We start from the raw sequence: 72,089 nt of genomic DNA, 5'->3' as shown, positions 1-72,089 counted from the left end.
GTGGACTCCTAAAAGTACCTGGGTGTGGTGCTGGACAAAAAACTGGAGTGGACCACAAACACACAGGCAGTCTACAAGAAGGGCCTGAGCCGGCTTTACTTCCTGAGGAGGCTCAGGTCCTTCAACGACTGCAACCGGATGCTTCAGATGTTTTATCAGTCTGTTGTTGCGAGCACCATCTTCTTCGCTGTGGTGTCCTGGGGTGCGGGCATCAAAGCAAAAGACGCGAACACACTGAATAAACTCATAAAGAAGGCAGGGTCTGTTGTTGGCTCTAAGCTTGTCACCCTGGAGGAGGTTGTGGAGCACAGGATGCTAGCAAAACTGCTGGTGATCATGGACAATGTCTCCCATCCCCTCCATAAAACCCTGGACAAGCTTCAGAGCAGCTTCAGCAGCAGACTCATTCAACCCCGCTGCCTTAAGGAACGGCACAGGAAATCATTCCTACCTGCTGCCGTCAGACTTTACAACGCTGCACAACAACGCTGAGCGATGCTCAGGGAATAAACTCACACTACTCAAAGTGATCACTGACATGCACCTTATCTCACTTGCACATTAAAATACACATAGCACATTTTAATATAGTGTTTTATCTGCGATACTGTACTTCTATTTTATTGTTGTTCATATTTTGTATTTTATATTTTATCTTATTTTTAGTACTTCTGATTGCTCTGTACCGCTGCTACGATTACCTAATTTCCCCTCGGGGATAAATCTATCTATCTATCTATCTATCATTTGCATACAACAGATCCAGCGTGTTACAGTCTCTGGTGGTGCAGTCAACATACTGGTGAAATGTTGGGAAGGTTTTATCCAGTGAGACGTGATTAAAATCCCCAGTGATGACAATAAATGTGTTAGGATGCAGCGTCTGTATCTGGGCAACAGCGGAGTGGATGACATCACAGGCCAGCGCTGCATCAGCTGAAGGAGGAACGTACACACCGATAATGATGGCAGACGTGAATTCCCGGGGCAAATAATAAAGCCTCAATAAGCTGGTCGCTTGTGTAAACAATGCGCTCAGTGATGCGCTCCTGACCCTCCGTTGCTAGGGTTAGGAAAACAATCACAAAAACAACACAAAAAGTGCCGTGAAAGTTCAAAAAAAGAAAGGTGTTCGTCCTCTCCCAGTCTCCGGAGAAGAGTCGCCAAAAGTTCAGCAAAAACCAAAACACAAACACAACAAAAACTTTTTAAAAACTTAAAAACCCACGGGAGCTGCTGTTACAGGCTGCCACCTAGTACGGCGGCATAGCAACTACATATGAGCTCCTTACCGGGGCTGCGCTGGCGAGGTGTGGGCTGGCAGATGCTGGCTGGCTCTGGTTGCTGGTCTGGGCTGTGGCAGAACGTGACGACTGGGACCACCCTGGTAGGCAGTCGGGCCTCCCCTCCGGGCGTTAAGGTACTGCAGCGCTAGCTTGCCTGCAGCCAGCCCATCCGTCGGCTCGTGCTCCTTCACCCAGGTGCGGATGTCTGCCGGGAAGACACGCATCAGCTGCTCCAAAATGACCTGCTCACCGATCTGCTCCTTTGTATGTTGCTCTGGCAGAATCCATTGACCGTAGAGACCCTTCAAGCAGTGGTAAGTCTCTGTTGGGTTCTCTCCCGGTAGAACTGCCAGGGACCTGAACTGCTGGCGATACGTCTCCAGAGAGACGTCTAACTTAGTCAGGAGCGCTGCCTTCAGGTCCGGGTACCAGTGAGCCCTGTCCTCAGCCATTGCTGTGTATGCTTCGAGCGCATTCCCCGTGAGCAGAGGCACCAGGCGACACGCCCACTCCCCATCTGGCCAACCCCGCATTCTGGCAAATGCGTTCGAAGCGGAGCAGGTAATTTCCAATGTCCTCTCCAGCCAGGTACTGTGGGATCTTGGGGTCGCCAAAGGGTCTGCTCTCTGGCTTTGGAGGTTCTGACCCGCTGCTCACCCCAAACCTTGGTGGCCTTTAGGGTGAACTGCGGCGCGGCGCAGTGGGTGTAGGCAAGTCCATTCTAAGGCTCATCTGCGACTCAGATACTGATGGGGCCCTGGGTGGTGCTTGGATAGGTGCGCCAGCCTCAGCTCTGCCACTGCCTGACCCAGTTGCGGGGTGGGCCACGCAGCCCGGAGTCCCCTTAGCTCTGCCAGAAACTCCTCCTCTCTTTTCTGCTGTCCCTCCAGGAAGGTCCGCATGACCGCAACCAGCTCCTCTCCTGCACTTGGAGCTCCGGAGCGCAGGACTGGAGCTGCAGCACCTCCTCCGCACTCCTCGTCTGTGGACCAGGCTCCTTCCCGAGTCCAGTATCATGTGTTTCACGGAAACGTGGCTACACGACCAGATACCGGACTCAAACGCCACCATCCCCGGCTTCCATACGTTCCGAGCCGACAGAGACACCACCGCGAGCGGCAAGAAGAAAGGAGGAGGACTCGCCATGCTCGTCAACAACAGGTGGTGTCACCCCAGGCACATCTCCGTGAAAGACCGGTTTTGCAGCCCGGACATCGAGCTCGTTGCCATTGGACTGCATCCTTATAATCTGCCACGGGAGTTTACCAGCGCCATCGCCATTACGGTTTACATTCCGCCGTCTGGAAATGCCGACGCAGCGTTTGACGTCATTAGCTCTGCGACCGCGGCATTACAGATGAAACACCCCAGAGCATTCGTCATCATCACAGGTGACTTCAACCACGTCTCTCTCTCATCCACTCTCCCAACGTTTCACCAGTTTGTCAAATGCACAACAAGGGACAATAAAACCATAGATCTGCTGTATGCAAACGTTAAAGAGGCATACAGCTCCACTGCCCTCCCTCCCCTGGGAAGGTCAGACCACAACCTCGTCCTGCTCTCCCCATCATACACGCCTGTGGTTCAGCGGCAACCAGTGACAGTAAGAACTGTGAGGAAATGGTCTCCTGAGGCCATGGAGTCACTGCAGGGTGCTCTAGAAGCCACTGACTGGGATGCACTGTACAAACCACACGGTGAGGACATTGATGGCATTACTGATTGCGTCTCTGATTACGTTGGGTTCTGCATTGACAACACCATCCCCAGTAAAGAGGTCTGCTGCTACCCAACTAACAAACAATGGGTTACCAGCGACCTGAAGGCCGTGCTGAGCTCAAGCGTGTTCAGAGAGAACTTAAACACAGCATCAAGGAGAGTAAGGAAAACTACAGGAGAAAACTGGAATCCAAACTGGAGAACAATAACACCAGGGATGTATGGAGGGGGATGAGTGAGATCACCGGCTTCCAGAGGAGAAGAGGAGGAGGAACAGCAGAGGGAAATGAACAACGTGCGAACGAGTTTAACCTGTTTTTCAACAGGTTTGACCCCAGCTCCCCCAGCAGCCCCCCCTGCTGCTCCTCCGAGCAACTACCTCTTCTCACAACCCCCCCACAGCTCTACACCAGCCCCACAACCCACCCCAACCCCCGCAACAGACACCAGGTTCCACCACCTCCTGCCCCCCTTCCCCACCCCCCACCTCCCTGCTGGCCCCCACCACAGTCCGTCTCACACCCCCGTCCCCCATGACCCTCGCACATCCCCCACTGCTACCTACAAACTTCTGCAGCAGTCACCACTCTGCACTACCACCCAGGTGGGTACAGGGACCTGGTCGGCAATTTTGTCAAGTGGTGTGAGGAGAACCACCTGCAACTGAACGTGGCAAAGACGAAAGAGATGGTGGTGGACTTAAGGAGGAACAAGCCCCCGCCCTCTCCAGTCTGCATTGGTGGGACGGACATAAACATTGTGGACTCCTAAAAGTACCTGGGTGTGGTGCTGGACAAAAAACTGGAGTGGACCACAAACACACAGGCAGTCTACAAGAAGGGCCTGAGCCGGCTTTACTTCCTGAGGAGGCTCAGGTCCTTCAACGACTGCAACCGGATGCTTCAGATGTTTTATCAGTCTGTTGTTGCGAGCACCATCTTCTTCGCTGTGGTGTCCTGGGGTGCGGGCATCAAAGCAAAAGACGCGAACACACTGAATAAACTCATAAAGAAGGCAGGGTCTGTTGTTGGCTCTAAGCTTGTCACCCTGGAGGAGGTTGTGGAGCACAGGATGCTAGCAAAACTGCTGGTGATCATGGACAATGTCTCCCATCCCCTCCATAAAACCCTGGACAAGCTTCAGAGCAGCTTCAGCAGCAGACTCATTCAACCCCGCTGCCTTAAGGAACGGCACAGGAAATCATTCCTACCTGCTGCCGTCAGACTTTACAACGCTGCACAACAACGCTGAGCGATGCTCAGGGAATAAACTCACACTACTCAAAGTGATCACTGACATGCACCTTATCTCACTTGCACATTAAAATACACATAGCACATTTTAATATAGTGTTTTATCTGCGATACTGTACTTCTATTTTATTGTTGTTCATATTTTGTATTTTATATTTTATCTTATTTTTAGTACTTCTGATTGCTCTGTACCGCTGCTACGATTACCTAATTTCCCCTCGGGGATAAATCTATCTATCTATCTATCTATCATTTGCATACAACAGATCCAGCGTGTTACAGTCTCTGGTGGTGCAGTCAACATACTGGTGAAATGTTGGGATGGTTTTATCCAGTGAGACGTGATTAAAATCCCCAGTGATGACAATAAATGTGTTAGGATGCAGCGTCTGTATCTGGGCAACAGCGGAGTGGATGACATCACAGGCCAGCGCTGCATCAGCTGAAGGAGGAACGTACACACCGATAATGATGGCAGACGTGAATTCCCGGGGCAAATAATAAAGCCTCAATAAGCTGGTCGCTTGTGTAAACAATGCGCTCAGTGATGCGCTCCTGACCCTCCGTTGCTAGGGTTAGGAAAACAATCACAAAAACAACACAAAAAGTGCCGTGAAAGTTCAAAAAAAGAAAGGTGTTCGTCCTCTCCCAGTCTCCGGAGAAGAGTCGCCAAAAGTTCAGCAAAAACCAAAACACAAACACAACAAAAACTTTTTAAAAACTTAAAAACCCACGGGAGCTGCTGTTACAGGCTGCCACCTAGTACGGCGGCATAGCAACTACATATGAGCTCCTTACCGGGGCTGCGCTGGCGAGGTGTGGGCTGGCAGATGCTGGCTGGCTCTGGTTGCTGGTCTGGGCTGTGGCAGAACGTGACGACTGGGACCACCCTGGTAGGCAGTCGGGCCTCCCCTCCGGGCGTTAAGGTACTGCAGCGCTAGCTTGCCTGCAGCCAGCCCATCCGTCGGCTCGTGCTCCTTCACCCAGGTGCGGATGTCTGCCGGGAAGACACGCATCAGCTGCTCCAAAATGACCTGCTCACCGATCTGCTCCTTTGTATGTTGCTCTGGCAGAATCCATTGACCGTAGAGACCCTTCAAGCAGTGGTAAGTCTCTGTTGGGTTCTCTCCCGGTAGAACTGCCAGGGACCTGAACTGCTGGCGATACGTCTCCAGAGAGACGTCTAACTTAGTCAGGAGCGCTGCCTTCAGGTCCGGGTACCAGTGAGCCCTGTCCTCAGCCATTGCTGTGTATGCTTCGAGCGCATTCCCCGTGAGCAGAGGCACCAGGCGACACGCCCACTCCCCATCTGGCCAACCCCGCATTCTGGCAAATGCGTTCGAAGCGGAGCAGGTAATTTCCAATGTCCTCTCCAGCCAGGTACTGTGGGATCTTGGGGTCGCCAAAGGGTCTGCTCTCTGGCTTTGGAGGTTCTGACCCGCTGCTCACCCCAAACCTTGGTGGCCTTTAGGGTGAACTGCGGCGCGGCGCAGTGGGTGTAGGCAAGTCCATTCTAAGGCTCATCTGCGACTCAGATACTGATGGGGCCCTGGGTGGTGCTTGGATAGGTGCGCCAGCCTCAGCTCTGCCACTGCCTGACCCAGTTGCGGGGTGGGCCACGCAGCCCGGAGTCCCCTTAGCTCTGCCAGAAACTCCTCCTCTCTTTTCTGCTGTCCCTCCAGGAAGGTCCGCATGACCGCAACCAGCTCCTCTCCTGCACTTGGAGCTCCGGAGCGCAGGACTGGAGCTGCAGCACCTCCTCCGCACTCCTCGTCTGTGGACCAGGCTCCTTCCCGAGTCCAGTATCATGTGTTTCACGGAAACGTGGCTACACGACCAGATACCGGACTCAAACGCCACCATCCCCGGCTTCCATACGTTCCGAGCCGACAGAGACACCACCGCGAGCGGCAAGAAGAAAGGAGGAGGACTCGCCATGCTCGTCAACAACAGGTGGTGTCACCCCAGGCACATCTCCGTGAAAGACCGGTTTTGCAGCCCGGACATCGAGCTCGTTGCCATTGGACTGCATCCTTATAATCTGCCACGGGAGTTTACCAGCGCCATCGCCATTACGGTTTACATTCCGCCGTCTGGAAATGCCGACGCAGCGTTTGACGTCATTAGCTCTGCGACCGCGGCATTACAGATGAAACACCCCAGAGCATTCATCATCATCACAGGTGACTTCAACCACGTCTCTCTCTCATCCACTCTCCCAACGTTTCACCAGTTTGTCAAATGCACAACAAGGGACAATAAAACCATAGATCTGCTGTATGCAAACGTTAAAGAGGCATACAGCTCCACTGCCCTCCCTCCCCTGGGAAGGTCAGACCACAACCTCGTCCTGCTCTCCCCATCATACACGCCTGTGGTTCAGCGGCAACCAGTGACAGTAAGAACTGTGAGGAAATGGTCTCCTGAGGCCATGGAGTCACTGCAGGGTGCTCTAGAAGCCACTGACTGGGATGCACTGTACAAACCACACGGTGAGGACATTGATGGCATTACTGATTGCGTCTCTGATTACGTTGGGTTCTGCATTGACAACACCATCCCCAGTAAAGAGGTCTGCTGCTACCCAACTAACAAACAATGGGTTACCAGCGACCTGAAGGCCGTGCTGAGCTCAAGCGTGTTCAGAGAGAACTTAAACACAGCATCAAGGAGAGTAAGGAAAACTACAGGAGAAAACTGGAATCCAAACTGGAGAACAATAACACCAGGGATGTATGGAGGGGGATGAGTGAGATCACCGGCTTCCAGAGGAGAAGAGGAGGAGGAACAGCAGAGGGAAATGAACAACGTGCGAACGAGTTTAACCTGTTTTTCAACAGGTTTGACCCCAGCTCCCCCAGCAGCCCCCCCTGCTGCTCCTCCGAGCAACTACCTCTTCTCACAACCCCCCCACAGCTCTACACCAGCCCCACAACCCACCCCAACCCCCGCAACAGACACCAGGTTCCACCACCTCCTGCCCCCCTTCCCCACCCCCCACCTCCCTGCTGGCCCCCACCACAGTCCGTCTCACACCCCCGTCCCCCATGACCCTCGCACATCCCCCACTGCTACCTACAAACTTCTGCAGCAGTCACCACTCTGCACTACCACCCAGGTGGGTACAGGGACCTGGTCTGCAATTTTGTCAAGTGGTGTGAGGAGAACCACCTGCAACTGAACGTGGCAAAGACGAAAGAGATGGTGGTGGACTTAAGGAGGAACAAGCCCCCGCCCTCTCCAGTCTGCATTGGTGGGACGGACATAAACATTGTGGACTCCTAAAAGTACCTGGGTGTGGTGCTGGACAAAAAACTGGAGTGGACCACAAACACACAGGCAGTCTACAAGAAGGGCCTGAGCCGGCTTTACTTCCTGAGGAGGCTCAGGTCCTTCAACGACTGCAACCGGATGCTTCAGATGTTTTATCAGTCTGTTGTTGCGAGCACCATCTTCTTCGCTGTGGTGTCCTGGGGTGCGGGCATCAAAGCAAAAGACGCGAACACACTGAATAAACTCATAAAGAAGGCAGGGTCTGTTGTTGGCTCTAAGCTTGTCACCCTGGAGGAGGTTGTGGAGCACAGGATGCTAGCAAAACTGCTGGTGATCATGGACAATGTCTCCCATCCCCTCCATAAAACCCTGGACAAGCTTCAGAGCAGCTTCAGCAGCAGACTCATTCAACCCCGCTGCCTTAAGGAACGGCACAGGAAATCATTCCTACCTGCTGCCGTCAGACTTTACAACGCTGCACAACAACGCTGAGCGATGCTCAGGGAATAAACTCACACTACTCAAAGTGATCACTGACATGCACCTTATCTCACTTGCACATTAAAATACACATAGCACATTTTAATATAGTGTTTTATCTGCGATACTGTACTTCTATTTTATTGTTGTTCATATTTTGTATTTTATATTTTATCTTATTTTTAGTACTTCTGATTGCTCTGTACCGCTGCTACGATTACCTAATTTCCCCTCGGGGATAAATCTATCTATCTATCTATCTATCATTTGCATACAACAGATCCAGCGTGTTACAGTCTCTGGTGGTGCAGTCAACATACTGGTGAAATGTTGGGATGGTTTTATCCAGTGAGACGTGATTAAAATCCCCAGTGATGACAATAAATGTGTTAGGATGCAGCGTCTGTATCTGGGCAACAGCGGAGTGGATGACATCACAGGCCAGCGCTGCATCAGCTGAAGGAGGAACGTACACACCGATAATGATGGCAGACGTGAATTCCCGGGGCAAATAATAAAGCCTCAATAAGCTGGTCGCTTGTGTAAACAATGCGCTCAGTGATGCGCTCCTGACCCTCCGTTGCTAGGGTTAGGAAAACAATCACAAAAACAACACAAAAAGTGCCGTGAAAGTTCAAAAAAAGAAAGGTGTTCGTCCTCTCCCAGTCTCCGGAGAAGAGTCGCCAAAAGTTCAGCAAAAACCAAAACACAAACACAACAAAAACTTTTTAAAAACTTAAAAACCCACGGGAGCTGCTGTTACAGGCTGCCACCTAGTACGGCGGCATAGCAACTACATATGAGCTCCTTACCGGGGCTGCGCTGGCGAGGTGTGGGCTGGCAGATGCTGGCTGGCTCTGGTTGCTGGTCTGGGCTGTGGCAGAACGTGACGACTGGGACCACCCTGGTAGGCAGTCGGGCCTCCCCTCCGGGCGTTAAGGTACTGCAGCGCTAGCTTGCCTGCAGCCAGCCCATCCGTCGGCTCGTGCTCCTTCACCCAGGTGCGGATGTCTGCCGGGAAGACACGCATCAGCTGCTCCAAAATGACCTGCTCACCGATCTGCTCCTTTGTATGTTGCTCTGGCAGAATCCATTGACCGTAGAGACCCTTCAAGCAGTGGTAAGTCTCTGTTGGGTTCTCTCCCGGTAGAACTGCCAGGGACCTGAACTGCTGGCGATACGTCTCCAGAGAGACGTCTAACTTAGTCAGGAGCGCTGCCTTCAGGTCCGGGTACCAGTGAGCCCTGTCCTCAGCCATTGCTGTGTATGCTTCGAGCGCATTCCCCGTGAGCAGAGGCACCAGGCGACACGCCCACTCCCCATCTGGCCAACCCCGCATTCTGGCAAATGCGTTCGAAGCGGAGCAGGTAATTTCCAATGTCCTCTCCAGCCAGGTACTGTGGGATCTTGGGGTCGCCAAAGGGTCTGCTCTCTGGCTTTGGAGGTTCTGACCCGCTGCTCACCCCAAACCTTGGTGGCCTTTAGGGTGAACTGCGGCGCGGCGCAGTGGGTGTAGGCAAGTCCATTCTAAGGCTCATCTGCGACTCAGATACTGATGGGGCCCTGGGTGGTGCTTGGATAGGTGCGCCAGCCTCAGCTCTGCCACTGCCTGACCCAGTTGCGGGGTGGGCCACGCAGCCCGGAGTCCCCTTAGCTCTGCCAGAAACTCCTCCTCTCTTTTCTGCTGTCCCTCCAGGAAGGTCCGCATGACCGCAACCAGCTCCTCTCCTGCACTTGGAGCTCCGGAGCGCAGGACTGGAGCTGCAGCACCTCCTCCGCACTCCTCGTCTGTGGACCAGGCTCCTTCCTCAACATCTTCCTCATGAGCTGGTTCCTGCTTTTGTGAGCGCAATCCAGTACGTCTTCCTGTGTACCAGACGCATGCTCCTCGTCGACTGGCCATCCCACTTCTGACACCAAATGTCGGGGTTCGCACTTTGAAGTTGATAGATGATGGCCCAGTCGGCAAGCTTCAGTGTGGTGATTTTTTTTATTGACACCAAAAAACCCAAAGAAAAATATCCACAGGTGGCAAAGCAAAAGTAGCAGGATTATTTACAACAGGACGGAGAGAAAAAATATTTACAACAAGACAGAGAAAAAATATTTACAACAGGTTTCACAGAAGCAATTAGGACCCACATGCCTCTTAGCCGAATGCCCTCCTCAAGTGAGCTGAGCTTCCCTTATATACCCCCTTGGCCCATCCCGCGGGCAAACCAATTATCTCACAACCCCCCCACAGCTCTACACCAGCCCCACAACCCACCCCAACCCCCGCAACAGACACCAGGTTCCACCACCTCCAAAAGACACGAACACACTGAATAAACTCATAAAGAAGGCAGGGTCTGTTGTTGGCTCTAAGCTTGTCACCCTGGAGGAGGTTGTGGAGCACAGGATGCTAGCAAAACTGCTGGTGATCATGGACAATGTCTCCCATCCCCTCCATAAAACCCTGGACAAGCTTCAGAGCAGCTTCAGCAGCAGACTCATTCAACCCCGCTGCCTTAAGGAACGGCACAGGAAATCATTCCTACCTGCTGCCGTCAGACTTTACAACGCTGCACAACAACGCTGAGCGACGCTCAGGGAATAAACTCACACTACTCAAAGTGATCACTGACATGCACCTTATCTCACTTGCACATTAAAATACACATAGCACATTTTAATATAGTGTTCTATCTGCGATACTGTACTTCTATTTTATTGTTGTTCATATTTTGTATTTTATCTTATTTTTAGTACTTCTGATTGCTCTGTACCGCTGCTACGATTACCTAATTGATGGAGCTTGGCGCCGCCGGAATAATGCGAGCGCCGCGTGCTTTTCCAGCACCGACGCGACACACACACACACACACACACACACACACTTTATTTTTTAAATCCGTCCTGTTCCGTACGCATGTCAAAGTTCGGGACATGAGTGTACCGTTCGGTTTATTATGGCAGGCCGAATGTGGCACAGTTCGTGCGTAGTTTTTATGCATCCTAAAGCGCGTTCTGAACGACTTTGCGCATCCCGCAACGCGTAAATTACGCCGTTATTTGCATTTCAAACACGCTTTTTGATGAGTGTTAAGGATATGCATATTAAACAGTCAGATGCTAATGATCTCGTCCCCTCAATTTTCTCAGCCAATAGATGTGAACTGCTTTCCACCAATCATATGCCAGGGAAAATAGACCACATCAGTCGATGCCAGATCTACTTTAGTTTGCTCAAATACTACTACTACAAACTATTACAGGACTACTTGTTTATGGTGTTTGTTTAGTGTGCTTGAAAAAAAAAATCAAATATCTAACATTTGTGGACATTTTATGTTTAAAGATATTTCAAATATATTTTTGCTATTTATGTCTTCCTGACACTGAGAAGAACTGATAGTAGTATGGTTAGAGTGTCAGTTTGTGAGGCAGTTCCCTACTGAGGTGCAGCTTCAGATCCCACTTTATGCATCACTCTTCCATGCTGTCTATTATGCTGTTAATAATATAATACATAACCCAATAAGGCTGAATTTGGTTTTAAGTATTAACATGCATTTACATAGCCTGAAGATGACAACATAAGAACAAGTTGCACCTTTAAGATTATACAGTCCAAAAGAGAGAATAAACAATGTGGAAATATTTTAAATATGCTGTAATTGTGTGCCCAGATTAAAAAAAAATCCCAGCACACTGTAGCAGGAAATATAGGCCTATATGTGCATCAGTAGACCACTGATATGTCCGTAAAAATATGGAAGAAAACATACAGTAAAAATCTTTAATTTATTGAAAAAATAACAGTCATAATGTTAAAAGTTCAAATCTTAAATGTTCAAAGTTTCCCCTTAAAAAATAAGAAGAAATATGTATAAAGAGGTTTGAATCCTCGACATTTTACATTATTATGGGTAATTAGTGTAATTAGTGTTTTTTAAACAAGAAATGTGAATATCACCTTGATGTTCGTCTTCTCTTTTGAGCTCTCTTATTATTAGTATCAGTGCAGTGTGCGGTCATGCAAACTACCAGAGTGGACGTGCACAAACCTGTGCAAATTACAAACCTGTGCCAACCAATGCAATGAGGAAGAGCCTCCCAGCACACCTGACAGACTCAGATGTAGATGATGTTGATTAAAAAAATAATCTGTGCACTATGATGTTCAGTGAAATTTTAACATTTCTTCTGTTCTCATCTGTTATGTTACCTGTGATTTGGCTTGTGCTGAAGTCATAAAATGCCTTGTTACTCTGGTATATGTTCTGCTTCACACAGGATGATTGTAAAGAGTGTATACATCCATATACTTTGTTTTCACCTCATTTGTTTTTGTTGGTATATGATATCGCAGGGTTAGAGGTTGGAGGTTGGATGACGACAGCATCGTTCAACAAAGTCTGTGGTTTCGCCGGCTGCGTGTGGATGGTCGACCAAAACGATACTAAAGTTGTGCGGTTACAGGAAAACGCATCTCCGTGTGCATGGGCCCTAAAAGTGCTAGGATTCAAAGATTCAAACCTCCCCGTTTCCTGATTCCCATTGAGTCCTAATCTTTCAACATGTTACACAAAACAGTGCCTGTCTATAACCTATTAAAAGACAAAATTGTTTTCTTCATTACAGGGAAAATGCACAAACACGTCTTCTTCCCCTGGAAAGTCAGTGTGGTCTTTCGCACTGGACTGCTCGGATATCTCCACCAGGATCCCACCAAGGCAGCAAAACTGCTGAAGGACAACCTGTCACTGCAGGACAAGTCTGCTGCGTTGAAGGAGGAGCAGATCAGGGATAATGCTCGGACTGTGGTTGTCATTAGAAGGGGTGATGGGGTGATAGGAATGGCTGTCCCCATGCACACACAAAATGTCTTCCTGTCTGCTATAATCCACAATGCCCGTTGGCACAAACTCCCTTCGGACCAGTGTCAGGAAGCTCCCCGAGTCAACCAGTGCAGTCACAGATTCACCGTTAATGGTCATGTCTTTAAAACGCTGTTGCCCTCTCCCAGCACTTGGAACCTCAGAGTGTAACATGCCCCGTTAAGTTTCGCTTTTCTGATAGGGCACAAAGAAGCCTTGTGCCCTGCCTGCTGGCAGTAAAAAGAGATGAGCTCCTTACCTGGGCTGCGCTGGCGAGGTGCGCGACAGAACATGATGACTGGGACAACCCTGGTAAGCAGTCGGGCCTCCCCTCTGGGCGTTGAGGTACTGCAGCGCGAGCTTGCCTGCAGCTAGCCCATCTGTCGGCTCGTGCTCCTTCACCCAGGTGCGGATGTCGACGGGGAAGACATGCAGCAGCTGCTCCAAAATGACCTGCTCACCGATCTGCTCCTTTGTATGTTGCTCTGGCCATATCCATCGACGATAGAGACCCTTTAAGCGGTGGTAAGTCTCTGTTGGGTCCTCTCCCTGTGGAATTGCCAGGGACCGGAACTGCTGGCGATACGTCAAACTTGGTCAGGAGCGCTGCCTTCAGGTCCGGGTACCAGTGAGCCCTGTCCTCGTCCATTGTTGTGTATGCTTCGAGCGCCCTCCCTCTGAGCAGAAGCACCAGGCGACACGCCCACTCCTTATCTGGCCAACCCCACGTTATGGCAATACGCTCGAAGCGGAGCAGGTAATTTCCGATGTCCTCTCCAGCCAGGTAATGTGGGATATTGGGGTCGCCAAAGGGTCTGCTCTCCGGCCTAGGAGGTTGTGACCCGCTGCTCACCCCAAACCTTGGTGGCCTTAAGGGTGAACTGCGGTGCGGTGCAGCGGGTGCAGGCAAGTCCATTCTAAGGCTCATCAGCAACTCAGATAGTGATGGGGCCCTGGATGGTGCTTGGATAGGTGCGTCCAGCCTCAGCTCTGCCACTGCCTGACCCAGTTGCGGGGCTGGCCACGCAGCCCGGGGTCCCCTTAGCTCTGCCAGAAACCCCTCCTCTCTTTTCTGCTGTCCCTCCAGGAAGGTCCGCATGACCGCCAGCAGCTCCTCTCCTGCACTTGGAGCTCCAGGGCAGACCTGCAGGACTGGAGCTGCAGCACCTCCTCCACACTCCTAGTCTGTGGACCAGGCTCCCTCCTCAACATCTTCCTGATGAGCTGGTTCCTGCTTTTGTGGGTGCAATCCAGTACGTCTTCCTGTGTACCGGATGCATGCTCCTCGTCAACTGGCCATCCCACTTCTGACACCAAATGTCGGGGTTCGGACTTCGCGATGGATAGATGTTGGCCCAGTCGGCAAACTTCAGTGTGGTGATTTTTTTTATTGACACCCAAAACCAAAGAAAAATATCCACAGGTGGCAAAGCAAAAGTAACAGGAATATTAACAACAGGACAGAGAGAAAAAATATTTACAAAAGGACAGAGAGAAAAAATATTGACATCGATCGGGATTTCACAGCAGCAATTAGGACCCACATGCCTCTCAGCTGAAATGCCCCCCTCAAGTGAGCCAAACTTCCTTTTAATACCCTTTGGCCCCTCCCCCGGGCAAACCAATTATCCCAGCACAGGGGTTTCAACACATAAACAGAGAAACAGAATACCCAAACAAACAAAAAAAACATTAACTTTCACGTCACAATGTTGCACTAAAAACCCTCCATATGGCTGTGCCATTGTTTACACAGAACACCTCAATTCCCCATACATTCATCATAAATTATAATCTTAGTATAGCCCGCGGTCAGCTGACCCATTAAAGCGCGCCAACCAGCGCTATTTATATCAGGATCCGGAACTGCTTCGGTTCGGCCCGTGAACCCGAGACAGACCTCTACAGTAACAGCAGGTGAGCGTGTGTGTTCGTCTATGTGTGTTGCGTAGTTGCCGAGTGTGCACCCTGAACTAGTGATGGGCAAATGAAGCCCCGTGAATCACTGAGGCTTTCCAGCCCATTGCTTCACCAAAAGGTTCACTCATCGAGGCCTCAATGAAACAGTGAATACTGCCATCTGCTGGACAAATTAAATTACAGTCAATGCCATTGTACCACGACTTGAGCTGAAATGTATGATTTACTTATGTGTGCAGAAACAATAAACAATGGATATTTCTATAGTATGATCATGTGTAAGTATGTGGACAACAACACAGACATGGAGCTCTGTTCTTAATTAAAATACCAATGACAACATTTCAAGAGTTTGTATTTTTATTCAAAAACACTAGTTTTTCCAATGTTTTTGGATTCAGGCGGTTCCTTTTTTTAGACAACACTTCTCCAGCCTTCGAAAAAACCCTCTCACATGGCACTGAAGACGCTGGCGAACATAACCAGGTTACTGCCAGTTTGTAAAGGTGTGGATACATGGCTTTATGAACATGCCAATATACGAGTGGATCCTCATCCCTTGAAATATTCATCTCTGCCAAGTAACGATCCACTTCAATCACGGCATCTGCCACCACACTTGAGCTGCTCCCGCTGCTGTTTATGGCGTCATCCAACAGCCGCCAAAGTTCACCTAATAACAAAAAAGGGGGGTGGGGTGTCATGCACAATACCACTGTCATAATCAAGGATACAGATGGGGTTACTTACTATTGCCACCAGATTGAGCCACGCGAGTGTTTTGCAGCTGGTCTGGGGGGGCAGATGAGGCTTCATGCCTTATTACATTTGCACACTCATTTTTCAGCCGGTTCACTGCTTCTTGTCTCCTGGTTGCATTTTCGAATCCTAATTTTTTAAATCTTGGATCCAATAAAGTTGGCATTGTCAGGCCACCTGCTGACTCCAAAGAACTCATGTGGTCCCTCAGACGTCGAACAAGGTTGTCCCCCAGCTGCCTCGCAATGGTGGATGCATTCATTGTGTGCATCTTGTTTGTTATTGCATGATGCAACATCTTCATGAGAGGTATCACTTTTGAGGAGGATACCCTCTTCTCAGCAGAAACCTCAACTGTTGCTTGGTGGAATGGGGCGAGTACACTCAGAGTGTTGTTCACAGAGTCATACTCAGCTGCTGTAAGGGGGGTAATGTCTGTTTTCAGTGAGGCCAGGGCTGCCCCCACTGGCTCTCTTAGCTCATACAGCCGCTGCAACATAAGGAATGTGCTGTTCCAACGCGTGTCTACCTCTATTATCATTTTGTAGGGCTGCCTTCCCATCTGCTCCTGCACTTGGACCAGTCGCTCTTTCGCAGTAGTGCTTGTGCGGAAGAGGGTCACCAACCTCCTACATTTCTGCCTTAATTCATTTAGTCCTTCCACATCATCGAAGGACTTGCGAACAATAAGGTTTATTGTGTGAGCAATGCATATTGCATGCCTCACATTTAGCTGTCTCACACAAGCGTTCATGTTTGATGCGCCATCAGTGACAAGAGACTTCACCTTATCTCTGATGCCCCACTCCTCCATGAGCTGTACATGCCCCGCTGCAAGGTTTTCTGCTGTATGGGCCTTTGGAAAATGTTGCACCCCAAGCAGAGTAGTGCAGAGCTGGTCTTCATCGTCAATGAAATGGCACGTCACTGCCAGGTAGGCGTCCATATTGATGGACGTCCACATGTCAGACGTGAGACTGACAGCCACAGCCTTCTGGACCTGCTCTCTGGCCTTCTCCTTGGCCTCCTGATATTTTATATCCACCATTGCTTTCAGAGCCTGAGGGTGAAAAGAAGAGCTGTCATGATGACCAACATAAAAATGACCACATTGGCTCTGTTCACACACCTTTCTACTGGGGAGAATATAGTTGGGATCCATTAGGTGCATGAGCTCCCTGAAGCCCACATCCTCCACAACGGAGAACGGCTGGGAGTCCTTGATGATCATGTTGACCACAGCCTCATCCACCATTGCTTTTCTGGAACCTGTAACAGTTATCAATTAACAGTGATGCTGGTGTGTTGTAGGAGCTGAACACGAGATTTTGACAACATGCAAAAAAATATCTGATGGTACTTTGGCTTGTATCCGGCCTGTTGGCAGGCTGGGCATGCTCATGCAGTGCTCTGTAATAGCGAAGCATGGAGGAAGTGTTGTTGCTGTATGTTAGCTGTTTATCACACAGCAAGCACCTCACCTTTAAGGAAGTCATACATATTAGGACTGATAGTTCAGTGTATAGCGAGTATACAATATTCACTATTTTATGTATATCATTACACATACAAACCTTATTATGATCAGTCAACTCAAAATACTCCCATACAGGTGAGGACTTCCTCTTTCTTGCTGGCTCCATCTTTCTGAAGAGGAATTTGTGGCAAAACAAACAAAAATGGAACTGGCAGGAATGTTAATGCTCCTACAGTGCTTTGTAGTAAAATCACGCTTAACATATACATGCACCATCACATGAATAAATCATTCCCCAACACCAGTGTTTATTTTTTCAACTCATTTTATTAATGATACACAAAACAGTTGTACATATTTCACTTAAACATGTTATCTTTAAGAATGAGTAACACAACACTGCTGTCAAACTGTGGCTTCCCAGTGACGTCTTTACATACATGAGTCAAAGTAGAGTGTATGTGAATGAAGAAAGTGACAGAAGGTGCACATATATACTCAGGAGTGACATTTACAAACATAATAACTGACATACACACAAACAAACACAAACCAGTGTAAAAGGAAAGAAAAATATATATCTCACATCAAAGCCCTACAGTGGGGGAAATGATCTACACTACTCCTTCTACTTCTCCTACTCTCCTGCTACTGCTACTCTTATTCTGACAAACTCTCTCCAACTCTCTCCAACTCTCACTAACTCTCTCTAACTCTCACTAACTCTCTCCAACTCTTCTCACCATAAACGCCTACAACACCCACAGCGTGCATCGAGGTTTGAAGCGTTTTATTGGGAAGTGATACGGTGAACGAACCAATGACGTGATCTGTCCAAACCGAGGCCTCGTTTGTCATCGGTTACGTCATTTTCCGGAAGCGATACAGGCCTCGAAGCGCGGCTTCATTTGACACGCCCACTTTTACTCGAGACAAGCCTCAAATGCCTCAGTTCATTTGTCCCATCACTACCCTGAACGATGTACGGTGGTTTAGGGAGTTTAGCGAAATGTGCGAACGTTTGTATCACTGCTAGACCGCGAGGTGCGGTCTTTTAGAAGACAGTTGGGATGGAGCTTGGCTCCGCCGGAACAATGAGAGCGCAGCGTGCGCTCCCAGCACCGGCACTCTCTGAGAGAAAGAGCGCGCCGGTCTGGGAATGACGGGCGTTGAATGGCGCTCCGTCACATTGATTAATAGGCCTAAGTCATAAATAGCTGCAACGCTTCCTCCTCGACCACTGCCTCGAGCTATATGAGTATTAATATGACTTGGAGGAGTGGATTAATTTAGGCTAACATATTTTTCATGACACAGCCAGGTTTCAGTCAGACAGAGTAAATCAGTATGGTTATCTGATATCAGATCATTTACTAATACGGCTTTAAATGGCAGAGATCTGATGTTTAAAAGTCCACATTTTATTTTCTGATTTTGTTGTATTATCACAGATTTGGTGTTGATTTGTATCAAGTTTTTCTGTATAGCGCCTCTTCTGTTCACAGCGTTTGTATAATATACTGAGCTGGAAAACGCTCCACAGGGACCGCAGAGAGGCGTATAAGACTGCTACTCTGCTCCCTGGGTATCTGTGATAAAGGCAGAGCAGAGAGGTGTATTAAATTGCGACTCTGCTTCCTGATCCCAACACTGTGTTGGCATGGTTTTAGACCGCTAACCGCTAACAACTGCGGGCCGTATGTTATGAATAAAAGTAAATTTAGTACATTGATTAAATTAATTTAACAATAAATAAATATAAATCAGATTTAGATTATGTACATTGACTAAATTATTTTAAAAATAAAAAAGCAGATTTAGTACATTGACTAAATTTATTTAAAATAAAAAGTAGATTAGTACATTGACTAAATTCATTTAAAAATAATTAAAAAGCGGATTAAGTACATTGACTAAATTAATTTAAAAAATTTAAAAATATTAAGCAGATTTAGATTTAGTACATTGACTAAATTAATTTAAAAATGAATAAAAAGCAGATTTAGTACATTGACTTAATTATTATAAATTAAAAAGTAGATAAGTACATTGATTCAATTAATTTAAAAATATATAAGTATAAAGCAGATTTAGATTAGGTACATTGACTAAATTATTTAAAAAAAAGTAAAAAGCAGACTAGTACAGTGACTAAATCAATTTAAAAATAGATAAAAAGCAGATTTAGTATATTAACAAAATTAATTTAAAATAAAAGTAGATTAGTACATTGACTAAATTAATTTAAAAATAAAAATAAATAAAGCAGATTTAGATCTAGTACATTGACTAAATTAATTTAAAAATAAATAGAAAGTGGATTTAGTACATTGAATGAAATTAATTTAAAATAAAAAAGTAGATTAGTACATTGACTAAATTAAGTTAAAAATAAAAAATATAAAGCAGATTTAGATTAAGTACATTGACTAAATTATTTAAAAAATAAAAATGCAGATATAGTACATTGACTAAATTAATTTAAAAATAAATAAAAAGGAGATTTAGTATATTAACAAAATTAATTTAAAATAAAAAGTAGATAAGTACATTGCTTAAATTAATTTAAAAATAAAAATATATAAAGCAGATTTAGTACATTGACTAAATTAATTTAAAAATAAATAAAAAGTGGATTTAGTACATTGAATAAATTACTTTAAAATAAAAAAGTAGATGAGAACATTGACTAACTTAATTTAAAAATAAAAAATATAAAGCAGATTTAGATTTAGTACATTGACTAAATTAATTTTAAAATGAATAAAAAGCAGATTTAGTACATTGACTTAATTTATTGAAAATAATAAGTAGATTAAGTACATTGACTAAATTATTTAAAAAATAAAAATGCAGATATAGTACATTGACTAAATTAATTTAAAAATAAATAAAAAGGAGATTTAGTATATTAACAAAATTAATTTAAAATAAAAAGTAGATAAGTACATTGCTTAAATTAATTTAAAAATAAAAATATATAAAGCAGATTTAGTACATTGACTAAATTAATTTAAAAATAAATAAAAAGTGGATTTAGTACATTGAATAAATTACTTTAAAATAAAAAAGTAGATGAGAACATTGACTAACTTAATTTAAAAATAAAAAATATAAAGCAGATTTAGATTTAGTACATTGACTAAATTAATTTTAAAATGAATAAAAAGCAGATTTAGTACATTGACTTAATTTATTGAAAATAATAAGTAGATTAGTACATTGACTTAATTAATTTAAAAATAAATAAAAAGCGGATTTAGTACATTGACTTAATTATTTTAAATTAAAAAGTAGATAAGTACATTGATTCAATTAATTTAAAAATATATATGTATTAAGCAGATTTAGATTAAGTACATTGACTAAATTATTTAAAAAAAAAGCAGATTTAGTACAATGACTAAATTAATTTAAAAATAAGTAAAAAAAGCAGATTAGTACAGTGACTAAATCAATTTAAAAATAGATAAAAAGCCGATTTAGTATATTAACAAAATTAATTTAAAATAAAAGTAGATTAGTACATTGACTAAATTAATTTAAAAATAAAAATAAATAAAGCAGATTTAGATCTAGTACATTGACTAAATTAAGTTAAAAATAAATAGAAAGTGGATTTAGTACATTGAATGAAATTAATTAATTCAGAGAGAAAAAATATTTACAAAAGGACAGAGAGAAAAAATATTGACATCGATCGGGATTTCACAGCAGCAATTAGGACACACATGCCTCTCAGCTGAAATGCCCCCCTCAAGTGAGCCAAGCTTCCTTTTAATACCCTTTGGCCCCTCCCCCGGGCAAACCAATTATCCCAGCACAGGGGTTTCAACACATAAACAGAGAAACAGAATACCCAAACAAACAAAAAAAACATTAACTTTCACGTCACAATGTTGCACTAAAAACCCTCCATATAGCTGTGCCATTGTTTACACAGAACACCTCAATTCCCCATACATTCATCATAAATTATAATCTTAGTATAGTCCGCGGTCAGCTGACCCATTAAAGCGCGCCAACCAGCGCTATTTATATCAGGATCCGGAACTGCTTCGGTTCGGCCCGTGAACCCGAGACAGACCTCTACAGTAACAGCAGGTGAGCGTGTGTGTTCGTCTGTGTGTTGCGTAGTTGCCGAGTGTGCACCCTGAACGATGTACGGTGGTTTAGGGAGTTTAGCGAAATGTGCGAACGTTTGTATCACTGCTAGACCGCGAGATGTGGTCTTTTAGAAGACAGTTGGGATGGAGCTTGGCTCCGCCGGAACAATGAGAGCGCAGCGTGCGCTCCCAGCACCGGCACTCTCTGAGAGAAAGAGCGCGCCGGTCTGGGAATGACGGGCGTTGAATGGCGCTCCGTCACATTGATTAATAGGCCTGAGTCATAAATAGCTGCAACGCTTCCTCCTCGACCACTGCCTCGAGCTATATGAGTATTAATATGACTTGGAGGAGTGGATTAATTTAGGCTAACATATTTTTCATGACACAGCCAGGTTTCAGTCAGAGTAAATCAGTATGGTTATCTGATATCAGATCATTTACTAATACGGCTTTAAATGGCAGAGATCTGATGTTTAAAAGTCCACATTTTATTTTCTGATTTTGTTGCATTATCACAGATTTGGTGTTGATTTGTATCAAGTTTTTCTGTATAGCGCCTCTTCTGTTCACAGCGTTTGTATAATATACTGAGCTGGAAAACGCTCCACAGGGACCGCAGAGAGGCATATAAGACTGCTACTCTGCTCCCTGGGTATCTGTGATAAAGGCAGAGCAGAGAGGTGTATTAAACTGCGACTCTGCTTCCTGATCCCAACACTGTGTTGGCATGGTTTTAGACCGCTAACCGCTAACAACTGCGGGCCGTATGTTATGAATAAAAGTAAATTTAGTACATTGACTAAATTAATTTAAAAATAAATGAAAAGCAGATTTAGGACATTGACTTAATTAATTTAAAATAAAAAGTAGATTAGTACATTGATTAAATTAATTTAACAATTAATAAATATAAATCAGATTTAGATTAAGTACATTGACTAAATTATTTTAAAAATAAAAAAGCAGATTTAGTACATTGACTAAATTTATTTAAAATAAAAAGTAGATTAGTACATTGACTAAATTCATTTAAAAATAATTAAAAAGCGGATTAAGTACATTGAATGAATTAATTTAAAATAAAAAGTAGATTAGTACATTGACTAAATTAATTTAAAAAATTTAAAAATATTAAGCAGATTTAGATTTAGTACATTGACTAAATTAATTTAAAAATGAATAAAAAGCAGATTTAGTACATTGACTTAATCATTATAAATTAAAAAGTAGATAAGTACATTGATTCAATTAATTTAAAAATATATAAGTATAAAGCAGATTTAGATTAGGTACATTGACTAAATTATTTAAAAAAAAGTAAAAAGCAGACTAGTACAGTGACTAAATCAATTTAAAAATAGATAAAAAGCAGATTTAGTATATTAACAAAATTAATTTAAAATAAAAGTAGATTAGTACATTGACTAAATTAATTTAAAAATAAATAAAGCAGATTTAGATCTAGTACATTGACTAAATTAATTTAAAAATAAATAGAAAGTGGATTTAGTACATTGAATGAAATTAATTTAAAATAAAAAAGTAGATTAGTACATTGACTAAATTAAGTTAAAAATAAAAAATATAAAGCAGATTTAGATTAAGTACATTGACTAAATTATTTAAAAAATAAAAATGCAGATGTAGTACATTGACTAAAGTAATTTAAAAATAAATAAAAGAGATTTAGTATATTAACAAAATTAATTTAAAATAAAAAGTAGATAAGTACATTGCTTAAATTAATTTAAAAATAAAAATATATAAAGCAGATTTAGTACATTGACTAAATTAATTTTAAAATGTATAAAAAGCAGATTTAGTACATTGACTTAATTTATTGAAAATAATAAGTAGATGAGTACATTGACTTAATTAATTTAAAAATAAATAAAAAGCGGATTTAGTACATTGACTCAATTATTTTAAATTAAAAAGTAGATAAGTACATTGATTCAATTAATTTAAAAATATATATGTATTTAGCAGATTTAGATTAAGTACATTGAATAAATTAATTTAAAATAAAAAAGTAGATTAGTACATTGACTAAATTAATTTAAAAATAAATAGAAAGTGGATTTAGTACATTGAATGAAATTAATTTAAAATAAAAAAGTAGATTAGTACATTGACTAAATTAAGTTAAAAATGAAAAATATAAAGCAGATTTAGATTAAGTACATATACTAAATTATTTAAAAAATAAAAATGCAGATATAGTACATTGACTAAATTAATTTAAAAATAAATGTAAAGCAGATTTAGTACATTGACTAAATTAATTTAAAAATAAGTAAAAAGCAGACCAGTACAGTGACTAAATCAATTTAAAAATAAATAAAAAGGAGATTTAGTTTATTAACAAAATTAATTAAAAAAAAAAAGTAGATAAGTACATTGCTTAAATTAATTTAAAAATAAAAATATATAAAGCAGATTTAGTACATTGACTAAATTAATTTAAAAATAAATAAAAAGTGGATTTAGTACATTGAATAAATTACTGTAAAATAAAAAAGTTGATTAGAACATTGACTAACTTAATTTAAAAATAAATAAAAAGCAGATTTAGTACATTGACTTAATTATTTTAAATTAAAAAGTAGATAAGTACATTGACTAAATTAATTTAAAAATAAGTAAAAAGCAGACTAGTACAGTGACTGAATCAATTTAAAAATAAATAAAAAGCAGATTTAGTATATTAACAAAATTAATTAAAAAAAAAGTAGATTAGTACATTGACTAAATTAATTTAAAAATAAATAAAGCAGATTTAGATCTAGTACATTGACTAAATTAATTTAAAAATAAATAAAAAGTGGATTCAGTACATTGAATAAATTAATTTAAAAATAAATAAAAAGTGGATTTAGTACATTGAATGAAATTAATTTAAAATAAAAAAGTAGATTAGTACATTGACTAAATTAAGTTAAAAATAAAAATATAAAGCAGATTTAGATTAAGTACATTGACTAAATTATTTAAAAATAAGTAAAAAGCAGACAAGTCCAGTGATTGAATCAATTTAAAAATAAATAAAAAGCAGATTTAGTATATTAACAAAATTAATTTAAAATAAAAAGTAGATTAGTACATTTCTTAAATTAATTTAAAAATAAAAATATATAAAGCAGATTTAGATTTAGTACATTGACTAAATTAATTTAAAAATAAGTAAAAAGCAGACTAGTACAGTGACTAAATCAATTTAAAAATAGATAAAAAGCCGATTTAGTATATTAACAAAATTAATTTAAAATAAAAGTAGATTAGTACATTGATTAAATTAATTTAAAAATATATAAATATAAAGCAGATTTAGATTAAGAACATTGACTAAATTATTTAAAAAATAAAAAAAGCAGATTTAGTACATTGACTAAATTAATTTAAAAATGAATGTAAAGAAGATTTAGTACATTGACTAAATTAATTTAAAAATAAATGTAAAGCAGATTTAGTACTTTGACTAAATTAAGTTAAAAATAAATGTAAAGCAGATTTAGTAAATTGACTAAATTAAGTTAAAAATAAGCAAAAAGCAGACTAGTACAGTGACTAAATTAATTTAAAATAAATGAAAAGCAGATTTAGTACATTGACTTAATTTAAAAATAAAAAATAGATTAGTACATTGATTAAATTAATTTAAAAATATATAAATATAAAGCAGATTTAGATTAAGTACATTGACTAAATTATTTAAAAAATAAAAAAGCAGATTTAGTACATTGACTAAATTAATTTAAAAATAAATGTAAAGCAGATTTAGTACTTTGACTAAATTAATTTAAAAATAAATGTAAAGCAGATTTAGTACTTTGACTAAATTAAGTTAAAAATAAATGTAAAGCAGATTTAGTACTTTGACTAAATTAAGTTAAAAATAAATGTAAAGCAGATTTAGTACATTGACTAAATTAAGTTAAAAATAAATGTAAAGCAGATTTAGTACATTGACTAAATTAATTTAAAAATATATAAATATAAAGCAGATTTAGATTAAGAACATTGACTGAATTATTTAAAAAATAAAAAAGCAGATTTAGTACATTGACTAAATTAATTTAAAAATAAATGTAAAGCAGATTTAGTACTTTGACTAAATTAAGTTAAAAATAAATGTAAAGCAGATTTAGTACATTGACTAAATTAAGTTAAAAATAAATGTAAAGCAGATTTAGTACATTGACTAAATTAAGTTAAAAATAAGCAAAAAGCAGACTAGTACAGTGACTAAATTAATTTAAAATAAATGAAAAGCAGATTTAGTACATTGACTTAATTTAAAAATTAAAAATAGATTAGTACATTGATTAAATTAATTTAAAAATATATAAATATAAAGCAGATTTAGATTAAGTACATTGACTAAATTATTTAAAAAATAAAAAACCAGATTTAGTACATTGACTAAATTAATTTAAAAATAAATAGAAAGTGGATTTAGTACATTGAATGAAATTAATTTAAAATAAAAAAGTAGATTAGTACATTGATTAAATTAATTTAAAAATATATAAATATAAAGCAGATTTAGATTAAGAACATTGACTAAATTATTTAAAAAATAAAAAAGCAGATTTAGTACATTGACTAAATTAATTTAAATTAAAAAGTAGATAAGTACATTGCCTAAATTAATTTAAAAATAAGTAAAAAGCAGACTAGTACAGTGACTGAATCAATTTAAAAATAAATAAAAAGCAGATTTAGTATATTAACAAAATTAATTTAAAAAAAAGTAGATTAGTACATTGACTAAATTAATTTAAAAATAAATAAAGCAGATTTAGATCTAGTACATTGACTAAATTAATTTAAAAATAAATAAAAAGTGGATTCAGTACATTGAATAAATTTATTTAAAAATAAATAAAAAGTGGATTTAGTACATTGAATGAAATTAATTGAAAATAAAAAAGTAGATTAGTACATTGACTAAATTAAGTTAAAAATATAAAGCAGATTTAGATTAAGTACATTGACTAAATTATTTAAAAATAAGTAAAAAGCAGACAAGTCCAGTGATTGAATCAATTTAAAAATAAATAAAAAGCAGATTTAGTATATTAACAAAATTAATTTAAAATAAAAAGTAGATTAGTACATTTCTTAAATTAATTTAAAAATAAAAATATATAAAGCAGATTTAGATTTAGTAATTCACTAAATTAATTTAAAAATAAGTAAAAAGCAGACTAGTACAGTGACTAAATCAATTTAAAAATAGATAAAAAGCCGATTTAGTATATTAACAAAATTAATTTAAAATAAAAGTAGATTAGTACATTGATTAAATTAATTTAAAAATATATAAATATAAAGCAGATTTAGATTAAGAACATTGACTAAATTATTTAAAAAATAAAAAAGCAGATTTAGTACATTGACTAAATTAATTTAAAAATAAATGTAAAGCAGATTTAGTACTTTGACTAAATTAAGTTAAAAATAAATGTAAAGCAGATTTAGTACATTGACTAAATTAAGTTAAAAATAAATGTAAAGCAGATTTAGTACATTGACTAAATTAAGTTAAAAATAAGCAAAAAGCAGACTAGTACAGTGACTAAATTAATTTAAAATAAATGAAAAGCAGATTTAGTACATTGACTTAATTTAAAAATTAAAAATAGATTAGTACATTGATTAAATTAATTTAAAAATATATAAATATAAAGCAGATTTAGATTAAGTACATTGACTAAATTATTTAAAAAATAAAAAAGCAGATTTAGTACATTGACTAAATTAATTTAAAAATAAATGTAAAGCAGATTTAGTACTTTGACTAAATTAATTTAAAAATAAATGTAAAGCAGATTTAGTACTTTGACTAAATTAAGTTAAAAATAAATGTAAAGCAGATTTAGTACATTGACTAAATTAAGTTAAAAATAAGCAAAAAGCAGACTAGTACAGTGACTAAATTAATTTAAAAATAAATAAAAAGCGGATTTAGTACATTGACTCAATTATTTAAAATTAAAAAGTAGATAAGTACATTGATTCAATTAATTTAAAAATATATATGTATTAAGCAGATTTAGATTAAGTACATTGAATAAATTAATTTAAAATAAAAAAGTAGATTAGTACATTGACTAAATTATTTAAAAAATAAAAATGCAGATATAGTACATTGACTAAATTAATTTAAAAATAAATGTAAAGCAGATTTAGTACATTGACTAAATTAATTTAAAAATAAGTAAAAAGCAGACTAGTACAGTGACTGAATCAATTTAAAAATAAATAAAAAGCAGATTTAGTATATTAACAAAATTAATTTAAAAAAAAGTAGATTAGTACATTGACTAAATTAATTTAAAAATAAATAAAGCAGATTTAGATCTAGTACATTGACTAAATTAATTTAAAAATAAATAAAAAGTGGATTCAGTACATTGAATAAATTTATTTAAAAATAAATAAAAAGTGGATTTAGTACATTGAATGAAATTAATTGAAAATAAAAAAGTAGATTAGTACATTGACTAAATTAAGTTAAAAATATAAAGCAGATTTAGATTAAGTACATTGACTAAATTATTTAAAAATAAGTAAAAAGCAGACAAGTCCAGTGATTGAATCAATTTAAAAATAAATAAAAAGCAGATTTAGTATATTAACAAAATTAATTTAAAATAAAAAGTAGATTAGTACATTTCTTAAATTAATTTAAAAATAAAAATATATAAAGCAGATTTAGATTTAGTAATTCACTAAATTAATTTAAAAATAAGTAAAAAGCAGACTAGTACAGTGACTAAATCAATTTAAAAATAGATAAAAAGCCGATTTAGTATATTAACAAAATTAATTTAAAATAAAAGTAGATTAGTACATTGATTAAATTAATTTAAAAATATATAAATATAAAGCAGATTTAGATTAAGAACATTGACTAAATTATTTAAAAAATAAAAAAGCAGATTTAGTACATTGACTAAATTAATTTAAAAATAAATGTAAAGCAGATTTAGTACTTTGACTAAATTAAGTTAAAAATAAATGTAAAGCAGATTTAGTACATTGACTAAATTAAGTTAAAAATAAATGTAAAGCAGATTTAGTACATTGACTAAATTAAGTTAAAAATAAGCAAAAAGCAGACTAGTACAGTGACTAAATTAATTTAAAATAAATGAAAAGCAGATTTAGTACATTGACTTAATTTAAAAATTAAAAATAGATTAGTACATTGATTAAATTAATTTAAAAATATATAAATATAAAGCAGATTTAGATTAAGTACATTGACTAAATTATTTAAAAAATAAAAAAGCAGATTTAGTACATTGACTAAATTAATTTAAAAATAAATGTAAAGCAGATTTAGTACTTTGACTAAATTAATTTAAAAATAAATGTAAAGCAGATTTAGTACTTTGACTAAATTAAGTTAAAAATAAATGTAAAGCAGATTTAGTACATTGACTAAATTAAGTTAAAAATAAGCAAAAAGCAGACTAGTACAGTGACTAAATTAATTTAAAAATAAATAAAAAGCGGATTTAGTACATTGACTCAATTATTTAAAATTAAAAAGTAGATAAGTACATTGATTCAATTAATTTAAAAATATATATGTATTAAGCAGATTTAGATTAAGTACATTGAATAAATTAATTTAAAATAAAAAAGTAGATTAGTACATTGACTAAATTAATTTAAAAATAAATAGAAAGTGGATTTAGTACATTGAATGAAATTAATTTAAAATAAAAAAGTAGATTAGTACATTGATTAAATTAATTTAAAAATATATAAATATAAAGCAGATTTAGATTAAGAACATTGACTAAATTATTTAAAAAATAAAAAAGCAGATTTAGTACATTGACTAAATTAATTTAAAAATGAATGTAAAGAAGATTTAGTACATTGACTAAATTAATTTAAAAATAAATGTAAAGCAGATTTAGTACTTTGACTAAATTAAGTTAAAAATAAATGTAAAGCAGATTTAGTACATTGACTAAATTAAGTTAAAAATAAGCAAAAAGCAGACTAGTACAGTGACTAAATTAATTTAAAAATAAATAAAAAGCGGATTTAGTACATTGACTCAATTATTTTAAATTAAAAAGTAGATAAGTACATTGATTCAATTAATTTAAAAATATATATGTATTAAGCAGATTTAGATTAAGTACATTGAATAAATTAATTTAAAATAAAAAAGTAGATTAGTACATTGACTAAATTATTTAAAAAATAAAAATGCAGATATAGTACATTGACTAAATTAATTTAAAAATAAATGTAAAGCAGATTTAGTACATTGACTAAATTAATTTAAAAATAAGTAAAAAGCAGACCAGTACAGTGACTAAATCAATTTAAAAATGAATAAAAAGGAGATTTAGTATATTAACAAAATTAATAAAAAAAAAAAAGTAGATAAGTACATTGCTTGAATTAATTTAAAAATAAAAATATATAAAGCAGATTTAGTACATTGACTAAATTAATTTAAAAATAAATAAAAAGTGGATTTAGTACATTGAATAAATTACTTTAAAATAAAAAAGTTAATTAGAACATTGACTAACTTAATTTAAAAATAAATAAAAAGCGGATTTAGTACATTGACTTAATTATTTTAAATTAAAAAGTAGATAAGTACATTGATTCAATTAATTTAAAAATATATAAGTATAAAGCAGATTTAGATTAAGTACATTGACTAAATTATTTTAAAAAAAAGCAGATTTAGTACATTGACTAAATTAATTTAAAAATAAGTAAAAAGCAGACTAGTACAGTGACTGAATCAATTTAAAAATAAATAAAAAGCAGATTTAGTATATTAACAAAATTAATTTAAAAAAAAAGTAGATTAGTACATTGACTAAATTAATTTAAAAATAAATAAAGCAGATTTAGATCTAGTACATTGACTAAATTAATTTAAAAATAAATAAAAAGTGGATTCAGTACATTGAATAAATTAATTTAAAAATAAATAAAAAGTGGATTTAGTACATTGAATGAAATTAATTTAAAATAAAAAAGTAGATTAGTACATTGACTAAATTAAGTTAAAAATAAAAATATAAAGCAGATTTAGATTAAGTACATTGACTAAATTATTTAAAAATAAGTAAAAAGCAGACAAGTCCAGTGATTGAATCAATTTAAAAATAAATAAAAAGCAGATTTAGTATATTAACAAAATTAATTTAAAATAAAAGTAGATTAGTACATTGATTAAATTAATTTAAAAATATATAAATATAAAGCAGATTTAGATTAAGAACATTGACTAAATTATTTAAAAAATAAAAAAGCAGATTTAGTACATTGACTAAATTAATTTAAAATGAATATAAAGAAGATTTAGTACATTGACTAAATTAATTTAAAAATAAATGTAAAGCAGATTTAGTACTTTGACTAAATTAAGTTAAAAATAAATGTAAAGCAGATTTAGTACATTGACTAAATTAAGTTAAAAATAAGCAAAAAGCAGACTAGTACAGTGACTAAATTAATTTAAAAATAAATGAAAAGCAGATTTAGTACATTGACTTAATTTAAAAATAAAAAATAGATTAGTACATTGATTAAATTAATTAAAAAATATATAAATATAAAGCAGATTTAGATTAAGTACATTGACTAAATTATTTAAAAAATAAAAAAGCAGATTTAGTACATTGACTAAATTAATTTAAAAATAAATGTAAAGCAGATTTAGTACTTTGACTAAATTAAGTTAAAAATAAATGTAAAGCAGATTTAGTACATTGACTAAATTAATTTAAAAATAAATGTAAAGCAGATTTAGTACTTTGACTAAATTAAGTTAAAAATAAGTAAAAAGCAGACTAGTACAGTGACTAAATTAATTTAAAAATAAATGAAAAGCAGATTAAGTACATTGACTTAATTAATTTAAAATAAAAAGTAGATTAGTACATTGATTAAATTAATTTAAAAATAAAAATATATAAAGCAGATTTAGTACATTGACTAAATAATTTAAAAATAATTTAAAAATAAAAAATATGAAGCAGATTTAGATTTAGTACATTGACTAAATGAATTTAAAAATGAATAAAAAGCAGATTTGGTACGTTGACTTAATTATTTTAAACTAAAAAGTAGATTAGTACATTGATTAAATTAATTTAAAAATTAATAAATATTAAGCCGATTTAGATTTAGTACATTGACTAAATTAATTTAAAAATATATAAAGCAGATTTAGATTTAGTACATTGACTAAATTAATTTAAAAATGAATAAAAAGCAGATTTTGTACATTGACTAAATTTATTTAAAATAAAAAGTAGTTTAGTACATTGATTAAATTAATTTAAAAATATATAAAGCAGATTTAGATTTAGTACACTGACTAAATTAATTTAAAAATGAATAAAAGCAGATTTTGTACATTGACTAAATATATTTAAAATAAAAAGTAGATATGTACATTGACTAAATTAATTTAAAAATAAATAAAAAGCAGATTTAGTATGTTGACTTAATTATTTTAAACTAAAAGGTAGATTAGTACATTGATTAAATTAATTTAAAAATTAATAAATATTAAGCAGATTTAGATTTAGTACATTGACTAAATTAGTTTAAAAATGAATGTAAAGCAGATTTAGTACATTGACTAAATTAATTTAAAAATAAATGTAAAGCAGATTTAGTACATTGACTAAATGAATTTAAAAATGAATGTAAAGCAGATTTAGTACATTGACTAAATTAATTTAAAAATAAGTAAAAAGCAGACTAGTACAGTGACTAAATTAATTTAAAAATAAATGAAAAGCAGATATAGTACATTGACTTAATTTAAAATAAAAAGTAGATTAGTACATTGACTTAATTAATTTTAAAATATATAAATATAAAGCAGATTTAGATTAAGTACATTGACTAAATTAATTTAAAATAAAAAGTAGATTAGTACATTGATTAAATTAATTTAAAAATAAAAATATATAAAGCAGATTTAGTACATTGACTAAATAATTTAAAAATAATTTAAAAATAAAAAATATGAAGCAGATTTAGATTTAGTACATTGACTAAATGAATTTAAAAATGAATAAAAAGCAGATTTGGTACGTTGACTTAATTATTTTAAACTAAAAAGTAGATTAGTACATTGATTAAATTAATTTAAAAATTAATAAATATTAAGCCGATTTAGATTTAGTACATTGACTAAATTAATTTAAAAATATATAAAGCAGATTTAGATTTAGTACATTGACTAAATTAATTTAAAAATGAATAAAAAGCAGATTTTGTACATTGACTAAATTTATTTAAAATAAAAAGTAGTTTAGTACATTGATTAAATTAATTTAAAAATATATAAAGCAGATTTAGATTTAGTACACTGACTAAATTAATTTAAAAATGAATAAAAGCAGATTTTGTACATTGACTAAATATATTTAAAATAAAAAGTAGATATGTACATTGACTAAATTAATTTAAAAATAAATAAAAAGCAGATTTAGTATGTTGACTTAATTATTTTAAACTAAAAGGTAGATTAGTACATTGATTAAATTAATTTAAAAATTAATAAATATTAAGCAGATTTAGATTTAGTACATTGACTAAATTAGTTTAAAAATGAATGTAAAGCAGATTTAGTACATTGACTAAATTAATTTAAAAATAAATGTAAAGCAGATTTAGTACATTGACTAAATGAATTTAAAAATGAATGTAAAGCAGATTTAGTACATTGACTAAATTAATTTAAAAATAAGTAAAAAGCAGACTAGTACAGTGACTAAATTAATTTAAAAATAAATGAAAAGCAGATATAGTACATTGACTTAATTTAAAATAAAAAGTAGATTAGTACATTGACTTAATTAATTTTAAAATATATAAATATAAAGCAGATTTAGATTAAGTACATTGACTAAATTATTTAAAAAATAAAAAAGCAGATTTAGTACATTGACTAAATTGATTTAAAAATAAATGTAAAGCAGATTTAGTACATTGACTAAATTAATTTAAAAATAAGTAAAAAGCAGACAAGTACAGTGACTAAATCAATTTAAAAATAAAGAGAAAGCAGATTTAGTATATTAACAAAATTAATTTAAAATAAAAAGTAGATTAGTACATTGATTGAATTAATTTAAAAATAAAAATATATAAAGCAGATTTAGTACATTGACTAAATTAATTTAAAAATAAACAAGAAGTGGATTTAGTACATTGACTACATTAATTTAAAAATGAATAAAAAGCAGATTTAGTACATTGACTAAATGAATTAAAAAATGAATAAAAAGCAGATTTAGTACATTGACTTAATTATTTTAAATTAAAAAGTAGATTAGTACATTGATTAAATTAATTTAAAAATAAATAAATATGCAGATTTAGATTAAGTACATTGACTAAATTAAGTTAAAAATAAGTAAAAAGCAGACTAGTACAGTGACTAAATTAATTTAAAAATAAATAAGCAGAGTTAGTGTTTTAACAAAATTAATTTAAAATAAAAAGTAGATAAGTACATTGATTAAATTAATTTAAAATAAAAAATATAAAGAAGATTTAGATTTAGTACATTGACTAAATTAATTAGAAAATAAATAAAAAGCAGATCAAGTACATTGACTAAATTAATTAAAAAAATAAATAAAAAGCAGATTTAGTACATTGACTAAATTAATTTATAAGTACATTAATAAAAAAGATAAAGTAATCCTGGTTTGCACCGTCGGGGTCAGCAGCTCCTCCTCGACAGTGTCCTTCCAGGCTCGGTCTCCCTCTTAGGCTAAAAGATCATGGAACAATTGTAAAACATGTTTGATTTGATCGGAGTGACAGCTGACTGAACAGATAAAGCAGCAGAATTAATCGAGCCTGGCTGTTAGCCTGGTCTGGGCCACCAGCACAGAATAAATCTCCATGGCCTCTTGTGCAACTGAGTCATCGATAAAGTAAGCCAGGATAACAGGCATATCCCAGCCTAATCCCTTATCTACCTTCCATGCAATAGCCCCAAGACAACTTTCGTGGAATAATTTAATGTCCACACAAATCCCTGCTCTATACAGCACAATAGATCACACGCGATAATTTGAACATATGTCATATATACACCCTACAGTTGTGTGTTTTAGTTTTTCTTTGCACTATGTCAGACAACTTTTTAAAAGTGTTATTGATGTTGTTTTTATTGTTCTAATCTTTTTTAAATACACGTTAGACACAATGACTGATAATGTTAGCTGCTCAGGACTACCGTTAGCATTAATCAGAATCAGAAATACTTGAATAATCCCCAGGGTAAATTATTTTTGTTACACAACTCCAGATATACAAACAAGTATTATACAGACTAAACATGTATTAGAAAAGACTCAAATGTAAATTTATAGAAATTAATATTTACAGTAGTGAAGTATAAAGATGATCAAAGATTGTGTGTGGTTGAGTCTGAATTACCGAGAGGAGGTGACAGACTCTCCACCGGCCCTCCTGATCAGTTTGTTCAGTCTGTTGGTGTCTACGAATTTCAGAGTGGAGTCTTGTCAGCTGTCTTCTCACCAGGTCATGCGTGAAGGACACTGTAGAGGTGTCCGTCAGGGGAGGGCTGAGGTCATAAGGTATGGAGTTAGAACAGTGACAGTTAACTGAGGTATTGAAGAAAAAAATGTAAGCACTGAAAAAATGTTCAACTTAAAAATAAAATACAAAAAAAAGAAATCATCTCACAATGATGTTTTGCATTTTCATTTTAATATTTTTATGCATTATGATGGGTTTTTCAATTTGAATCTATAGATTTTTCTTGATGTCTGTGTTTTTTCAATAATTACCACATTTATGAGGCCTTGTGTATCAGCAATAACACTGCCCTGAAAGACCTAGTAGACGATAAATACTAGATCATACAGGACAGATGAACATCCGGGGGCTGAGTTGAGGTATTAGCCAGCATTAACGTTGGCGCTTGTTCAGCTAACCTCTGCCAAAACAGCACAGCGTCCATTAAGAGTTAACATTAAACCAGGCTGCTTCTTATTTGAAAAAACAGTGGCAGAAATACAGACTTACTTGAGATCTGGTAAAATTGTGGAGGCCATTGATCACAGATCACGGTGCTTAAAGTATGCAAATTATCCTTAAAGGCCCCCTCCTTGTCCCTCCCCTCAAGCCCCTCCTCTCCACTCCAAAAGAGTGACAGAAAGTTGAAACTGAAAACCGGTGACCTTGAAGAAAGACACTCAAGAAAAAAATTAAAGATTGAGATTGAAAAAAAAATCATAATGCTTAGAAATATCAATATAAAAGAACATATCATTATCGTAAGATTATAATGTTTTAATGTTTGTGTTTTATTTTCAATTGAACATTTTTTTTAAGTGTTAAAACTTGTTGTTTCAATGCCGATTTTTCATTTTCTTTGTAATGCAGGTATATATGCTGGCAAATGTCACATCACTTCTATTTGTTTTAGTTTTTTTTATAAAATATATTGTACGTAAATTCATTGCGGATCATTACTAATACTTTGCTTAAAATGTACTTAGTAGTCATTGTGAAAAAATAAATTCTTTATAGAAAAAGTATTTTCAATTACATTTTATTTACAGTGCCAAATCATAATAAAAGTTCTCAGGACACTTTACAAAGTAGGTAAAGACCACAATCTATGAGTTATATAGGATTTACAGAGACCCAACAATTCCCCCTTTGAGCACAGTAGCGTTGAAAACCTTCCCTTTAACAGGCAAGAACGTCTGACAGACCCAGCTCTATGGAGGACGGACAACTGTCTTGACCGGTTGGGGAGGAAGAAAAGGAGAGGGAAAAGACAAAGATGGAAAGAGAGAGAGACAAAGACGGACACAAACACAGAAAGAGAGACAGTTCCAGAGATGCAAGCAACCACAAAAGTAAAACAGTAAGTATAATAATAGCTATAGTAATGTGAGTATAACTTATATGTTTTGCAGTTGTATAGTACAATAATAGAAACAATCACAGAGATGAAACACGATGCATTGATAATCGTTTTATAATCGCAGTGCAGTCCTCTGAATTGTAATCAAATTGAAGGTGCCTAGAGATTCCCATCCCAATGAATAGTAGAAATAATGGGAATAAAGGTAGTAGAAATATGAATATGAATAATTATGGTGGGGAATATGTCACAAAAACAGACAGATGAATAGATGAATAAAACACCATATTTTAGTCCAACTTTTCAATTTTATCTGAATAGCACCAAATCACAACTGAGGTTCTCTCATGACACCTGGGCCCAGTATTTCAAAATTTGTAATCTGGATCAGAATAATCCGGATAATGAAATCCTCCTTTTCTCAGTCATGGATCACGGTGATCCTGCTGACTTTATCTGAGTATTTCAAAACACAGGCAGGTCGGATCACGGTGATCCCTACCTGGCCGGATACGGATTTCCCAATCTCAAGTCTCCGCCTCCGGGATCTGAAACATGGTGGACTACTTCATGAAAGGAGTAGCAGAGAGCCGACTTTCACGTCAAAAGTGTAAGTTAACCGTCGTCTATTGTGTAGCGGTTTTAATACCATACGAACGGCAACCAACAGATCATGCAAGCCAACTATTTGAATTGTCACCTTATTAAAAGCAGGCCGTGGCGATCTCTAATTGAGACGCGGCCGTGCTAACGGGAGCTAACGCGGCTCCATTGACTTGTGTGTTAAGCAGCTAGCGGGCTATCATTAGCGGCTATCATTAGCGTCACGTCATTTGCAACACGGCAGATTTACAGTATAAGCAGGCTGCATTGTGTACAGACCTGCTCAGTGCTTAGAAAACACAACGCAACACAGTTTGAGTATTAACTACAAGGTTTGTTCAGAAGGTTCAGAATGCTACAGTAGCCTAATGCTGGTGATGATATCATGTTTTTGTGTAGGCTACATAAATACAATTTGGGATTGTGGATTAAGATACTCATACACCTTCTACCTTCAGAGTCCACTCACAGCCATGGACCACTCAGCTACAACAGGGTGAGTGCTGGAAATCCTTGAAAATGCTTTAATTGTATTGATACATTTAAGGCCTTTAAGTAATTGGAGTTTGAATAAAGTGCTTGAAACTGCTTAAATTTGTAATGGCATTACTTTCATGGTATTGGTCAGTGACACAATTAGAAACATTTCTTCATCCTAATTCCTCTCCAACATTGGTGAGAGCTTGTTTTTTTTTGCATTTCACTACACTGTTTTTAAACCTTGGTTTTAGCTTTGCATGTGACCAATAAACTTATCTATCTACCACATCAGGCACGGGGGCCAGAGCCAGAGCCAGAGCCAGCGCCAGAGCGACGGCGACGGAAGAGGCATGCCGGGGATGAGGAAGCCTATGAGAGGCTCCTCAAAATGGAGACCGAAAGGGCAGTCAAACAGACTAAACTGGCCAAACGGCAAATTAAGCTGACGCTGCTTCAGCAAAAAGAGATAGAATTAACAATCAAGCTGTTAGAGAAACAGCTTGACATTTGAAATAGCATGGTCCTTAGTGGTCACATTATTTTTTGTTGGAATAAAACTTTGTTTGGACCCTGCATTCCTTTGTCTTTCTCTGTTTTGGTACATGCAAGTTACAATGTTTGGTGAACTAGAATTTGAGAAATAATTGTAATTTTATTTACAGCAGTTTTACAGTGTGGTCAAAAATTTTACTATGCTTTACATTTTTTGATATTACTTAAATTACTTGTTAGAAGTACAACACTAACACTTAAGTGTAACAAACATCTTGAGTAACAATATCTAGGAGAAGTATGCGCTGAGAGTTTGTCAATCCAAGTCAAATCCACCTCTGAGGTGGGATTCAAATGATCCTGAAATTTTGGTATCAAGTTGATCCAGATATCTGACTTAACTTTTGAAATACCCAAATCAGCCTTTTATCTGGATTCAGGGGAGGATTGGATTACCAGAGCTGAAACCCTGATCTTCAGGATCAGGATTCTCCTGATCTGTGTTGAAATACCCAGTTTTCAGATCAGATCTAGATTTAATCCAATCCGACCAGGATAATCCTGTCAGATCACGTTTGAAATACTGGGCCCTGGAGTCAACCATGAGCAAATGACCTACAAGAACAGCACCATTCTGTTACCACCAGTAAAAAAAAAACCTAATCAAATCCTTGTACTTTATAACCTCGCTGGTTATGTTGAAGAAAAGGACTAATGCCGTCGTCTCTTTGGAAATGAATACCTCCGCTCCATCATGTGTGTTTCCGACCACAATAAGCTGTGACGGGTGTGTTTTTCAGGAGGATTTAGCGATTCGGGCTCCCCAACGTCATATTACTTTTTCTACACACAACACAGCTAAACGATTAGCATTACCTATATTGCAGTAAGTACTGCTGATGGCTGCCCTCATGTTACTCTATAAGATACTGACAGAGGCATCTTGGTGGATCTTACTGGATTCTCCACGGCCGCTATTTTGTCCTCATCTTACATTCAAACTTTAAACTTCTTGTCCGTTAAATACTAGCATTGTCTGATTTAACTATTTTAAAGGGGTATGGTGCTGGCATGTGTTCTGTTGTACGGCAGAAATACACTATAGCAGTAGGATTGACATCAGTGACAAGATGATTGGTTTTGGCACCAACAGCCAAGGCTGGATTACCAACCAGGCGAATTGGGCAACTGTCCCATGGCAACTAGGCATGCAAATTATAATTCATTAACCAATAGTTGTTTCATTTTATCAATCGATGATCGGTTATTTGATAAACGCAATTCTTCTGAGAAGCTGAATTTCCCTCTGAATAGGTTAACTGTATAGACCCTTTTAATGGAATTCCATTACTAGGCAACAGCCTTGGTCCTTGTTAACTTCCTGTCAGCTGATGTTGTTCACATTCACTGCAACAGGAATCAAACTTGGACACATGTAGAATGTTTATGTTTACAACTTAAAAAAGGTCTATACTTAACATATTTATTTAGCAATATAAATAGTAGCAATCCTTATTAAAGGAACTTGCCTGTTAACCAGAGGTTTACACTCAACAATTATTGTACTAAAGTACATGTTTGAGGCTCCTGCCCCCTACTTGAGACAAAATTTAACGTAATGTAAATGCAGAGTATTTTTTACACTCCAGTGGTAAAGTGGTGTTAAAGCATGATTTTTCTTAAAATGCCTTATCAAGTTGTACTCTTGACACAAAAAACACAGGCTTCACAGTGACAGTTAGAAACAAAAACTTCTCTGTCCATTCACTGGTGAATTGACGGTTTTGTGTGTCAACCTTTCTTTTTCAGAGTAGAAAGAGACATTGATGTGGTGATTTAACCACGGATTTAACCAGACAGAAACGATTGAGATCAACAACAGAGTGGAGCTTGAGGAGCTGTTGCCAAGAGGATTCAGAAACCCACGAAGAAGAGCGTAGCAGGAGCGTGTGGAGCAATTAAATGTCACGCCGCGGTGAGGTTTGTCCTGTCTTTGGGTTTTTGTCTTGTGAATTTCCTTTTTTATTTTGAAAGATAACTCTCCTCTCGTTCCAGGTCACTTGCCCTTCCTCTTGTGTCCCCGGTGTGACGTCATTCCCTGATTCCCGATTGTTTCCACCTGTGGTTCCCCTTCCCTCATGTGTAGAAAGTCTGTGTCTTCCCCCTTGTTCAGTGCCATATTATTTCGTACCTTGTGTCAAATGTATCCAGCGGTTTTTCCCACAGTCTTGTTCATGCCATCAAGCTTATTGTTTCCACGTTCAGGTGATAGTATTTCTTGTTTTGTTAAAGTAAGTGTAGTGTTTTTGAATTCTTGTTTGTCCATTGTTTTCCCCTCCTGGTTGGACCGTCCTTGTTTAATTAATTATTTTGTTCACTTTGCCTTTTGTTTTTTCCTCCTGGATGGAGTGACTTTATTTTGTACTTTACTTTATTGCTGGCAACTTTCTTTTTGTTCCTCCTGTGCGGAGTGATTTTTTGTTTGTGGATTTTGCTCTGCGCCACGTTCCTGTCGTCAAGATAATAAATTCAGTGTTGACCACGGCCAACCACATGGGACAGCTTTCCTCGCAGCTACATGACTTGCTGGGGCATTTGTCTCGACCAGCGACCTCAGCTCCTCCTTCGGATAAGGGAGTGGGACGAGTGGAAGATGGGATTCAACACCCCTAGTGGACACTATGAGTATCGGGTCATGCCTTTTGGTCTCACCAATGCGCCGGCAGTGTTTCAGGCCATGATCAATGACGTGCTTAGAGACTTTCTTGACCACTTTGTCTACGTGTATCTCAACGACATAATTTAATTTACTCCCCAGACCTAGACACCCACCAGAGCCATGTTACCCGGGTGCTCAAAAGACTACTGGATAACCATCTTTATGTCAAAGCCAAGAAAAAGTGTTTTTCATGCCGACACCGTATCTTTTCTGGGCTTCATTGTAGCCCCTGGAAAGGTACAGATGGACCCGGCTAAAGTTAGCGCAGTTCCGCTGGTCGCCGGAAGCAGAGAAGGCCTGGCAGACCCTCAAGAGACGCTTCACCTCAGCCCCCATCCTCACCATGCCTGATCTGCGCCGCCAATTGGTGGTTAAGGTGTACGTCTCCAACGAAGGGGTGGGAGCGGTCCTCTCACAGCGTCCAGAGCAGGACGGCAAGATGCACCCTTGCGCCTTTCTGTCTAAGCGGCTGTCCAAGGCGGAACGGAACTACGATGTCGGCAACCAAGAGTTGCTGGCGGAAAGTCGCCTTGGAAGAATGGAGGCATTGGCTTGAGGGGGTCCAGCTGACATGTGGTGGGCTTGGACTTATGGATGAGGTCGGAAATCTCTGAGAGAGTGGGGAGCTCGAAAAAAGAGGAAAAGGGGTGGGCGGGTGGGTGGAGGTCAGAAGTGACACTGGAGGAGTTTAAACCAAGACCCTGATGGATTGTCTGGATTATGGTGTTGAAGAAAGACATAAGAGAGTTATAGAAGGCAGTTGAGTACAAGTGGGGTGGTATAGAAACTGAGGATCTAGTGATATTGTTGAACAGTGAAAAGAGTGACTTTGTCATGAACGGTACAGAGATACAACACAAAAGAGAGGACCCAAGGCAGACACAGACGCGGAATAAAAGTACAAACAAATATTTAATTACAATTACAAACAAAATGCAAAACACTCCAGGGGAAAAACAGGCAATATCAATGACGAGACGGTCGAGGGAAAAACAGGAACAAGGAGATGCTGACTTATTAGTATTTAGGCGCAGGAATGCGATGGCGATCCGCCATCCTGCGGTTCTGCTCCGCCGTCTGAAGCAAGGCCCCTCGGGTCTCTCTCCAAATCCGACGTACTCTCCGGAGATGGATTTGGATGGACGGGACAGCTATCTCAGCTTCCTGGGCCGAAACCAGAGGGGAACGAAGCCTCGAAGGGAGACATACCAGTATACCTGAGTATTCCACCCAGGAGAGTTGTGATGACCACGACGAGGGATTGCGGGCACAGATGCAGCGAAGAGCGGCCTCAAGTGCCTGGTTAGCCCGCTCCGTTTGTCCGTTAGACTTGGGATGGAACCCCGACGTTAAGCTAACCTTAGCTCCCAAAGCCTGGCAGAAAGCTTTCCAGATAGGTGAATTGGGGCCCACGGTCAGAAACGATGTCTGCTGGAATTCTGTGGATGCGGAAGACATGGTCCACCAGGATCTGTGCCGTCTCCATGGCGGACGGCAGCTGAGGAAGCGGGACAAAGTGAACCATCTTAGAAAAACAGTCTACAATGGTGACAATTGTGTCATTACCTTGAGATACAGGAAGTCCTGTAACAAAATCCAAGGCGATATGAGACCATGGTCGACCGGGTACCGGGAGAGGACGGAGAAGACCTGCTGGAGGGCGATGAGAAGTCTTTCCCCGGGCGCAGGCGGTGCAGTCCAGGACAAACTCCAGATCCGTACCCATGGTCTTCCACCAGAAGTGCAGACGAAGAAGGGACAGCGTCGTGGTGATTCCGGGATGACAGGAGAGACGAGAAGAGTGCCCCCACTGGAGCACCTGGGAGCGAACGCCGGCAGGAACAAACAGACGCCCAGGTGTACCACCACCAGGGTCGGGGTTAGAGCGCTGAGGATGGACTCATTCTCCCAGGTTAATGCTACCATCACACATGATGAGGGAAGGATGTTATCCACAACGGATTCTTCCTCCTCGGCTGGTCCAAACTGCCGAGAAAGGGCAGCTGGCTTGATGCTTATTACTGCCAGGAATATAAGTCAAAGTGAAGTTTTAAGAATTGAGTTTCTTGGCGGTCTGAATATAAGCCAAGTTTTTGTGGTCAGTCCAGACCACGAATGGAACTTCTGCCCCCTCAACCAATGTCGCCACTCCTCTAAAGCTAGCTCAACCGCTAGTAGCTCCCGGTTCCCAATGTCGTAGTTCCTCTCCGCAGGCGATGGCTTCTTAGAAAAGAATGCACATGGGTGAACCTTGTTATCAGATAATGCCTGCTGGGAAATAACCGCCCCAACTCCCAGATCCAAGGCATCTACTTCGACAATGAACTGGAGGGCAGTATCCGGTTGGACTAGCACGGGGGCGGACGGGAAACACTTCTTGAGAGTCAGAAAGGCATTGTTGGCGGCAGGAGACCAGTCAAAAGGAGTAGAGGGGGAAGTCAACCTAGTCATCGGTGAAACTACCTGGCTGTGGTTACGGAGGAACCAACGGTAGAAGTTAGCGAAACCCAAAAATCGCTGTAGTTGCTTCCTAGAGGTAGGCGTCGACCATTCAGTCACCGCAGTGACCTTTGTAGGGTCAACCCTAACCTGTCCACTCTCCACGATATACCCCAAAAAATTTTACGGAGGAGACGTGGAACTCTCATTTCTCGGCTTTGACAAAGAGACGATTCTCCTAGAGACGCTGAAGAACCTGACGAATGTGCACCACATGCTCGTTCAAGTCCTTGGAAAAAATCAGGATGTTGTCCAGGTACACGAAGACAGAGCGATTAAGCATATCACAAAGTACGTCATTAACCAGGGCCTGAAAAATGGCTGGCGCGTTAGTTAACCCAAACGGCATGACCAGATACTCAAAGTGTCCGAGTGGAGTGTAGAAAGACTGTCTTCCACTCGTCCCCCTCCCTCACAAGATGATATGCGTTGCGGAGGTCTAGCTTGGAGAAGATGGTCGCTCAATGCAACGGCTCGAACGCGGAATTGATCAACGGGAGGGCTACTTGTTTTTAACCGTGATATTGTTGAGACCACGGTAGTCAAGGCAGGGGCGTAGCGATTTATCTTTTTTGGCCACAAAGAAAAAAACAGCTCCTAGTGGAGAAGAAGAGGGGCGAATGATCCCTGACTTAAGCTAGTCATTGATGTATGTTTCCCGTTCGGGACCTGACAGGTTATAGAGACGACTAGTGAGAAAAGTTGACCCGGGCAACAACTCAATGGGACAATTGTAAGGACGGTGAGGGGGTAAGGATAATGCCTTAGCCTTGCTAAATACCTCGGCGATATCTTGATACACGGGAGGCACGGAAGACAAGTCAGGAGGATGAGGTAGTAAGGAACTGGGGGTACTAGGACATCTAGGAGGAGCTGAACGAAGACAAGAAGAATGGCAATTGCTACTCCAATTCACAACCCTACCTGTTAACCAGTCAATAACTGGGTTGTTAGTGATAAGCCAGGGGAGACCAAGAACTACGGGAGCATTAGTGGAAGGCAATGGACTGGTTACCAGCAAGAGACATGGTTAAAGGCAAAGTCTCTGCGGAGATCTGAGCGAGTTCGCTTCCACTGAGACTATTAACCATTAATGGAGTCTCTAGCTGGTTCACAGGAATGGCATTAGCTTTAACAAATTCAGTATAATATTAGTTTAAGCCCGAGAGTCAATTAATGCATGAAGGAAAAATTCCCTGCCCTCACAACTCAAAACTATGTCCAGATTAATACATTGGCGGGGACTATTAGGAACAACCGAACGACTCACCAGGACCCCCGTCTTTGACTGGTGGGTCTGACAGTTTAACCGTCTGTGACAGTTGGCTATCTGATGATTGGGAGCTCCACAGTAAATACATAATCGGTCTCTAAAGCGCCGCTCAGGTTCAGCGGGAGTCAAGTGACAAATAGTAGTTCATGTACATTACACATTCTAAATAGTTATCCTTATCATTATTTTATGCCGTTACCATATACCATTTTCCTAATAATTAATACAAAGAATTAATAGGCTCCAACATTCCGGCCCCTAATTGTTGGCTTTAGCAAAACAATTACATAAATAAGGTTCAAAGGAGCCAAAATAAAGCAGTTACACAATAGAAAATAAATTATGCTACTTAAACTCAAAGTCCAGTCAGTTACTTGATGATGACTTTCTGTCTTATCAAAGTTCATAATTATGTCAGAATATCTGAATTAGTCCATAGTGAAGGATGGAAATTCACGGCCTCCCTCCATTCATACGGCTGCCTCCATTAGAAGACAGAGCTTATCTATTGGTCGTTGAATCACACTGCTTTTGGTTTTAACCAAAACGCTCCTCACGAAACCCTTGGCATCTGGAAATGTCTTTACAACACGGCCAGTAATCCATGAGTTCCTTGGTGCTGTGTTGTCAACAATAATGACCAGATCTCCAGGACTCAGGTTCCTTTTTATGCTGTTCCACTTGCTCCTTTCTTGCATGAGTGGAAGATACTCTTTTGTCCAACGTCTCCAGAAGAGATCTGCAAGATACTGTGCTTGTCTCCATCTCTTCCTTGAATAATGATCCTTTTTTTTCAAAAACCCCTGGTGGCATAGTTGTTTTCGCCTTCAGCTGAAGCAAATGGTTTGGGGATAGTGGTTCCAGGTCATTGGGGTCACTTGACACTGTAGTTATTGGTCGGTCATTCAGGATGGCTTCTACCTCACACAGCGCTGTTGATAGGGTTTCATCGTCCAGTGTTTGCTGTTTTAGAACAGATGTAAGGCTCTTTTTGACTAGTCTGATCAGTCTTTCCCAGACTCCGCCGTGGTGGGCTCCAAAAGGAGGGTTAAAAATCCACTTTATTCCCTCTATTAGAAGGGTGTTTTGAATCTTCTGATGATTCAGCTCTTTCAAAGCTTCCTGTAGTTCCCTTTGGGCTCCAACAAAGTTTGTCCCACAGTCAGTCCTGATACTTAAGACTGGTCCTCTTCTGCAGATGAATCTGCGAATAGCATTTATGCATGAATCTGTCGTTAGGAAGTTTGCCATTTCCAGGTGGATAGCTCGACTCACCAGGCAGGTGAAGATGACCCCCCACTGTTTTACCTGAGTGCGGCCCCTCTTCACTTCAATGGGACCAAAGTAGTCAATGCCAACATGACTAAAGGGAGGTAGGTCCGGATACAACCGATCCTCAGGAAGATCTGCCATTTTCTGTTCACCAGGTCTTGCCTGCATGCGCCTGCAAAATACACAGTTCCTGATGATTTTCCTGGCTAAGGAGTTTGCATGAGGGAGCCAAAACCTTTGTCCTAGCCTGGAAAGCATATGGCTTCTTCCTGAGTGCCCAACTTGATGATGGATATGTTGTAGGATGAGGTTAGATATGTGAGCACCTTTAGGGAGAATAATTGGATTCTTCTGGTGCACTGGCATTGCACTTTTGTTTATTCTACCTCCTACTCTTAAGATGACATTATCAAAAATTGGATCCAGTTTGCGGATGGTGCTTCTTGAACTGAGGGCTTTGCCGTGTTCCAGGCAAGTAAATTCATGGCTGAAGTAGCGTCTTTGTTCAAAACAAACGATTGCCCTCTCTGCCTCTTCCATATCCTCCACTGATAAGTTTTGTGTCCCGCGCTCATCTTTCAGTTTTCTCTTCGTCTCCGAAGACACGTGTGTCTGACCATTTCTTATCTGACTTAGCAGTTGAAGTAGTTTTTTCACCTTCAGTATCCAGGCTACAGACCTCTGAAGTTGGTTCCATGATGAGTGATACTTGATTAATGTGCCTATCGGATGTTGGTTTTCAATTCTCACACTGTTAACTGTGACCTCCTTTTTCACCTCGGGTCATTTGCTGATATTTCTCCTAGACCTTGCGTGATCTTTGGCCATGTATTTTTCTCTCTGCCCAGGTATTCGGGTCCTCTCAGCCATCTTGATCTCAAGTAAGATTCTACATGCAACCCTCGTGATGCATCATCGGCTGGATTGTCTCTTGAATTTATGTGTCTCCACTGGCTTGTGCGGGAGAGGTCATGGATCACTGCAACTCTATTGGATACAAATGTATGAAATCTCCTTGTTTGATTGGGGATATATTTTAATACAGATGTACTATCTGTCCAGAAAGTTGAATCTGTGAGTGGTAAATCCAACTCCTTCCTCAGCATCCGATCCACTTTTACAGCCAGTGTTGCTGCAGTGAGTTCAAGCCTGGGTATGGTAATCTGCTTGAGAGGTGAGACTCTGGCTTTTCCAAATATGAAGGAAATATTGATTTTGCCTTGCTGATTCATTAATCTAAGATAGCTTACAGTACCATAACCCGACTCACTTGCATCGCAGAAGTGATGCAGCTCAGCCGTCTCCACAGGGTCAAAGTTCTCAGGCTTTATGCATCTTGCTACTTGAAACCCACGTAACTGATTTAAATCCCCGATCCATCTCTGCCAAGGTGTTGCAAGTTCCTGTGGAATAATTTGATCCCATCCATACCTGGCTTTGCAGAGCTCTTGGAGTAGTTGTTTGGCTTTCAGGATGAAAGGAGAGAGAAAACCTAACGGGTCATAAAGTGAACTAACTGTGGAGAGTATACCTCTCCTGGTAGCAGGCCGGCTTTTGACAGTTACTTTAAAGCTGAAGGTGTCACTGTGGGTGTTCCAGTGCATTCTAAGTGCAGGCTCAACCGTGATTTGTTCTTTCAGCTTTTCTTTATCCAGGTTCAGTTCCTTGACTGCCTTTGCTCTGTGATGCTCAGGAATGCTTGCTAACACCTCACAGTCATTGATGACCCATTTTGTCAGTGTGAAGCCTCCCTGGCCGCAGGCTTCAGTGAGATCTTTGACAAGCTTCATAGCTTGGTCCACTGTTGCCACTGATCGGAGACAATCATCCACGTAAAAGTTAGTTTTGATGGTTTTCATAACTTCATCAGAGTAATGCTTCTGGTTGTCATCAGCAGTTTGACGCAGGGCAAAATTAGCAATACTCGGGGATGATACAGCACCAAAGAGGTGAACTTTCATCCTGTAAACTTCAAGCGGTTTGCTGATATCACTCTCTGGCCACCACAAAAACCTCAGGAAATCTCTGTCCTTTTCAACAACCTGTACTTGATAAAACATTGCCTCAATGTCTGCCATAACGGCAATTTGTTCTTGACGAAACCTTAATAGAGCTCCAATGAGGGTGTTTGTTAGGTCTGGACCTTGGAGGAGCTCCTTGTCCAGAGATGTTCCTTGAAATGAGGATGTACAGTCAAACACCACCCTCAGTTTGAGCTTTCGCTTGTGGTTGACACCATGATGCGGGATGTACCAGACCCGTTCATCCTCTCTGCAAAGCTGCTGGGGTGGAACCTTTTCTGCATAACCCTTTTTGAGAATGTCTTCCGTGAACGAGGTGTATTTCTCAGCATACTTCTTATCCTTCCTAAATTTTTTCATAAGGTGCAGTGTGCGTTCCTTTACTATATCATAGTTGTCAGGCATGATCTTGTCTTTATCCCGGAAAGGCAATGGCAAATGATAGTGGCCATCTTTAAGAAATGCTGATTTGGAAGCAATCTCCATAAAATGTTTATCCTCAACTGACATCTCAATTTTCTCCTGATACATGTTTTCAGAGAAATCCTGGTTATACTGTCTGATGAGTAGATCCTTCAACTCAGCAACAGAGATTCTGTTACTTGACACTGCAATGGGCCCATCATGTTCTGCAGCACTATCAACACTGGGGGGTCCAGTTACCACCCATCCCAGTAAGGTTTGGACCGCATATGGTCCATTATCATGACTGTTTATTATTTGCCATGGCTCCATTGCTCGAGGAACATCAGTCCCAATGAGGAGTTCAATGTCTGCCTCAATTTCTTTTAACTGGATGCCACTGAGATAAGGCCACTTCTTCAAATCAGCTTCTGTGATTATATTTTCTGTTGAGACAGGGATTTTGCTCTGTGTGTAAACTTTCGGAAGGTCAAGATATGTGCAGCCTTCCAAGTCTCCCACCTCCAGTCCTCTGACCTCATAGGTCCCTGCAGGCTTTTCCTGTCCCATTGTTCGCAAAAGTATCTCGGTTTTGCGTCCTTTCACATTCAGCCGGTTCATTAGATTTTCTGTGCAAAACGTTGCTGTGCTGCCTGGATCGAGGAAGGCATAGGTCTGAATATACCTGCTCCCCTTTGCCACTTTAATTCTGACTGGAACAATTGCAAGTGCACAGTCTCTCCCGGCCCCAGTTACATCACCTGCTGAAACAAGAGCACTGCATATGGCGGTATCTTCTGTCTCAGCAGTGGCTTTTGGTTGATTTTCCTGTTTTGGGCCTTTTACCCTTTGAATATGAAGTACAGTAGGATGTTTCATTTGACAAACTTGACACATTAATCTTCTTTTACAATTTTTGCTTAGATGACCTTTAAGTAGGCCACCAAAGCAGTATCCATGGCTTCTTAAGAATTCAACCTTGTTGTCATGTGACTGTGTTTGGAATTGTGAGCAGTCGATCAGGGCGTGTTTCCCTTGGCAGAATCCGCAGGAAGGAATGATAGGACAGGGTTTGGTCTGAAGTGGTTGTTTTGGAATAGATGATTGTTTTACAGCGTATCCTGCTTTCTCTGTATTCACCGCCACTGAAGTAGCAAAGCTGCTGTTTTTGCCTCATATTGATTTTAGTTCACTTCTTCTTCTTGGGATAGACTTTTTTGTAGTCATTTGGTCTTGAATGTCTCCAAACAACGGATCCAAAAGCATCTTTGCATGTTTTTCCACAAAGTTCACAAGGTGCTAAAATCTGATCCTCCTGCCAGTTTTCTGTTGTGTCTCATAAGCTGTGGTTCGCCATCTTTCCCGGAGTTTATAGGGTAGTTTGGATGCCATTAGCCTTAGGTTTGATGGGATTTCAAGTTCCTCTAAATACTGTAAATCTTGCATTATGTTACAACATCCTGTCAAATACATTGCATATGCATGCAGCATTTTCCCATCCTCAGCTTTAATCGCTGTCCAGTTCAAGGCCTTTTCCAGGTAAGCTCCAGAAACCTTAATTTCATTCCCAAAGTGCTCTTTTAAGAGATGTCTTGCTTCACTATAGCCTCTTCTGTCATCCATATGCAAACAGCTGCGAACCAGGTCTCTTGGTAATCCAGAGGTAAACTGCTCAAGATAGTAGAGTCTGTCCTGATTATTTTTAGTCTTGTCTTCAATCAAGTGTTCAAATGCATGGATAAAGGACTGATATGCCAATGGGTTACCATTAAACACAGAAATCTCCCTTGCTGGTAACCTAGACAAGTTTTGCTGTGAGACAATGAGTTCTGCTATGTCATTTTGTCTTGGAATAACCGCATCCAAGTTATCTTGTGCAGCATGAGTTACGGTGCGATTATGATTTGCAGTTTCGGTTCTGTGTTTTTCAGTTAAATTCTTGTTTTGGGGTTTATTTTCTGGTGTGTTGGTACCCCTTGTAGGTGGAGGTCTGTGGAGACTCAAGATGGTTTGGTGAAGTGGGGTTTTGGGTACTGCACCTAACTGCACAAATTCCACATTGCTCTCCATTGTTTCTGGTTCATGGTGAGAGTCATAATACTCGTTCATGCCATCACCTGGAGCTTCCTGATCCACCTCATCACTTTGTAGAATTTTTATTTTAGCAGTTGATGCTGCAAGGTCTGCTTCCAACTCCATTTGTTCCATTTTTGATTTCAGTTTTGTTTCCTCCAGTTGCAACGTGTGTTTTTCTTTCAAAGCAGCAGCTCGAGCCACTGCAGCAGCAGCCTGTTCTGCTTTGGCCTTTTTTAATTCTGAGGAGACTGAGGAGGATCTGGAGACTGATGATCCAATAGAAGTGGAAGACTTTGATTTGTGTGACACATTCGATATGCTGTCCAGTGGTTCAACCTTTGATTGTGCAATTTCTCTTTTCCATGTTTCAACCTCTTTCATGAAATAATTCAGGTTAGTTATTCTGGGTTCATACCAGTCATAGTAATAATTTTCCTGTTCCTCCTCGGATAAGAGCTCTTGCACGGATCTGTGAGCATTTTTAAATTCATCCAGAGCTCCTTTAAACGCTTCAAATGTGTCATTGACTTTATCAACATTTCCAACATCAGTCATCAAAGCCTTTATTTAATTTATCCTCCTCGTGCATGCGCCCAGTCTGCCTCTGCGCGAAGCAATGCGCGATTTCAACATGTCCTCAGCTGAGGTCTCCGATGTCTCAGACATCATTACAAATAACCACACAAATTCCTTCAATTTACGTTCAGTTTATCCTTGAACATCCTTCCAACGTTCCTGTTTCATTACAGTCCACATCCACAATCCACAACTTTGCTTTCCATAATGATCGATTGTTTCACTGTAGCGCAGGTAGCGCCGCGGCGCATTCATTCATAAAGTTGATCAGCTGATTTTACTCACGGCCAGCCGGCTGCTTGGCTTCATCTGTCGGCGAGTGATCGGCATGATCCGTCGACTCTCCACTTTCCTTCAAGTCTTCGGTGGAGTTTATCAACTTGTCATGGCTACTCTTGCATACAAAAAAGTTCAAAAATCGTCAGAGTAGTTTCTGAGGAGGAGGTCTACGACTCACTAAATAAAAAGCACTCGCGGAGATGTTTCTTGTTTCAACAAAAAGGGTTTCGCATTTATTTACATAAACAGAAATATCCTCCGGTTGACTTCAAACCATAAGCAAATAAAAAACGTAATTAAGCGGTTGATAAAGTGTTTCACTCCTCACTCCTTCAACACAAAAAGCCGACCAGCAAACCAGCTGTTCTCTCTCCTTAATCACGGGAGGAGGATGGCCTGACTAGAAGGAGTGCCATAAACAACAAAAACAATCATAATAAATAGTAGTTCATGTACATTACACATTCTAAATAGTTATCCTTATCATTATTTTATGCCGTTACCATATACCATTTTCCTAATAATTAATACAAAGAATTAATAGGCTCCAACAGCATGGGTTCCTCCTGGTCTGGAGCGGGAGACAGGGGAACCTGGTTGCTCACGGGAACAAAGGAAGTATGCTCGGGGAAACTGGAAAGAGGACCTGGAGTTACTGTGAAAACTGGCCGTCTCTCACGTAGACGGTTGTCTATCTTTATGGCAAGACTAATAAGCTCCTGGAGGTTAGCAGGCTCAGACCTACCCACTAAACTGTCCTTAACCTCCTCATTAAGCCCCTTAAAGAAAATACTCTGAAGAGCCCGATCATCCCATCCTAATTCCTCCGCTTAAGTGCGAAACTCAACGGAGTAATCAGCAGCACAAGCGGAACCCTGGGGTAGATCCAGCAACCGATTGCTGGAATCGCAATTAGAAACAGGATGATCGAAAACCGACATAATCTCACTGGAGATCTGCTGGAAAGTAGCCTGCCGAGTCAGGGGGTTATTCCAAAACGCAGCTCCCCAGACTCGAGCCCTACAGGACAACAAGCCTAGCACATAGGCTATCTTGGAGCTATCGTTAGCGTATGTGAGAGGCTGCTGACCAAAAACCAGAGAGCATTGAAACAGAAAAATCCTGCATTCACCCAATGTACTACAATAACACTCTGGAGCAGGAACATAGGGCTCACGAGGGAGGACAGTACTCACGGTAGTAGCGGGTGACTCAGCATTCACAGGAGCAGCAAAGAGAGGTCCTACCTATCCTTTCTCCAAATGAGCTACGCAGGCAGTCAGCTGACTGAGACTCTCCAGGATTCTTTGCAGCGTCTGTGAATGTTTATCGAGCAGTACTCCCTGGGAAGTAACCCCGTGACGAACGGAAAAATCCGGGGATCAATTTCCATGTCCGCGGGGTCCATGTTATGGCCAGACTGTTTTGTCATGAATGGTACAGAGACAACACACAAAAGAGAGGACCCAATGCAGACATTGACGCGCAATTAAAGTACAAAAAAATGTTTAATTACAATTCCAAACAAAACGAAAAACACTACAGGGGAAAAACAAGCAATACCATGTCGAGGAAAAAAAAGGAACGAGGAGACAAAGGAGAATCAGGGAGACGGACGAGGAAACAGGAACACGGGAAACTACGGAGAAACAGGAACAAACACACAACAAATACTTAGCGAGCATGCTAACCACAACGAGAAAAGGAATGCCAATCCGGGGCGAATAGTTTACCAATGAAGGAATACAACGGTCTGGCGCTGCATGCCTGTCAGCTCAGGGTATAAGCTGGAGTAATAGTATGATTTGGATTTAGTAATACAGTCCTGGTAGTGCAGAAAAGGATTTTTGTACATTTCTTTGTAAACAGTGAGCCCGTTCAAGCTGCCTGCCTTTGGCTTTCATACGCCAGAATTCAGGCGTAAACCAGGGAGCACAGAAGGAGTAAGAGACGGATCTGGTTTTAAGTGGAGCGAGGGAGTTGAGGATATCATGAAGTCCTGTGTTATAGTAGGAAACAGCTGTTCAGGGGTGGATAAGTCTTCAATGTCTATGAAATTGTCAATACTAGAGGAGAGAGGGTCCGTATTTATGTCCTTAATATTGTGAAAGGAGATGAGACGACGTTAAATGAGAGGAGGAAGTGGTCGGTGATGGGGATTTCAGCTATGGCACAGTCAATAGGGGTGACCCTAGAGCAGGATATTAAATCCAGGATGTGTACTTTTGAGTGTGTGGGAATATGGGTGTGCTGCTGAGATCCAGAGCTCTCAAAGCAGGATGCAAAGTCTCTGTTAAGAGGATGGTTTATATTGTCAATGTGTATGTTAAAATCTCCCAGCAATATTAAGCAGCAGTCATTTAAAAACTTGTTATTTGGTTTCGGGGGGCGGGAAACAGTTGCAATAGTTGTAGGATATTTTGATAGATATTGGAATGGTTGCTAAATTGCTAAACATTTGTCCAAATGTAGTCCTGCGACATTGTACATCACAATCTCCTCCACTCAGTGCTCTGGTGTTTACTCTGGAGTGTTTTTTCTTTCTGAAGGCCTGTAATAGTGGAGGAGTTAGTCCATTCAAAACCTTAAAAATGAGGAAGACATCCAAAAAACAACTGGTAGCTTTCAAAGTATTTATTCATTAAGCAGAGTGGTTTGTAGGTGCAACCGGCACCCCAAAGATGATTGTACATTTCTTGATTAACTCAAACTTTCAGTTTGATTAAAAGAAGGTCAGCCTGCTGAAACAAAGGCCGGCCATGCAACCTTCCCCCACAACAGGTCACGACCAGGTGTGAATTATTCAAGGGACCCCCAAACTGTCATTGGCTAACCTAACCTCTGGTGATGACATCACCAGCAAAGGTTAACCAACCGGTTATCCACTCAACTTAGCAGAACAAAGAGCGATCTGAGGACAGGTTTTTAGGGTAGAGCCTAGTGCGTTTGACCAGTCCTGCACGCAAGTCTCGGCTGATGGTGGTGATGCCTGCTGCTGTGGACCTGTGTGTTGGTCTCTGCTGATCGTGGTGGTGCTTGCTGCAGTGGTCCTGTGTGCTGGTCCCTGCTGATGTTGGTGGTGCCTGCTGCCCTGGTCCTGTGTGCAGGTCCCTGCTGATCGTGGTGGTGCCTGCTGCCGTGGTCCTGCATGACGCTTCCTGCTACTTCAATAACTATTTGTCATTTATTCTGTCAATAGTTTTATAAATTATAAAATTTGTAGCAATAAAAACACCATCAGTGGTATGTCTTGCTGTATCGTAGCTGCTATTGCCCCTACTCATCATTGATCATGTTTGTCATAATTATTTTCATTTTCATGTTCTGTCACCCTGGATGTGCGTGTTCCTGCTGTTCTGCTATGCAGACTGCCATAACATGTGGGTCATGTTCACATTACTATAGATATTGTTATAGTTACTGTTGTACTCGCTGGCTGCTTGCATCTTATGGAAGTGTGTCAGTCTCTCTGTCTTTTGTCTATCTTTGTGTTTCTCTCTTTCTCTCTCCTTTTCTTCCTCCCCAACCGGTCAAGACAGATGGCCGTCCTCCACAGAGCTGGGTCTGTCCGACGTTCCTGCCTGTTAAAGGGAATGTGTTCGTTGCCACCGTACTCTATGGGGGAATTGCTGGGTCTATGCCTACTCTGTAAAGTGTCCTGAGATAACTTTTGTTATGATTTGGCACTATGATAAAATTGAATTGAACCAGTGTGAGTGCAACCGCTCCACGTCTAGCTGCAGCCAAGTTGGCCGTCCACAGCCCGTTTGAGAGAGGTGGGCTTTTGTAGAGTACGAGCACGACGCCTACGGCAGCTCTCACGTCATTTTATGTGTGCCTGTTCGGACATAGAAAAAAGAAAAGATGGACCATGCGCGGACATTTAACAACAACAACAATGGTGGCAAAAGGTTCACGTTGGTGTGATGCTGAGGTGGAGTGTTTACTGCAGATTTGGGCGGATGAAAATATTTAAAAACAGTCGGACAAGACGCACAAAAACTCTGAGGTCTATGGAAAGATTTGTAAACAAAGCCACGCATCGCGATGACGTCAATCAATGCGTGTGACGTGTTACGGCATGATGACGTATGGACAGGCAAGAAGCATCCTCGCGGGCCCAGGCAGTGTGAGTGCAAACGGGCTGGCCAGTGGGGGGAGAGGGAGGGGGGGGACAAGTACCCTAAAGCCCGTGGCGCGGTGCGGAAGGACAGTGTGAGTGCGCCCTTAGTCCTCTTTTGCCTAAGAGCAACAACCAAGACATAACCTGTCTGCAACCAGCTTCCTTACTTCAACCAGCCACTGGCATCAAGCAACGCAACTTATCTCCCATCTCATGGACTGGTTACTAATCACCAACTGGGCATTACTACATGTTATAGGATTTTATGGACGGGTAGATAGAACTGTAACTTTGTTGTAACTTGAATAAGAACTGAGATTTCAAGCTGCTGGCCTTTGTGTAACTTAAATGTTCACACCTTCTCTGCAGGGGTCCAAGCCCCCACCTCTCCTCTTTGTCTTATTTTCACACACACACAAACACAAACATTTGCTCAATGTCAATACTCAATCTCATAATCTGAACGTGAGTCAAGGCCCTACATTTAATTGGTTCTCCGTGTGAAGTTTTTAATAAATTAAAGTTATTCATTTTTTGTAATTTTCTTTATCAAATATTCCATTTTATAGTCACACCTTTGATCCAATTAGACCTACAGGTTTATTTCAGAGTAGTGTTGTATTATAATTATTTATAGGTTAATGTAATTAACACTTTAATGTTGCAGCTGATAAAGGTAGGGATACTTTTATTGACTGCTGTTTAGCTTAATGTATAACAATATGTGTCATTTCATTTGTATTAACAATCTAAATCTGTTAAGTTACTAGATAAATGTAGTCGAGTATAAAGTAGATTAAAATGGAATTACTAATGTACAAATACCTCAAAATTGTACCTAACGTAATGTAGTAAATGTACTTTCCACCACTGCAACAGCAACTCTCAGGGCTTTTCATACTGCGTCATGCTGTGTATGCTACAATACTGTCACTTTATTTTATTCTTTTTTTTAGCAGGTAAAAGTAAATCAGTGGATCTTTCAGTACAGTTGCAGCGATAGTTTGGACAAACTGTAAGTAAAATACACACACACCATATACATAGGCGCCACTTTCTCATTACATTTAAAGACTTTTCACACCTTCTTAGAGCTTGATTTATGAAAAAGAGACTAGAGAGCAGTTAAGCTCCTTATTCAGAGAATCAGGGAAAAGGGAGAAATCTGTGGTCGGCCTAATTCATTCCCATACATGTGGCTTAGAGTCCAGTTCAGTAACAGTCTATGGGGTCTGTCTTTCTCCTCTCACGCAGCAGCACTGTTGTTGGTATGTGACACCGCGGGGTTAGAGGTTGGAGGTGGGATGATGACAGCCTTGTTCAACAAAGTCTGTGGTTTCGCCGGCTGCGTGTGGATTGTCGGCCAAAACGATACTAAAGTTGTACGGTTAGAGGAAAACGCATCTCTGTGTGCATGGGCCCTAAAAGTGCTGGGCCTAAGATTCAAACCTCCCTGTTTCCTGATTCCCATTGAGCCCCGATCTTTCAACATATGTTACACAAAACAGTGCCTGTCTATAACCTATTGAAGGACAAAATAGTTTTCTTCATTACAGGGAAAATGCACAAACACAGTTTCTTCCCTGGGAAAGTCAGTGTGGTCTTTCGCACTGGACCGCTCGGATATCTTCACCAGGATCCCACCGAGGCAGACAAACTGCTGAAGGACAACCCGTCACTGCAGGACAAGTCTGCTGCGTTGAAGGAGGAGCAGGGATAATGCTCGGATTGTGGTTGTCATGAGAGGGGGTGATGCCTCAGACAAAACAGAAATGATGGGAGAGTACATCCTACAGTTTGGAAAATACAAGAGGGAAAACTTTATGCTGGCTCTTGAAAATGACATAGGGTACACTGTATACCTGATCTAGAACCAGCAAAAAGAAGAGGCTGCAGGAGTATTCATAGCTGAGTACCACAGCAAGGACAGCCTCCTGGCATTTCTGAGTTATGCCCTCAGCTTTAAAAATATCCAGTCTCCGGTACAAGTCAGAGAAGCCAGTTGTGACAGCAGCAGCATCATAGGATAACCAGCTGATTTTGCATTCATGCTAAAGACACCTGGAGATAGTTTTGGGTCAGTAGGAATGATGGCTCTGCTGCTTTCATATGTAGAACCCTGAGAGGAAGTGCTGTTTTGTGAGTTCTTTGTGTCTGGTTTTTCTGCTCAGCGTCACAGGAAGGGAGCGGGAGATAAGACGTTTTTATACTTGTTTCAATATGAGATATGGTGTGTTTTACAACCTCAAACCCTCCTAGGGTAATTAAAACCCAGAAATTCAGGATGAAGGACCCTTTTATCCTAAATCAACGTCAAATCTGACCGCAATTCAAGATTCAAGAAGCTTTATTTATCCCGAGGGAAATTATTGTGCAGTTTCAATACAAAGGTGGGAAAGGGTCAGAGTAACAATAAGCATAAAAACATAAATCAAATCAAAATAAAGCTAACGTAAAATCAGTCAAGCAATTAAGTGTGACAGAGTGCAACAGACATTGTGGTTAAGCGTAGGTATATACAATATACAACAATACGCACAGTGCAGTTTAGCAGCAGATTGAAATGAAATAAGTACAAACTAAATAAGTGAGAAGGAGCGATAAGTTATAAGTGTTAAAAATGTAGCAGCATTTCCTACAGAACTAAGTGACAGTATGGCACAGTGGAGTGTAGCAGCATTTCATACTGAAGTAAGTTACAGTAAACCACAGTGAAATGTAGCAGCATGTCCTAAAGCACAGTAAGTGTAGCAGCAGATAGTTACAGTACCACAAAATAAATTGACATAGTGGTGGTATCAAGTGACAGTGTAAAGTGTAGCAGCAGTAAGTTACAGTACCACAAAATAAAGTGACAGTGTAAGTGTAGCAGCATTTCTTACTGAAGTAAGTAACAGTACAACTGAATAAAGTGGTGCAGTGATGATATAAAGTGACATTTTTCAGGATACAGTGTCTCCACTGTTCCTTACCTGACCAGGGGGAGATGAATTATAAAGTTTGATGGCCGCCGGAAGAAAAGACTTCCTCCGGCGTTCAGTATTACACCTGGGGAGAATGAGTCTGTGGCTGAAGGTGCTTCTGCCGGAAGTCAGCAGATGGTGGAGAGGGTGAGAGTTGTTGTCCAGGATGCTGTGCAGTTTAGACAGCATCCGCCTCTCAGACACCGCCACCAAAGAGTCCAGTTTGACCCCCATGACGGAGCCAGCCTTCCTGATGATCTTACCGATCCTCTTGGCGTCTACTGCCCTCAGTCTGCTGCCCCAGCACACAACAGCAAAGAAGATGGCACTGGCTACCACCGACTGATAGAACATCCTCAGCATGGTGTTACATACATTGAATGACCGGAGCCTCCTCAGGAAATAGAGACAACTCTGGCCCTTCTTGTAAACAGCCTCAGTGTTCTTGGACCAGTCCAGTTTGTTGTCGAGGGGCCTGTTTCACAAAGCAGGTTTAGTGAAAACTCTGAGTCTGTTAACCCTGAAATGAGGGAAACTCTGAGTTTTCCGTTTCACAAAGGGAGGTAACTCAAACCAGAGACAGAGGGGTAACTCTAGCCTGTTTCACAAAGAGAGGTAACTTAACCTCTCGGTCAGTTACCATGGTAACATGCTCTCTGAAACTAACCTGGTCGGGACCAGGTTTTTCTCGGAAAACCTTGAGTTTCTCTCTGTCTCCGCCCTCTTTCAGCCACACACGGTGTTTGATTTCCTCATTCATTCAGTCAGCACGCGAGTTTTGGCGTAGTATAGTTCTGTCTGTTTTTTCAGAAAATCATTGCAAAAATCAGACATTAGAAGTTATATTAGGTGGTGACTATTTCCACTACCATGGCGTGTCCTTTTGATAACGATCCCGTGGATGAAGGTGCAGCATTACTGCACAGAGAATTAAATATTCGTCGGGAGATGATTATCAAACTATTGATTATAGATGTTCTTGAATTTCCAGGCAATTCTCTTTTTGAGCGGTACCGTTTCATATCACAGCAGATATTCTGTGTTGCGCTGCGTTTTTTTGCAAACGGGAGTTTTTGTATACAACGTATAAAAATCATTCAGTAGGCCTACATTAGAAGTTATATTAGGTGGTGAATATTTACACTACCATGGCATGTCCTTTGGATAACGATCCCGTGGATGAAGGTGACGCATTTCGCAGAGAGAATTAAATATTGGTCGGGAGATCATTATCAGACCGCGCATAGACGTCCTTAATATACTGCAGCCATAATTACAAAATGAATGAAATGGATCTTTTGAGCAAGTTGAATGTATTTGACTTAGCGTTTCTAAATATAATCCCAGCTTTTCTTGCAATTCATAGGTTCTTTGTGTGTGCTTTTAATTGGGTTACCGGTATATAAACTACTCCTATATAGCCTTCTGATCCAGAATATCACCTATAATGCGAGGGGGCTGAATACGGCACAACACCGTTTCATGTCACAGTCCATCTCATCCCTCCTTACATTTCCAACATTAACAACCAGTAATGCTCTCACATCACAGCAGATATTGTGTGTTGCGCTGCGTTTTTTTTGCAAATGGGAGTTTTTTATACAACATTGATATGTTGTATAAAAAACAGCCACTTACGGTAATATTTACTTTACGATGTAAAACATGCTCAAAATGAGGCGTCACCATGAGACTGTGCTGAGGTTTTACCTGTTTGAAAAATGTTTTTATGTTTCATCTTAAGCTGCGCTTCTCCCCCGCGGGGTTGCACTTAAATGAAATAAATTAATAGGCTCCCACTCAAGCAGTTCCCCCTGTGATATTACTGTGATTGCAACAGGACTACATTTAAACTTACGCACTGACCCGAGCAGCAATGTCCTCCCGCACCGTCTCCCTCTCTTTTGCTGCTGCAGCGGTGTAAACCTGCTCAAACTCTCCGTATCAGCGCATTAATATTTCCATTTCCAGTTGTAGCGTAGCCCTTCGCTTCCCCGTCTCCATGGTGACTCGTCGAATCATGGCTCCATTGATGCTGTCTTTTTTTACTTGTGGTGCACGCGCTTAACTCCAGGTCAAATTACTCTGAGTTGATCAACCTAACGCAAATCTGCTGTTCTGGAACCGAAAACTCAGAGTTTCCTATCTCAGAGTAGATCAACTCACAGTTCAGGGTTAGACTCAGAGTTTTTTGAACCTGCTTTGTGAAACAGGCCCCAGGTATACTCCAAGGTATTTGTAATCCTGGACAACATCCGCAGTCACGCCGTTGATGGAGATGGATGTGGGGGCAGATTCACTCCTGCGGAAATCCACCACTAGCTCCTTAGTCTTGGTGGCGTTTAGAACCAGGTGATTAGCTGCACACCAGTAAACAAAGGAGTCCACAACGCCCCTGTATTCCTCCTCCTTTCCCTCACTGACACAGCCAACAATTGCAGAATCTTCAGCAAACTTCTGCAGGTGGCAGGACTCAGAGAGGAACTGCAAGTCTGAGGTGTACAGGGTGAACAGAAATGGGGAAAGAACAGTTCCCTGTGGAGCTCCAGTGCTGCTGACCGCAGTGTCAGACACTCCGTCCTGCAATCTGACATACTGTGGTCGACCCGTCAAGTAACTGAAGTGAACTGAATTCTCGATTTACTGTACCACTCCCAATTGTCTTGTCTTGTTGTCTTGTTTTCACTCTACCTAAGGGCGCACTCACACTGTCCTTCCGCACCGGGCCAAAACTGGTTTTTCGGCTAAAGCCTAGTGCGTTTGACCAGTGTGAGTGCAACCGCTCCGGGTATAACTGCGGCCAGTGGGCCGTCCACAGCCCGCCTGAGAGAGGTGGGCTTTTGTAGAGCCCGTTTGAACATGTACGAGCCAAGCACGATGCCTACGGCGGTTCTGATGTCATTTATGTGCGCCTGTTCGGACATAGTAAATAGAAGGACGGACCATGCGCGGACATTTAACAACAACAACAATGGCGGCAAAAGGTTCACGGTGGTGTGATGCGGAGGTGGAGTGTTTACTGCAGATTTGGTCGATGAAAATATTCAAAAACAGTCGACAAGACGCACAAAAACTCAGAGGTCTATGGAAAGATTTGTAAACAAAGAGACGCATGGCAATGACGTTAATCAATGCATGTGACATGTGAAGCATTTGCGCGAGGCCCAGGCAGTGTGAGTACAAACGGGCCTGGGGCGCGGGGGGAGAGGGAGGGGGGACAAGTACCCTAAAGCCCGAGGCGCGGTGCGGAGGGACAGTGTGAGTGCGCCCTAAGTCACTGGTGAACAGGGTTATGTACTACTAGATCAGAGCCTGCTGTTATTGCGTATATATAAACACATTGCTATCTATCAATTTTGGATAAAATATCCTGAAAATGAACATTTACATTGCAGGATTAGAATTCGGAAGTTGTTCCTTAACGCATATCTGACGGTCTTTGATATCTTATAGTGTGGTTTTGACCTGCTCTTTATGAAAAGTGTCCTGAGACTACTTCTGTTATGATTAGATACCATGAATAAAATTTAATTGGATAGTTTGTAGCGTTAGCTGTGTTTTTAGATATTGAAGCATGTGATGCTTCCCTTGTCTCACACTGAATTGGAATAGCTGTGTTTGTTACCAAGGTCTTTTGTTTTTTAAATTGCTACTAAAACAGTTTATAGTGACCTCACTCTGAGTCTCAATGTATAGCTTATATGTATAGGTATTAAAGCATAAAATATATTTTTTTATTTATTATGACCTTCCATTTATGTATCCAATTTTCTGTCTTGTGATTTTGTGCCAATTTTGTTTCAGCTCCACAATTGACATCCCATCCTCCTTGCCATCAGAGCTCCAGATGGGTTTACAGCCGAGTGTATCTGTCCATGGGAAATGGACACAGAAGATGCCAGGAATGCCCTTATTACAATTAAGAGGATTTATGAAAGTCTTATTAGCGGTAATGTACACAGTGCATGCTATATTTTCAAGACTCCTTTGAAATACTGCCTTTGCAACATATTTCTGCATATAGCAAAGCAAAGTCTTTTTTTCTTTGTTAACATGTGAACAACATGGCTTAGGATGAAAATGCAGACCTGGTTACCCATCAGTCTTTAACTGTGTCCTTCCACAATTTGATGCGGAATAATGAATCTTGATTGATTCCATAGTGGTATTATGTCTCTTTCATTTGGTACTGACATGTTCAGTTTGTACAGCAAACTGTTTTGTGCTCTAATCAAGTGTCACACACTTATTGTTCCTTATATCTTTCTTTCTTTTTTAAGGACCGTGCCGAGGTGTTGGTGCAGTGGCTGCCTTGCTCTGGATGGTGTGTATGTTCTTAAGTTTATTTTACTGTAGATGAGGAAAATCCACTAATAAAAAAGTAAAATGTCTTCAACTTTAACTGCAGTTTAATAAGGGTCAGCAAAGTCTGAGGGTCAAGCAAGTCACCTAGCAGTCAAATGTTTTGGGCAGTATTGTGCATTGGACTTGAAATAAATTCACAGTATATAACATAATCAAGAAACCCCCTGTGCAATATCACTATAATGTGAAATGATTCAAAATTGTATCACCTTATAAAAGTGAACGCCACAATTTTCTCAGTTTTGGCCTGGTGTCTAATGCAATCTAAGAAAAAATCATTCCTCATAAAACGGCACAAAACTGCAAGATTTAACTTGACCAAAAACATGAAGAAAAAAAGATTCATACTGGCAATACATTCTGTGACTACCTCCAATGCCAGCTCAGGGGTGTAACACTTCTGTTGCCCCCATTTCTTCTCCATACCTTTCACACAGACGTTGGGGAGTTTTCTTATACACTGTCTAAATATGATATTGAAAAGCTCATTTTCAAAAAAAATGCATGCATACCTGTATAATCCATATCTCATTGTAAATAGTACAGTGTCAGTTATATTCTCAAAAATTATGAACAATTTGACAGTAATACTTCTTGCTGTGTTTCTGTCTTACAGTGGGGACAAATGGAAAAACTCCTGGGAGCCGAAAGAAAATGTTTTGCAAAAATAAATGTTTTTAAAACACATATACCAGTTACTGGCTGTGTTCTTTCATATACACTTGATTTCTATGATCGTTCAGAACCTTTCAAGAGCGAATTGTAGTAGTTGCAGTTTCCCAAAAAAAACAACATTTTGTGTTATTTTTACTGTTGACAAATTTAGTGTTCAGTCACCATCTTAAAAACATGAGAAATAGAATGATTTACTGAAAAAAGGTGGATGTAAAACAATTATTTTTTGGCTTATTCCCTCACCTTTTCTTAAAGCAGAAATATTTTTCCATCCCCTGGGTTTCTTTCTATGTATTATGTATTTGTATGCTGAAGACAATACCCAGACAAAAGGAAGAGTACATCCTGTTCACACAGCTAAAAATAAACTTTTGAATGTATTCACAATCACCATGATCTACAGGCACCTTATCGATTCATCTGAAATGCTCATTCTTGGCTGGTGTAATAACACCCATAAGGATAAGGTAAGAAGATGCCAGAGAGGGATAACGTTTTTATCGTAGAATCACTTAGCTCAGACTCATAATTGTTGTCCTTTACTAAGTAAATAATTGGGCTTTTGTTTTTGAATACATTTATGATTTGACATGGGTTTTAAATCATCCTGCAGTCCCATTGGAGAACCGAGGACCCGCCTCCCGGAAGCATTTTTTTCAACAATCTCCTGATAAAGAGTCCTTAATAACTTCACAATACGATGGGTTAATGCAATGGCCATCGATTATGATTATTTCTTTCGGATCTGAGAAATATAGTTTTATTTTGTCAGTTTTGGATAACGGAAGGCTACGTTTTTACCCCCAGCCACCGTTGCGCTTGTTTGGTTTGTGTTAAAGGCGGAAGTGGTGTGTTCGAATACTATTATAAGCTGTCCGCCGTGGATGGGCTGCATTCCAACTCAAATTGCCGCCGTTTAGCGTGGTGTTTTCGAATACTATTATGAGCTGTCCGCCGTGGATGGGCTGCATTCCAACTCAAATTGCCGCCGGTCAGCGTCACTAGCTCTGTTGATGAGACATTTTATAGCCAGTGATTGTAAAATATGAAGTGGCTCATTAATATAGTTTAATATTATATTTTTAAGAATATATGGCTGATTATATTTAAAATAAAATCGTATTTCGTATGTGTCTTCCTCAATTAATATTGAACCACATACGAATCAGAATGGGTTTTTATTATCATATTGTCATATTAAAAGGAAAAAGACAAAAAAAGAAATAAAAGGTAAATACTAAATAATAGATAACAGGCTATAGACATTTGAATGTAATTCCCGTGCTAGGCAACAGCCTTGGTCCTTGTTAACTTCCCCAAATTTCAGTCCTGGAGAGCCACTGTCCTGCATGTTTAAGTTTCTCCCTGGTCCAACACACCTGATTCTAATGATGTGCTCGTTATCAAGCAGCTGAAGCTTGTCACAGGTTTGAAAATCATATAATCTATATATGTAATAATATGTTGCTGAGGATATTTGATCTACATCATCAAATAAATCACTGTGTGTGTGTGTGTGTGTGTGTGAGTGAGTGTGTGAGTGAGTGAGTGAGTGAGTGAGTGAGTGAGTGAGTGAGTGAGTGAGTGAGTGAGTGAGTGAGTGTGTGTGTGTGTGTGTGTGTGTGTGTGTGTGTGTGTGTGTGTGTGTGTGTGTGTGTGTGTGTGTGTGTGTGCGTGCGCGCGCGCGTGCGGCATTTGTGCGTCATACATAAAACATCATTCTTAATGCTTGCATTGGCTAATAATAACATATACACAGTAAATATTGTGATATATGAAGGTGACTCATGTCAGTCAACAAAGAAACAAACAAAGAATGAAGGAAACAAACAAACAAACAAACTTTTATGTGTAGAGCCTTCAAAGTGCTGTCTGGATGTAGGGTTTGGATGACCTGAGTCCATGACATGAAAAAATTCAAACTTTGCTGTAGAGCTAAACCAAATACATCACTGGAAAGGTCTCGACCTGGGGAGTAATAATATGTTAGTATTAATATTCTACATGGCTCCGGTTTTGAAATAATGAACTTTGAACCTTGACCTCAGGACCTGTTTGAGGGCTTATAATTCTGCAATAAAAAGAAATACAGAAATGGGACCAACTGTTATAGAGAGCTCTTGACCCCAGCTATAACATGAGTACAATCAACAATTTTGGGTTTTGTCAATTATGGGTCAAATTAATTTTCACCTATGGAATAATTTGATTTTAAAAACCTGATTTCATCAATGTGTTAACTATGCCCTTAAACTCCTCAATGTATTCTCATTTCAACATTTACAACTTCCAATTCTATGAAAAATTCAACCTTAATTAAAGAACTACAACTCCAATGAGCCGAGCAATAACGCTAAGTACTGCTATCTGCCATAGTTGTAGTTTTCTGTGGTTCTTCCGGTTTGTAAATAAATGGGTTCACAAAAAAAAGATATATATATATATATATATATATATATATATATATATATATATATATATATATATATATATATATATATATATATATATATTACATATATCATATATCATATATCTAGAACAGCTGGATTAGTATTGAGATTACATAAAGATGATCTATGTCAACAAAAAGTAAAGATGTATTCTTGAAATAGGTATGCAGTTTTCTGGTTTGCAAAAAGGGTAGTAAATAATGTGCCGTATACTTTAAATATTGAATATAGCCTAACTCCCGTTTTTTCTTCATATATATGGTCTTTATGTTAAGAAACAGTTCAGATGCTAGGTGAACAATATTTATTAGTTTTAAGTAAATTAGGGTTTGCATGCAGCGGACTGGCTCCGTCTCTATAGCCACTTCCGCAGCGTGCGTGGCAACCACCAAAGCAACAATAGAAAACGATGCATCTGTGGATTCCAACTATTTGTTCGCTTTGTAATAACTCATAAATAATATATCATAAACATTCACTAGACAAAGCTGTAGATAAGACATTAATTTGTGAGGCTTAATTCTTCATGTCTACATTGTTATTACATACAAAATACAATATTTTTTAAAGATTATCTCCAGACATGTTAGATGTATGAAAAAAACTCGTTTGTAATAACAGTAATGTTTGAATGAGCCACCGGTATACTGGATGAACCAGAACACCATGGCACAACAATTTGTGACACGAATAATGTTACATTTCAAAAACGCTATGTTTTTATATTCTATGTACTCACATTAGAATTTGCTACTCTCATGCAAAATAAAACACATCCCACTGTGATATACTGTAAAACTTACAGAACCTTTAAAATATTTAAACAAATAATTGGTCACACTGTCCAGCACTAGGCACTATATAAATGCAGCCATTTACTGAACTTCCACGAGTAACAAGTACAGCACTCTGACCAAAACTGAGCACATCTTTCGTCACCTGTTATGTAAACTTTATACAACAGTTAGTTTCCAGCTTACACAAAGTATCAAGCTATTGCACAGACAAATGGTTATGTGTTGCTTAGCCACAGTCCAGTTCCAGTCTGGTGCTTTGTAGAAAGGATGTATAAAAGCAATATCACACGAGAGGGAGTGATGTTGTGCTGAACATCATCACAGCTGTGAATATGTAAAAGGCACACGGCCTGCGGCCTTATGTCCACAACTGAATCACAGCCTCAAAGGCTTTACATTTCTTCCGCTGAAATATCTGGAGTGCTGTTGTCCTCCTGGTCACTGTTCTCTTCAACGTCCTCATTGTCTTCCTCCAACATGAAAAAGGAGGGTTCAGTGTCAAAATGGGTGTAAGTGCTGGTGACTGCGCTCAGTTTCTGCTGCAGAATGTGTCGCTTGTGCAGCAGACAACAGAGCAGCCCCCTGTATCCCTCTTCTCTCAGCTCTCTGGGAGGTGCTAAAATAAAATGTAAAAAAAAAAAATAATAATAATCAGATAGAAAATAAGGCAACTCTTTATGAACATTAAAATGCACATTGTCTGCCCAGCTCTGAGACTGTACTACTACATACCATACTATGTTTCGTGATATTCTCTCGAGTGTGACGAAGGAGGCTGTATACTTTGTCCAAGGCCTTTCTCAGGTACTGCCAATGCTGGGTCATCTCCTTCACAATTATAACATTTTCCTCTTCCATAGGCCTGACCAGCATAACCTGGTCAAAAAGTCGCCTCTTCAGGCGAAGACTCACCACTGTTTTGAAAAAGAGAACAGATGGGACAAAAGTAAAACACTTAAGCCCCTTTCACATATACACTGCAAACATAAAATGATCTAGACAATCAGTATGTGAAAACACAAATACTTGATCCAGTCAGACTGGACATCAAGTGGAATTTACCTGGCCAGCTCCCAAGTACTACTACTATGAGCTACATGTCTCTTTTGAAAAACAGAAACAAGCAAAATTGACCATAAAAAAATAGTATTGTAAAACATATAGCGAAATGTACCATAACACATACCAGTGGCTGCCCACTGCTGGACGTCACACACCCATTCCTCCGTGTCCTCCAGAGAGATGTTGAGCTCCTGCTTGAGACTCTCAAGATTAGCTCCTTCGATTTCTGCTCTCTGTTTAGTCCATTTAGAATGTTTAAAAAAAACAAAAAACATAGATAAGTCATGGTGTGATCCGTAAAAAGGTATGTTAACATAGGGCATTAGAGATAAGAGAATAAAGATGTTTTCACATTTGAACCCAGAATAATGTCAGAGAATCAGGTCCGGAGATAGTCCCGAGTTTCTTTCACACATGCAGCACACACTTAGATGTGTTCACACTTAATGTAACTACTTAGTTTGGTTTAGGCAAGGGGAGCGTGCAGCTGTATTCACACATGTGCACACTCTGGAATTACCCAGTCTTTGCACTATTAAGCTGGGAGGGTAAACTCCATTTGATGCCCGGTCCGACTGAATCCGATATTTGTGTACACACACAGCTGTACCAGGAAATGTTCAGATAGTTTCAGGTTTGCAGTGCATGTGTGACAAGGGCTTAAGATGTAGGACAACTATCTAGTGAAATGTAATACACCAAAAGTATTTCATAATATCAGAAAAAAATGTTATTTTAAAAAAAGGGGACAATATCAGTGAGTGTATCTCTAATCATGATTGAAAAACCTAAATGACAACATGCAAAACATTCAAGCACAAATTGATGAGGATATTCTTAAAGGTATGTCCTCAAAAGAGACTATGTGCCTCATGAAACAATTATTTCCTTGTTATAACAAAGGCTATTTTATGGTGAAAGAATGCAATACGTATATAAGAATGCTAATTGGATAGAAAGGACATTGAGTTGTTTGCTGCAGTCATTTGATGTCAAAAACACTTAATGGTGATTTTTGTGAGTTGTCATGATGACAACACACGCCAGTGGGGCCGTCAAGTGTGCCACAGCTAGTTGGGAGGATGTTCTTCAGAGGAAGGTGTGAGGAGAAGGGACTGTTAAACTCAGTAGCAGTGAGTCAGTGGACCATAAGCCCATTGTTCTGCTCATTTTTTGTAGCCAATGCAGCACAAAAACACAGCGATCCAGCAAGCCAGCAGCCAACCAGCATATGGCTCTGCCATGCCTGCACACCACACCAGTCACAGGACATGAGCTGAACAAAGTTGTCACTCCTTTAACCTGTGATGCCAGTATTCAAGCCCAGTAACTTGCAGTAAAGACTTCTTACTTTGAAAAATCTTTTTGCCAGGGTCTTGTGCAGACTCTCTGTCTTCCTGTTGTTCCATCCCATGGCAAGCACAGTTATCATCTCTGCTCTGCCTGTAAAAAAAATATCCACACACACAAAACCCCCCAGAAAATATCAAAATTCAGAAAAATTTTACAATCTGGTACCGTGTTAAGCCTACCCTTTTCTGACTACACACCAACCAGCATCAGCTGTTTTACATTGCTGACAGCAATGTGGAGTTACAGTCTCTGCGCCCAATTTCGAATTCAAGAGCTCTGGCATTGCAGCTCTGAATTCTTTTTCAGACATTAACTGTTTTCTTGTCCATGCTGACATTGTGGGTGTCTCCTCCACTTTAGTCTCTGAAGATGATGATCTAAAATAATAAAACACAAAAATTGATGTAAAGGACAGTGTATTTAAAGACAGAAAAGTCATTTCCATAATGGCTTTGTTACTGCACGTGCATAAAAAAAAATCACGGCCACTACTTAAGTCAGTTGCCTAAATTTCACATTTTTAAATGGAAACATAAAGGTCGTCTTTAAGCTATTTAAGCTATCACATGTCAATATGTGTACCAAGACTTAGGACATCTTGAGGAATGTCATCTGTCAGCAACTCCTCCACTTCTGGGGGCTTCCTAGCGCCACACGGTTTAACTATAAACACAAAACATAATGCAAGAAACATTACTGCTGACCAACTTGTGATTAACAGTAGAACTGTATTATATTTTGCTGTCCAGATCGATTCTTCCTAAAGTGTTGAGCTATAATGTTCCCATTCTTGTCCCTCTTCCTCTAGGTAACTCTGGAAACTTTAGTCCCTTTGTTTTCTTTTCTTTTCCAGATGCCATTTTAGATGAGAGAGAGAGAGAGAGAGAGAGAGAGAGAGAGAGAGAGAGAGAGAGAGAGAGAGAGAGAGAGAGAGAGAGAGAGAGAGAGAGAGAGAGAAGAAACTAACAAACAGAAGACCAAACAAAGGCTACAGTCAAAGTAAAGACAAAGAGACAAAATGACAAAGCAAAAGCTCAGAAAATTAAATTAGTGTAACAGGGAGAAGGATTAAGAAAATGGCTCTTAAAAGAACCGTTGGATTTGTGATATATGAAGAGAGTTTTTTTTATTATAAAAAAAATGAAGCAGGATTAGTTGCACTTCCATAAATGTTACTTATTGCCACTAAAAATAAAAATTTAGCAAAATGTAGAGTAAATAATCAAAAGAATAAAAAGAGAAATAAAACGTGTGCCTACAAAAGTTAAGAGTACACTAACACTAATTAAAACTATCAGGGCTCTGTATTTGAGTATCAAAATGCGCTCTCTAAGTTCTTACAGTGTATTTTCACCTGTTTATTACCTAAATAAATAGTTAACAGATGTCCTAATACTGACGGAAATACACAAAATCACATAAGGTAGCATTTTTTTGTCAAGATAGCATAAATAAAAAGCGTGTTAGCATGTGCGCTAACCTTAGCGCCTTATTGATAGTTAACATACGACCTCCGTGGCATTCCCAACTGAGTTGTAACTTAAACGTCAAACTGAACTAACTTACTTACACATAATTTGGAGACAATCACCGTGATAGCTCACGCACAGAACACAACATGACCACATAAATTGAGTACACAAACGGACTTACCAATGCTACGACGTCCAGTGAAACGTGAATGCCACGCCTCCTTCTGGCGCATCACATTTTGATTGGTGCCAAAGGTTAAAGGGTAGGCGATGACGACATACCAACACACCGTTTATTGTAGTTGTGTACACGACCGCTAAACTCGAAAACGTGCCTATGGGTCGTCATAAGCTCCTTGATCAAAGGGTCCTTGATCTAAGGGTAGTTTTTGGGTGGAGGACAGGCTGCTTACATTGGAATGAGTTGAAAGCCCCCTGCGTCGGGTTTGTAGGTTTAAGGAGCGCTCCGATGAGCGCCCCGAAGAGCCCGAAGAGCGCCCCGAAGAGCGCCCCGAGGAGCGCCCCGAGGAGCGCCCCGAGGAGCGCCCCGAGGAGCGCTTCAAATATCGGCGCGGACGGGCTTACATTTGAATGAGTTAAAAGCCCCCTGCGTCGGGTTTATACGTTTAAAGACTGCCCTGAGCTTCAAATATGGACGTTTAAGGAGAGCCCAAAACTTCAGATATGGACGTTAAAGGATAGCCCTAAGCTTCAAATATCGCCTCGGACGGGCTTACATTGGAATGAGTTGAAAGCCCTCTGCGTCGGGTTTGTAAGTTAAAGGAGACCTTTTTAGTCCGTGACTAACGCCAAAGGCCCTGACCAATCTTCAGTATTTGACGCGTTGGGAGTGAGACTGTGTTGGTTTTTGTGGAGTTTTGCATCTGTTTTTAGTTGTTTCATCACAGTTTTGTGGTGTTTTCATCTGTTTTAAGTGGTTTCATCACGTTTTTGTGGTGTTTTCATCTGTTTTTAGTCGTTTTTGTGGTGTCTTGCGTCTGTTTTTAGCCGTTTCATCACGTTTTTGTGGTGTGTTTTGTCTGTTTATAGTTGTTTTATCACGTTTTTGTGGTGTTTTCATCTGTTTCTAGTCATTTTTGTCATGTTTTTGTGGTGTTTTCATCTGTTTTAAGTCGTTTCATCATATATGTGGTGTTTTCGTCTGTTGTTTGTCGTTTAATCACATTTTTGTTGGTGTTTTCATCTGTTTTTAGTCGTTTTGTCACGTTTTAGTGCTATTTTAATCAGTTTTTAGTCGTTTTGTCATGTTTCTGTGGAATTTTGCGTCTGTTTTTAGTCGTTTCATCACGTTTTTGTGGTGTTTTCGTCTGTTTTTAGTCGTTTTGTCATGTTTTTGTGGTGTTTTGCCTCTGTTTTAAGTCGTTTCATCACATATTTGTGGTGTTTTCGTCTGTTTTTAGTTGTTTTATCATATTTTTGTGGTGTTTTGATCTTTGGTTGGTCCTTTTGTCACATTTTTGTGGTGTTTTCATCTGTTTTTAGTCGTTTTTGTCACCTTTTTGTGGTGTTTGCATCTACTTTAGGTAATTTTTGTCACGTTTTTGTGGTAATTTCATCCATTTTTAGTCTTTTTTCATGTTTTTGTGGGGTTTTCGTCTGTTTTTAGTCGTTTCATCACGTATTTGTGGTGTTTTCATCTGTTTTCAGTCGTTTCATAATGTTTTTGTGGAGTTTTGCGTCTATTTTTAGTCGTTTTGTCATGTTTTTGTGGAGTCTTGGTCTGTTTTTAGTCGTTTTGTCAGGTTTTTTGGTGTTTTCATCTGTTTTTAGTTGTTTCATCACATTTTTGTGGAGTTTTGCGTCTGTTTTTAGTCGTTTTGCATTGTTTTATGGAGCTTTGCGTCTGTTTTTAGTCGTTTTGTCATGTTTTTGTGGTGTTTTCATCCGTTTTTAGTCGTTTTGTCATGTTTTTGTGGGTTTTTCGTCTTTTTTTAGTCATTTCATCACGTTTTTGTGTTGTTTACATCTGTTTTTAGTCGTTTCATAATGTTTTTGTGGAGTTTTGCGTCTGTTTTTAGTCGTTTTTTCATGTTTTTGTGG

General features: G+C 39.2%; 1 protein-coding gene across 7 annotated transcripts; it reads left to right on the top strand.

The window, feature by feature from the left end:
• The first annotated feature begins 21,042 nt into the window (after window positions 1-21,042).
• Window positions 21,043-62,898, top strand: LOC310950863 (uncharacterized protein). 7 transcript variants are annotated; one of them, XM_083918875.1, is made up of 6 exons: window positions 21,103-21,136; window positions 34,717-34,772; window positions 35,900-36,073; window positions 61,656-61,800; window positions 62,132-62,175; window positions 62,833-62,898. In XM_083918875.1, exons 2-6 carry the CDS (start codon window positions 34,720-34,722, stop codon window positions 62,885-62,887), a joined length of 471 nt encoding a protein of 156 aa, XP_083775001.1. In that variant the 5' UTR covers window positions 21,103-21,136; window positions 34,717-34,719; the 3' UTR covers window positions 62,888-62,898. The 7 variants fall into 7 exon arrangements, 4 of the variants coding, with proteins under 4 accessions (XP_083775001.1, XP_083775000.1, XP_083775002.1 ...); XR_014593306.1 differs by lacking the exon at window positions 34,717-34,772 and having other exon boundaries at window positions 21,043-21,136; XM_083918874.1 differs by lacking the exon at window positions 21,103-21,136 and having other exon boundaries at window positions 34,689-34,772.
• Window positions 62,899-72,089: the final 9,191 nt, after the last annotated feature.

This window comes from Echiichthys vipera (assembly GCF_963691815.1).
Source record: "Echiichthys vipera genome assembly, chromosome: 8".
Lineage (NCBI taxonomy): Eukaryota > Metazoa > Chordata > Actinopteri > Perciformes > Trachinidae > Echiichthys > Echiichthys vipera.
The sequence above is the reverse complement of the archived record's forward strand: the minus strand, read 5'-3'. Positions and strand labels throughout refer to the sequence as shown.

Coding starts and splice junctions, on each gene's coding strand:
- LOC310950863 (XM_083918875.1), top strand. CDS start 34,720: ATGCGTGAAGGACACTGTAGAGGTGTCCGTCAGGGGAGGGCTGAGGTC. Junction 34,773..35,899: donor GGGAGGGCTGAGGTCATAAG/GTATGGAGTTAG, acceptor TCCCTTTAACAG/GCAAGAACGTCTGACAGACC. Junction 61,801..62,131: donor TTATGAAAGTCTTATTAGCG/GTAATGTACACA, acceptor TTCTTTTTTAAG/GACCGTGCCGAGGTGTTGGT.